A 72,089-nucleotide genomic window follows, 5' to 3' on the forward strand; every position below is an offset into this window, starting at 1 on the left:
TTAAAACTTTCTGCTCTTCACGGAAGCAGGAACATCAGTATAAAAACATAATTTACCAGCTTCAGAATATGCTAGTGGAGGCCAAAATCAATTCGTCGTGCACGCCATCTGTTCATCGCGCATCAATGCACGCCAATTCCCTGCTGCTGCTCACTGTGCCCTATTTTGTCCACAGCTGATTCGAGCCATAGCACGGTCCATGTACCTCCTAGGAGTGAGTGCAACATGATGACCGTAAGTATGGCAGGCTGAGCCAGCGTGACCAGATCTTTCCGGGGGTGCGGACTCACAAGTCTTCATTTATTTTTACCGACAAAGGCCGTATAAGCAGCTGACGATGGGTTGGTTGTGGGATGATTTGGGTTGGACCGCATCCTTCTCAGTTAGGGTGAATATGATGTGAAAGCAGACAGGAAGGAGCAAAATATTTTGCACAGTTCTCCAGGAAACAAGGGTAAATAAGGAGGCGTGCGTTTGTTTCACCCTGTTTCATATGAAAATGCTCTACTTTCTTATGAAACAGGGACCAACCAACACCCCCATAAGAATCATGCAAAGTGCCCTGAGTTTAAAAGGGCAAACAGCTAGAAAGCCCAAAATGGGTCGTTGCTCCAAATGCAAAGGCGACTCATTTTGTCACACCTAGGTTCAGAATACATAGACCAACTCCATTGGCCAAAATACCAACAATAACCATAAATGTCCCACTTAGATGCAGCATACATATACCAACTCCAACGGCCAAGACTAAAACAACGAATGTCACAGGGATACCCCAATGTACTCCTGTGCCTAGGGATGTAAACGGTTCATATTCAGATGGCAGATGGCTAATACGATATTGGACTAATCGGATGTTGGCTAAATGGATTTGAATTCAGATTCAGATTTGGATGGTGAAAAGCATATACTAGATCCGATTTTTTACATGTAAACATATTTGAATGTCTGTCGGATTCAGTAACAGAGAAACAAAAACACATCTGCCCACAAGGGCTCCACTCATATGGTAAGGGCAACTTGTGAATGTCATCAAATTGATGGGACGGCACAAGTTCAAAACCCACATGTGGTGTCCCTTGCAGTAAGGTCGGGCGTACTCTGCTGTGGGCAAGGGGACCTCAAAGGTTTTACCAACTGGAGGCCAGCAAAAGTGATGGGATTCCCTTAGATTATTCAAAAATAAAAAAGAAAACCATATCTGCATCCAATTATAATTGGATATGGTCCTGGATGCAACTAAACAGGATCAAATTCAGTCGGATATCCCATAAAATCCGATTCATTGACATCCCTACTCGTGCCGTGTCCTGTCTTATGCTATTCCTTATGTGAAACTACACAGAAACAGTATCTTATGTCTAAGCTTCCAGGCTTGTTCATGTGAGAGACAATAACAAGAATGACTAAGAAAAAAATAATAATACGAACATAATTGACATAAGAAAACCTGTGTTCATTCACATCTAAAAAAAAGGCCTACCAGTGCAACAAACCCTACTCTATTGGAGCTATCAACATTGAAGCCTTAGGGCTTTTTAAAATATTGTTCATTTTAAAAGTATCACATTCTTTTGGTAGCATGGGATAATTGTAGTAGGGTGAAGTGTGTGGTCTTTGCATCATTCAAATTTGGTGCAGTGAATCACATCTATTTTGTTTTTTGATTGACAAGTTGGGGGTTAGTGTAACACCCCAACCTAGGAGTTCGAGTTCGGTTGGTATTACTTCTCAGAGGAAAACAGTACAAAGTTTACACAGAGAAAACGTGGCTAATTTTTTTTTTTTATTCTCATACATCAACTCTTTCTTGCAATTGTTCATCATTCATAATAAAATAATGTAAATACATATTATTCAATGACAAGAAAGTAAAATATACCAAATGCTCTGTTGTAGAAGGATAAGTTGTACACGTCTAGATTGGGCTACCTACAGTTGTAATTAAACATTAGGGGTGAGTCTACAACCCAATAAGAAATAATTATAAGCAAATAAATAATTAACTTATAACTGTAGTGGGCTCTAAGCCTCTAGTCTTAGTTTAGTTTTCAACACACCATACAAGTTTGTATATTTTAATTACCCCAATTATCTTCCTCGGACACTCTCTCACACAACTATCACTAGGTTGGCTATACCGGTCATGGCCGTCTATAGGCGTAGCAACCTCGTAGAACACTCAAATTCTACATGTTGGCCAAACAATGAACCATACACTCTCAGTGGCCCTCAGACTACTAGGCACAACACTGAACCACCACGGAGACCCCACCGGTAGCTAGCCGGGAGGTCAAACTCTCAATCTCGGTATGGTTCATGCTACATCCTAACCATGATGGTTATCAACCATCCATGGTCCTTCAGAGTCCCAAACCAGTGTGAGTGTAATCCAAAGTCATAACTAAGTTCACACATTGAACGCAATTCTCAAACTCATAATTCACTCGTTCTCTCATGAGTGATGTCGTGACTGATCACAACAAATCTCATTCTTGATCTCATGATGACATTAGGACTCACACATCTTTCACTTAGCACGTAATGATGTAGTGTCTCTACATCATTAAATCATCGGCGACCCACTCTCTGTGGTGGCTGCACTCTGGCCGCGAACCGCCGCCCTTGCCACAGGTCACCATTTACAGGATTTAAGGGGTCATATATACTGATCTCAAAATATTTATTCATACAACATGAATGAACTAAATAGAACTCTAATCTAAATATAGTTTCATCATAATGCATGATATTAATGATCATATAAACATGCAATCACAATACAATTACTTTCTATCATGCATGACATATCACAATTAACATGCGTATCACAACAAACATGTATATAAATCAACTCATAATGTCAAGCATGAAAGTTTATGCATGTCACGGTCTCACTCAAAAACTATCATGCTAATCATTTATAACATTACAATAACATACAACGTGAAAATGTTTATTCACATCTAACATTGCATATAATATCTCTTACCTTGACAGTGAATCCTGAGTTTTTCCTTAAATTGAGTCTCACGAAGCTCTAACAGTATGATCTGGTTACACAATATGTTCATATTAATGCACAAAACTTTACATGTTATTACTAAATTACTAAAATACCCTTTCCTGAATTTAATCATGAACCCTCAATTTATGCATCACAAATTTGACTGAATTTCATGGACTAGTAGATTTCTCTCTTCAATACGAGCCCAATGCACCAAACCTAACTCAATTCTGAGTTTGGGGTGCAAAGTTATGTCCATTTTATCGAAATGGATCTCGGGTATCCAAATGGGTATTCTGGTCATTTCAGATTTCAGTATAATTCAAGACTATCTTAAGATCTGATCTGAATCCATTTCTGATCTGTATCCAACCCTATCTGTTTGGATCCTGATCCATTACTCTTCTGGATCTAGAACAGTCAGATTGGATCCAGAATGGTCTAAATAGATCCAGAATATTTTAACTGGATCCAGAATGGTCTGACTGGATCCAGGATATTTTAACTGGATCTAGAATAGTCTGACTGGATCTAATAAATACATACACTGTTACTGGATCCAGAATTGTCTGATCTAGACTCAATTCTGATATGGATCTAGGATCGATCCAATCAGATCCAGAACAGTTAGTCTGGATCTAGAACAAGTCCAGATCAACCTGAATCCAAATCAAAAACCTAGATCTAGTTAAATCGAACCAGTTTGGCCTGACTCGGGTTTATCTAAACCGGTTTGACTCAGACTCAATTTGGTTTGAACCGGGTTGGTTCAAACTGATCCAATTCGAGCCGATTTAGCCAACAAATCCTCGCTTTTTTTCATATGACCCGATCTCAGGTTTGGTTTGGTTGCACCTAGACCGACTCGGTCCGGTCTTGGTTGCACCCAAACCGACTCGGTCCCACCACACCATTTTTTTTTCAAAAGCAGACTCGGTTTGGGTGCGACCCAGACCGACCCGGTTCAGTCCAGGTCGCACTCGAACCATCCCGGTCTAGATTAAAAAGAGCGAAAGGGGCAGAGCCCCTTCCAATTCTTAAGTGCAGAGTGGTCGGTCCCTGCCGACCCTCTCCTCTGTTCCCATCTAGGCACGGGTCGGCCACTGGCGTCGGCTGGCTGCCGGGGCCGGTCGACCCTCTCTCTCTCTCATTTTTTCTTTCTTTCTTTCTTTCTTTCTTTCTTTCTGTTTTCTGCAGCTTCGTCAGTAGCCATGGCTGTCGGCCCCCCCTTTGCTCGGAATAGAAAAGAAGAACGAAAACGAAGATGAAGATGGAGGTGGAGGTAGAGGTATTTACCTCATCGCCAGCGTCGAAATCCGGTAAGCTCTGAAAACCCTTTTTTTTTTCTTCCTCCCGTCAACCTCTGTTGCTCTTCCTCTTACTCGAGTGAAGGGGAGGGGCGCACTGTGAGGGCTATTTATAGTCCTCATGGTGGGGTGAGGATAACCCTCAGCCCCCCCCCCCCCCCCCCCTCATCGCATATCAGGGAAGGGGGTTCCCCAATTTTTTGGGAACCGCCTCCACCCCCCCCCCCCCACCCCCCTTTTTGTGTTTATCCCCTCTGACGACTTTGTCAGAGGGGGTTTATAATTCTACCCCCACTTAAAAGAAGATTCGTCCTGAATCTTACCTGAAAACAATTGTGAAAATTGCTCACGAATGTCAGATTCACGCTCTCAAGTAGCCTCCTTATTGTTGTGATGACTCCATCTAACTAGAACTAGAGATAATTCTTTGTTTCTTAGTTTTTGTACCTTTGTATCCAAAATCTCTATGGGCTTTTCTCTCATGCTTAAGTCATCTTATATATCCAATACAGACTCAACTGTATCCAATATGTAGGAGGGATCCGGTACATACTTCCACAACATGGAAACATGAAACACGTTGTGAATTCGAGATAAGGAGGGAGGTAAGGCTAAACAGTATGCCGTCTGACCAATTCTTGTGAGTATCTCAAAGGGTCCAATATATTTGGGATTCAACTTTCCTCTTCGACCAAAATGCATCACTCCCTTAAACAGAGATATCTTCAAAAATATGTGTTCACCTTGCTCAAATTCTAACTCGCATCGTCTTTGGTCTGCATAACTCTTCTGTCGACTTTGAGCTATGAGAAGACACTCTCGAATGAATCTCACCTGGTCTGCCATCCGCTGCACCATCTCGGGCCCTAGCAATCTTCTTTCTCTGACCTCATCCCAACACAAAGAAGTTCGACATTATCAACCATACAACGCCTCAAATAGAGCCATGCCTATACTTGCTTGAAAGTTGTTATTGTAGGCAAACTCCATCAATGGTAGAATATCATTCCACGAGTCACTATACTCCAAACTATATGCCCGGAGCATGTCCTTTAGGGTCTGAATGGTTCACTCCGACTGGCCATTTGACTGAGGGTGAAAGGTTGTGCTCATTTTTAACTGTGTCCCTATCGCTTCTTGAAAACTTTGCCAGAATCGCAATGTGAACTTGGAGTCTCTATCTGAAACAATTGAATCAGGTACTCCATGGAGTCTGACGATCTCTCTGATAAATAATTGAGTCAATTGGTCACAAGAGTGAGTTATCTTACAGACCAAAAAGTGAGCTGACTTAGTTAGTCTGTCAACAATCACCTACACTAAATCCATCCCATTTTTCGTTCTTCGAAGCCCTGAAATGAAGTCCATTGAGATATCCGTCCATTTTCACTCAAGTATGGCAAGTGGTTGCAAAAGACCACCTGGTCGTTGGTGCTCAATCTTCACCTGCTGACATATTAGACACTTGCTAACAAACTTAGCATTGTCTCTCTTTATACTACTCCACCAAAATGTATCCTTCAGATCTCGATACATTTTGGTGTTGCTCGGATGGATGGCATATCTAGAATGGTGTGCCTCCTCCAATAATTGATTTTTAAGTTGATTGTCCTTAGGAATGCACTCTCTGACGAAATCTAAGAAGTCCTTGATCATCAACTTTGAATTTCGACTCCTTTTCTGCAATTTTCTTTCTTATTTGGGTCATTTCTGGGTCCAAGGGTTGTTTTTCCTTAATTTGCTCCCACAATTCTGATCTAATGGTGGTTTGCACGAATAGCAACCGACCTGGTAAGCATTGATCTTCTGCCTTTTGATGAGCCACTAAGGAAAATAACTCCCAATTTGCGAGTCTGGCCAGTGCTTCTGTCTTTTGGCTAAGGACGTCAGCAACTACATTCTCCTTTCCTTGATGATATTTCAGCTCGAAATCATAATCTTTTAGAAATTTTAACCATCTTTTTTGCCTTAAGTTCAAATCGCTCTGCGAAAATAAATACTTAAGGCTTTGATGGTCGATAAAGACCTCAAATTGCTCGTCATAGAGGTAGTGCCTCCATATCTTAAGGGCGAATACCACCACTGCTAGTTCCAAATCATGCGTCAGATAGTTGACTTCATGAGTTTTAAGTTGGCGAGATGCATATGTTATCACCTTACCATGTTGCATCAGAACGAAACCCAATCCTCTATGAGAGGCATCACTGTAAATGGTGAAACCTCCGGATCCAGAAGGTAAGACCAATACTGGCGCAGTGGTCAGACGCTTCTTTATCTCCTGAAAACTCTGCTCACACTTGTCATTACACTCAAACTTTACGTCTTTCTTAGTGAGCTTTGTCATAGGAGCCGCCAACAAAAAAAACTCTTCCATAAAACGTTGGTAGTACCCAGCCAATCCCAAGAAACTATGAATCTCGGTAGGATTCATGGGTCTAGACCAATTAGTGATTGCTTCAATCTTCGCAGGGTCCACCATAATCTCATCTTTAGAAACAATATGTCCAAGGAAGGACACTTGTTTCAACCAAAAAGTACACTTAGAGAATTTGGCATAAAGTTGATGTTCTCTAAGTGTTTGCAGAACTATTCCCAGATGCTCTTCATGTTGCTCCCTCGTGGTGGAATATATGAGAATGTCATTGACAAATACCACCACGAACTTATCCAAATAGGGTCAGAAAACCATATTTATCATATCCATAAAGGCAGCTGGTGCGTTAGTAAGACCAAAAGGCATGACCAAGAATTCGTAATGGCCATATCTTGATCTGAATGTCGTCATAGCCACATCTTCTTTCTTGATCCTCAGCTGATGATAACCCGACCTCAAATCCAACTTTGAGAAGCATGCAGCTCCTTGCAGTTAATCAAACAAATCATCAATTCTCAACAATGGATATTTATTCTTGATCGTCACTGTATTTAGTTGTCGATAGTCTATACATATGTGCAATGATCTGTCTTTCTTCTTAACGAACAAGATTTGAGCACCCCAAGGAGATACTGACGGTCGAATAAAACATTTCTCTAATAATTCTTATTGTTGCTTCTTGAGCTCCTTAAGTTTTGTAGGTCTCATTCGATAGGGAGCCTTTGAAATGTGCATTGTTCCCAAAACTAGAACAATTTGAAATTCAATCTCACAATAAGGAGGGAGGTCTGGTAGATCTTCCAGAAAAATATCAGCATACTCACAAACTATGTCTACTTCTGATATTGTGAGGTCTTTTCTCTCTTCAGTTTTCATGTAGGCCAGAAATCCCATGCATCTCTTTTTAATATATTTATTGGCCTTTAAACAAGATATGATAGTTGGCTTGAGTAACTTCCTAATACCCTAATATGTGAAAGTGGAGGTATGTGGTATTTGAAAGCTGACACACTTTCTTCTATAATCGATAGTGGCATGATGATCCGACAACCAATCCATGCCTAGAACAACGTCTATATCTTTGAAGTCGAGTTGCAATAAGTTCACAGGCAACTCACAATTTTTTATTTTCACTACACACTTAGAATACATTGTATCCACTATGGTGGTTATTCCTATAGGCATCTTTATTAAGTAAGAAACACTCAATCAAGAAGGTGCCACTGGCAATCGTTTTTCAAATGCTGAAGAAGTGAAACTATGTGTGGCTCCTGAGTCAAATAATATAGTAAGAAGTATACCTTCAACTACTTCAGGGCTGGCAAGAGCTTCTTGGAGAGCTACTGTGTAGGTGTGACCTGGTATTGCGGGCTTCGACTTTGGTTGGGCGTTACTTCTTCGATCAGGTTCTAGGCAATCATTAGCATAATGACTCATCTGCTGGCAGTTGAAACATCCCACATTCCTCAAATCACATTTATCGTCCTGCCTCTAGAGACCACAAGTCCTGCAAGCGTTGTCCGACTGGGCCAACTTTTGGATCTTCTGCCGCTTGGCTTGTTGATTGCTTGCATACTTGACTTGCTTACCCTAGTTCTGACCAAGGGTTTGTCTGTCGTACTGCCTCTTGTTGACTCGTTGGAATCTTTCTCTAGACTGAAACTTTCTCCAAGAGGACTACCATATTGCCACCACTATGTTGGGCCTTATCTTCAGTCTTGGGTTTTTCTTTCTCTTGAGGCTTCTCTTTCGTTCTCATCTCTCAAAACTCGTACCTGGAGACATAGTCTACGAGCCGGCTGCATTTCTTTATTTATTATAGCCCTATCAGCCTTGAAATTTTGGGCCTCAAGCCCCTCTCAAACCTCCTGCACTCGTTTGTCACTAAGGACTTGAAAAACTAGTAAAGAGAGTTGGAACGAGCGGTATACTGGGTGACAATCATGTCACATTGCTTTAGTTTCCTGAATTCTTCTTTTTCCACCCTCTAGAACTTTGGGAAGAATTGTCTGTAAAATCTTCTCACGAATGTGAACCAAGGCAAATACGTGTCTGACTCTAAGGTGTCCCTGATGACTCTCCATCAGTGCTCTGCATCACTGGTCTGATTTGATATGGCTATCCGCACCCTCTGATCCTCTGGACATTGGATGACATCCAATGCTTTCTCCACTTGCATCAACCAATTTTCTGCCATGACACCATTAGGCGTGCCATCGAAGAGCGGAGGTTGCATATTCTTGAACTTCTCAGCCCATGACGTGATGCCAAAAATCAATGTCTGAGGTTGACTTTGCTGAGCTCGGGTCGTTTGCAGTAGCTCATACAAGATGCGATTGGTAGTGTATTTTGGCGGTAATCTCATACTTTCCTCTGCTGAACTTCTCATCGATGATCCTTGTGGGATCTCCATACTTTCTTCTCTACCCTCATGTGGAGCATACCTCTTGGGAGTGTGAATCGCTACGTGACCCCCCTGAACTTGTGCCCCTTCCGTAGTAGGGGATGATGAGGGCACCCTTCGTGATGGTTTGCCAAGGAGCTCCCTTTCTCACATGTTCGCTATTGTGTCCTTTGATAAGTAAGATGTTCTCCTGCGAGTAGTCATTGGTACTACAAAAAAATTATCACTTAGTGAACTTATTATCATGTGGTTCGTTGGTACTCATACGAAATTTCATCACATATCACACAATATAAAAAAAATCATTCATAAGTCTCATACATGCACGAGAAACATCACTAGCAAGCAAAAGAAAGAACAATGCAATTCAAACAATATGACTCGACTAAATAAACTAACTAATCCTAATCATTCTTTAATCCATCTGAAGCATCGTCTGTTCCCTGTGCTCCTTTAAGCCTGATGTTGGTGAGTCGTACAAGGAGCATTCAGGTCGTATGGGGGTGAAGCAGGAGTATAAGTGGGTGAGGAAGGTGTGTGGGTAGGTGAGGTAGGAGTGTATGTAGGTGAGGCAAGATTATCAATCGGGTCTTCATCCTCGCCTTCTTCCTCTGAACTCCCCGAAGTTGCTCGTTCTTGCCCAAACCCTGGGCCGCTTCGGTTGGCTTTTGTTGCCTGAATAGCTACCCTCCGAGTTTCTTCAGACAAAGACTCACGGATTGTAAGTGGAATTCTCTGATCACTAGCACCCATGGCAGCCACATAGCTAGCTCAGGACATATGTCGTCCTCGCGCGCTGGCCATACAAGGCCCTCTCTGAGGCATAAAGTTTGTGTTCAGGGATGTCCTTCCCCCGATTTCTCCTTGAGCCGCCATTCAGTTTCCCACCATCCGCCTACGTACAGACCTCGCTCTCTGATGGTTGAACTGGTGAGTCCTACTTTCGTAAGGTGGTGGATGTTACCCCTGGGTAGTGTAGGGGTAGTTCTGAAGGTAAGAACCTCGGTCTCTAATTATAATATAGATCAGAGGAGGCCATGGTGTCAAATCTCTAACTACCTGAGTCATGCTTGTGATGACTCCAGTAGCCATCATCATTACAACGATGAATTTCTCTATCCCTACGACAGGAGGCTCAGCAGGGTCTTGAGCCCTTGGGTCTTTGTTGTTTCCTTGTTCGTTAGTCATTCCTAATCACGTAGCAATCTAATCACTAATGTGCCTTATTCAAGCAGAGACTTATATCTTTTCATTGAATTTTGTTATGAATGATGAACATTTTTCTGTGTAAACCTAGCTTTTATACCACTTTGTAACACCCCGATTTGGGACTTCAGGAGTCCGAGCTCTGTTGGTACTACTTCTTAGAGGAAAACAATACAAAGTTTACACAGAGAAAACATGGCTAATTTTTTTTTTCATTTTATTCTCATACATCAACTCTTTCTTGCAATTGTTCATCATTCATAATAAAAGAAAGCAAATACATCTTATTCAATGACAAGAAAGTAAAATATACCAAATGCTCTGTTGTAAAAGGATAAGGTGCACACGTCCTGATTGGGCTAATTCTCAGAACCTACAATTGTAATTAAACATTGGGGGTAAGTCTACAACCCAATAAAGAATAATTATAAGCAAATAAATAATTAACTTACAACTGTAGTGGGCTCTAAGCCCCTAGTCTTAGTTTAGTTTTCGACACACCACACAAGTTTGTATATTTTAATTACCCTCATTATCTTCCTCGGACACTCTCTCACACAACTATCACTAGGTTGGCTATACCAGTTATAGTCGTCTATGGGCGTAGCAACCCCGTAGAATACTTCAATTCTACATGTTAGCCAGAAATGAACCATATACTCTCAGTGGTCTCTGAACCACCAGGCACTGCAGTGAACCACCATGAAGACCCCACCGGGAGGTCAACTCTCAATCTCGGTATGATTCATGCTACATCCTAACTATAATGGTTATCAATCATCCATGGTCCTCCAGAGTCTCAAACCAGTGTGAGTGTAATCCTAAGTCATAGCTAAGTTTACACATTAAACGACATTCTCAAACTCATAATTTACTCGTTCTTTCACGAGTGATGTCGTGACTGATCATAATAAATCTTATTCTTAATCTCATGATGACATTAGGACTCACACCTCTCCCACTTAGCACGCAATGATGTAATATCTCTATATCGTTAAATCACCGACGGCCTACTCTCCGTAGTGGCTGCACTCTGGCTGCGAACTAGGTAGCCCTTGCCACAGGTCATCACTTCGGGATTTAAGGGGTCATGCATGATGATCTCAAAATATCCATTCATACAACATGAATGGACTAAATGGAACTCTAATGTAAACATAGTCTAATCACAATGCATGGTATTAATGATCATATAGACATGCAATCACAATACAATTACTTTCTATCATGCATGACATATCACAACTAATATGCATATCACAACAAATATATATATAAATCAACTCATAATGTCAAGAATGAAAGTTTATGCATGTCATGGTCTCACTCAAAAACTATCATGCTAATTATTTATAACATTACAGTAACATGCAATGTGAAAATGTTTATTCATATCTAACATTGCTCATAATATCCCTTACCTTGACAGTGAATCCTGAGCTTTTCCTCAAATTAAGCCTCACAAAGCTCTAACAGTATGATCTGGTTGAACAATATGTTTATATTAATGCACAAAACTTCACACGTTATCACTAAATTACCAAAATACCCTTTTTAAATTTAATCATAAACCCTCAATTTATGCATCACAAATTTGACTGAATTTCATGGACTAGTAGATTCCTCTCTTTAATACGAGTCCAACACACCAAACTTCACTCAATTCTGAGTTTGAGGTGCAAAGTTATGTCCATTTTACTGAAATAGATCTCGGGTATCCAAATGGGTATTCTGGTCATTTCAAATTTAATCACAATTCGAGGCTATCTTAAGATCTGATCTGAATCCATTTTTGATTTGGATTCAACCCTATCTACTTGGATCTTGATCCATTACTCTTCTAGATCCAGAACAATCTGACTAGATCCAAAATGGTTTAAATGGATCCAGCATATTCTAACTGGATCCAGAATGGCCTGACTAGATCCAGGACATTTTAACTAGATCCAGAATAGTCTGACTGGATCCATATACTGTTACTGGATCCAGAACTATCTGACTAGATCCAGAACAGTCTGATCTAGACTCAGTTCTGATATGGATCCAAGACTGATCCAATCAGATCCAGAACAGTCAATCTGGATCTAGAAGAAGTTCAGATCAAATTGGATCCAAATCGAGAACCCATATCCAGTTAGATCGAACCGGTTTGGCCTGACTCGGGTTTATCCAAACCGGTTCGACTCAGACCCAATTTGGTCTGAACCGGTTTGGTTCGAATCGATCCAATTTGAGCCGGTTTAGCCAATAAATCCTCTCTTTTTTTTATATGACCTGGTCTCGGGTTTGGTCTAGGCGCACCCAGACTGACTCGGTCCGGTCTGGATCGCACCCAGACCAACCTGGTCCCACCACACCATTTTTTTTCAAAAGCATACTCGGTCTAGGCGCGACCCAGACCGACCCGATTCGGTCTGGGTTGAGCCCAGACCAACCCAGTTCGGTCAAGGTCGCACCCGGACCGACCCGGTTCGGTCTGGGTCACACCCGGACCGACCCGATCTGTATTAGAAAGAGTGGAATGGGCAGAGCCCCTTCCGATTCTCAGGTGCAGAGAGGTCGGCCCCTGCCAACCCTCTCCTTTGTTCCCATCTGGGCACGACCACCGGCGTCGACTGGCCGCCGGGGCCGGTCGACCCTCTCTCTCTCTCTCATTTTTTTCTTTCTTTCTGTTTTCTGCAGCTTTGCCGGCAGCCATGGCTGTCGCCCCCCCCCCCCCCCCTTTGCTCAGAACAGAAAAGAAGAACAAAGAAGAAGATGAAGATGGAGGTGGAGGTATTTACCTCATCGCCGACACCAGAATCTGGTAATCTCTGAAACCCTTTTTTTTTTTTCCTCCTGTCTCCCTCTGTCGCTCTTCCTCTTGCTTGAGTGAGGAGGAGGGGCGCACCGTGAGGGATATTTATAGCCCTCATGGTGGGGTGAGGATAATCCTCACCCCCCCCCCTCCTTTTTTGTGTTTATCCCCTCTGACGACTTTGCTGGAGGGGGGTTTGCAGTTAGGCAGACCTTATCGGTTACACATCATCATATGACATCAAGTATCATTACCGAAAGAAAACCAGTCTGGTGGCTTATCCTTCTAAACCCGATCATAATCATGGACTCCTAGAGAAGCTAGATTCATGTTACATTCCTTTGGAATTTATTTACAAAGACAATATTGACGTCTTGCGGAAAATTTCCCAATGGAGTTGTTTGCTTGTCCTTCCAAGGCATGGTTGAATATCTGGATTATGTCTTTACTTGATGACTCGATGATCAGATTCTGAGCTTGAACCTCACCAAGTAAAGTTCTCCACCATTTCCACTTTTGGCGAGTTTGAGGGGCTGCCACCTTGTAGTACGCAAGACCACCGTATGGTGTTGATGCCCAGAAGTGTGCCGGTTAGTGTGAGGCCCAACAGTTATGCACACAGACAAAAGGTCAAAATTGAGAAGCTTGTTGAGGAGATGCTACGAGGTCATTCACCTTAGCTCTAACTCCTCCTCACAAGTGCTTCTTGTAAGGAAGAAGGACAAAACTGACAATTTTGTGTTGATTATTTGGCACTCAATGTGATTACGGTTAATAATAAGCATCCCATACCGGTGATCGATAAGTTGCTAGATGAGCTTTATAGTGCCACCATATTCATCAAGTTGGATCTCTGTGTCGAGTATTACCAAATCCGGATGGCAGAAGATGATGTGGAGAAGATGACCTTTTGCACATATGACAACCACTTTGAATTTCTCGTCATGTCCTTTGGCTTAACTAATGCCTCATGAACGATCTCTTTTGGTCGGTTCTACACAAATTTGTGCTTTGGAATTTGATGATATCTTGGTGTATTTTAGTTCCTTAGATGACCACATGGGTCATGTGTCTCATCTACTAAGGTGTTAAGATACCACAAATCATATGTCAAACGGTCTAAATATAACTTCGGGCAACAACATGTATTGTATGTGGGCTATATTGTAAATAAAAAATGTGTCCACTAATCTCGATTTGGGATGGCAGTAGATCGAGGGAAAATGGGGATCCATCTGAACCCGCTCCATTTAGAGCGGGGGATGGAGGTAAAAAAACAAAAATCATGCAGGGATGGAGGTGGGGGTGGACTTACTCTATCTCCCACCTTGCCCTCAATCACCATTAATAAATTTATTAATATGCCCTTAATATTTTATAAAATAACATTTAAATCTCTTATATATTTATTTCCTAACCCTAAGTTCCATAACCCCTTTTTTCCCTCTATCCTTCCTCTAATGAGTCTAACCCAATGACGGCAGTGGCAAAAAACAAAACTAGATAGTGATTGGGTACTGGAATTGGCATCCTCATCACAATTTCATTGTTTTCATGTACTGCCACAAGTCAACACTTTTCAACTTGCTTCGCTCTCAGTTAGTCCTGTTCACTTCCATATTTTAACACAAATCCAACTTTTAGAGGTCTTTTTTAGTAGTTTTAGCGATCATTTTTTGTTCAAAATAGGTTGGTAGCGCACTTTTTTTATTTGAGCATCGATAATAGTTATAATTATAAAATTTATGGATACTAAAGAGGTAATCTTGGTAGAAGGAGAGTTGATTTTTATTGGGTTTTCTTTCAATGATAAAAAAATAGCATGTTGACACATAAAAAAATATATTTGAGACTACCATGGTTGTTTATAGACGAACTAAGGCTCGAAGTTCTCAAGTAACTATATTTCTTCTTCTTTCATTTTTTCCATTTTACTCCTACTCTTCAATGGGACACTTGCTAATTTTCTGTTTCATTTGGATTAAAGGTTGGACAAAACTAGGTTTCATGGACTTCTAGGGTGGGGACGGCGATGAGGGTGGTAATTTTCAAATGGGGCAGGGGTGAAGGTCCAAAGTTTCTCCCACTATGGGGATGGAAGGAAAATTTTTGAGATGGGCCAGGGTAGAGAGCTTGTCCCCTAGATACACCCGCCCTAGTCCATTGTCATCCCTAATTTCGATAAGGTAAGAGTTATATTGGGGTGGCCTAAGCCACAATCGATTAGGTCCCTTAAAGGGAAGGTTCTTGGGGTTCACTAGGTACTATATGAGGTTTGTGAGGTCGTATAGTTGTATTGTTGTCCCCTTTACTGCCATGTTGAATAATGAATCCTTTGCTTGGACCCTCCAAGCCAAAAGAGCTTTCGAAGAGCTCATGCAAGCCATGTGTGAGGTGTCTGTCTTTGCTTTGCCGGACTTCTCAAAGGAGTTCAAGCTCTAAACGGATTCATGTAATGTTGATATTGGGGTTGTACTCAACCATGAGGATGAACACGAAAAAGGACTTGTCCACCTACGATAAGAAAATGGTGACCATTGTGCACGCATTAGGAAATTGAGGTCCTACCTCTTGGGGAACCACTTTGTGGTCAAGATTGACCATAGAAGCCTCAAGTACTTGTTGGTGCAATGTATATCGACTCCTATGCAACAAAAGTTGTTGACCAAGCTACTTGGTTATGATTTTGAGCTCCGCTATAAGAAGGATAAGGAGATTGTGGTTACTAATGTGCTTTCTCATTGCCACAAGACAAATGAGTTTTTGTTTTCTATTTTTTCTATTTCTTTGGATGTAATATGTAAGACATGTACCAAACAACAAGGAAATAGTGAAATAATGGATGCGTGGAGGGTCCTAGAGGAAAACCCTAGCCAACACTCATACCATTCGGTGTAAAGAGTCCTTGTTCTTTACAAGGGGCAAATTTGGGTGACCAAGGACTCAGAGTTGATCCCGTATTTGTTACAAGAGTTCCATGACTCTTCTATGGTTGGGCACATGGGTATGTTCAAGACCTATTTACAGTCAAGGCACAACTTTATTGGTGGGCATGAAGCAGGATGTAAGGGAGTATGTGTGAAGTTGTCCAAAGTACCAAAACAAAAAGTACGAAGGTACCAAGTTGTCCAATCACATCAACCCTTTGCCCATTCTAGAGAGGGCATGGGTAGACATATTCATGGACTTTGTGGAGTCACTTCCTAACTCCCAAAAGGAAGGGGTGATCTTTATTGTGGTGTATCGTTTCACTAAGTATGCACACTTCATCGGGTTGTCAAAGACCTACACAATGAAATCAATGGCGAAAGTGTTCATGGAGAATGTAGGGAAGCTCTACGGTGTGCCCCGTACTATTGTGTGTGATAGGGATCTTATATTCATCAGCGGGTTTTGGACTCTCATGGAGACCAATAGCTGGGTCAATCATCCCTAAATGGATGACCAAATAATGAAGGTCACTAATGGCACATTGGAGACATACTTGCGGTGTTATGCTAGTGAACGCCCCAATAAATTGAGCAAGTACTTGACTTGAGCACAATACGCCTACAACACCTGCCACCATTCCTCACTTAGCATGTCCTCATATGAAGCTCTCTATGGGCAGCTTCCTCCTAGTTGGCTCACCTATGAACATGGAAGTTCTTCAATCTTTGAGGAATACAAACAATTCTGCACTTGGAATAAAGTGTTGCACAACCAAAGGAAGAACCCCACTAAAGCATAAGAAAGAATGGAGCAAATTTACAAGGGTTGTATAGATTAGGAGTTTCACGTAGGACATTGGGTTCTTCTCAAGAGGTTTCCCAATGGGAAAAAGTCATTATTTGGGTAGACCTATTCCAAGTTTTTTTCTAAGTTTTATGGCTCGTACCAAGTAGAAAAAAAACTTGGCAAGTCAGCTTATCGTTTGAAGTTGCTCTCTACAACATTTGTTCACCCAATTTTTCATGTGAGCCAGTTTTTCTTGATAAGAGAGTACCCTAGCCCCTCAAGGTACTCAAGATGAAACGCATGAAGCGATCCAGGCGCAAATTCCTTATTAAATGGGATAAAGATGGGTCTGAAGGAGCGACTTGGATGTGGGAAAATACATTACAAAAGAAGTTTTCACACTTTACCCCTTTCAGCCAAGTGGATAGGAAGCATGGATTCAAGCCTTGCGCTCATTGAGTCATCAAGGAAGGTTACCTAAGCCTACTAGGTCCATTCTAATGTTTGGAGCCCGCTCCAAGTACTTTTTCAGGTAGTCAATATTATGTTATATTTATTAATGATTATTCTCATTATACTTAGATCTTTTTTATAAAATATAAATTTGAAGTGTTTGATTTGTTTCGTAAGCTTCATATCTATGTTTGGAATCAATTCTCTTCAAATATCCCTAATTTTCAGTCTGATGAGGGTGGTGAATACTCATTTAAAAAATTTATTGATTTTCTGCAAATTAATAGAATCAATCATAGAGTTTCATGGTCATACATACCTCAACAGAATGACATTGTTGAACAAAAGCATCATCGTATTATGGAAAGCGCTTTGTCCATGATACATGTCAGTACTGTTATTAAAACTCTGGACAAAGGCTTTTCACATAGTGGTTCATGTTATATACAGGCTGCCCATTAAAGTCCTCCAAAACAAGTTGGCATTCTTTATTTTGTTTGGTTGTCACCCAAATTATGATGACCTATGGTCTTTTGGATGCATTTTCTATGTTCATAGTGATAGTTTGCGAAGAAACAAATTTGAAAATAAGGCATGCATTTGCATATTCATTGGTTATGTTGATAACTATAAAGGTTTCATGTGTTATGATGTTAAAACAAGAAAGATCAAGATCGATCATTTTTATGAAATTTATTTTGGTAATACACATAGACCTTCATTGCAAAGTGACAAAGTACTTACAGTTTATCAAGCTTGGTTAAATGCAAGTCTTTTTTCATGTGTGAATGATAAAGTAGCACATCAAGTTGGGTCGCCATTGCAGTTGGCAGATTCAAAGAAGATTGTGTCTACTCAAAAAGAAGCAAAGAAGGCATCACTCATGAAAGGGACATCATTCATGAGCATATGCAGGCCAACGACAACAATCAACCAACATCTTTAAGAATATATGATAGAGTAAGGCATCATATTGAAAGGTGGGTGACATGAGAATTTCAATGTTGATTTCAAAGTTTTTTTACTCAAATTGAGAGACAAGAAGAGCCTAAAATGTTTCATCGGGCTATGAAATCCAATAAATAGATTGAAGCTATGAATAAAGAAATAGAGGCTTTGCATGAGTGTCTGACTTTAAAAGCCGTCAAAAAGCCATATGACAAAAATGTAGTTGAATCAAAATGAATTCAAAAGATAAAGTACAAACTTGTCATTGAGAAATATAAAGCAAGGTTGGTTACAAAGAGATTCATGCAAGCATATGGTAAGGATTATGAATAAACATTCAGCGCTATGGTGAAGATGGGGACTATTCGCATTATCCTATCTCTGGTAGTTGGTCATGAATGAAATTGAGTCAACTAGATATCAAAAATGTGTTCTTACATGGAGATTTAAAGGAGAAAGTATATATAGAGTAGTTGTCACGTTATAGTGAGAATTATTCAAGAACACGTGTGTTGGGCTAAAAAGAGCAATTTATGACCTAAAACAAGCTTTATAATCTTGGTTTGAGAGCTTTTCCTTAGAAATTCAAAGGTATGAGTTCTATCGTTCACCATTGGATCATTCTTCCTTTATTTACAAAAGAGAATCTTCTTATATACATGGATGATATCATCACCACCATGAATTTTAATCAACATATTAATGAAGTTAGGAAGTTTAAAATGAAAGACAACAATGTTTTGAGGTATTTTCTGAGGATTGAGGTAGACAGAAAGCATGACTACCTTATATTGACCCAACACAAATACACAATTGATCTGCTCACCAAAACATGGATGAAGAATTGCAAACATCTGTTAACTCCTATTCCCATCCATCATGTTGGGTCCAACCCTATCTCTCATTAATGGTGTGGGAAAGTGGAATAACCACCCACTACTTCCCATTAATGCAGAAGAAGTTGAAGGGCCAACCCTATCCCTCCATTAATGATGTGGGGAAGTGGAATAGTCACCCACTTCCCATTAATGCAGGAAGTTGAAGGGTCAAAACCCCTTCGGTTTCTAGAATGAGTCTAGAAGGCTCACATCTAGAAGACTCTATGTCATCTATAAATAGGGGTGCAGAGGCTGTGTGCTGGTGGGAGAAGAGCAGAGTGTTGTGAGCAGAGTGGCTGTGTGCAACGTGCAGAGAAAGAAGAAGTAAGAGAGCGAGAATAGAGAAAAGAAGAGGAAGAAAGAAGGTTCGTCACCACGCATTGATCCTCAGAGAGAGGTGTTGGTTGTGGTGTGGGTTTTGACTCAGGTTGTGCACCCGAGAGGTAATCTTGTATCCATCTCTTCTTGTGATTCTTTTGTTGTTATTCTCTTTAGCTTTGGGCAAGCTATTGGACCTTGTAATCTCTATTCTTATTATAGTGGATTATTCTCTCTGTGCCCCATGGATGTAGGTTGTGTTGATCGAACTACGTAAACCCTTGTGTTGTGATTTGATTATGCCTTTATTAGATCCTATATTGCTTTCGCACGAATATTTTTGTTATCTTCATTTCTCAACAAGTGATATCAGAGCTAGTTCATGGAAAGTCATGTCTTCTAAGTCAGTTAGCTCCAAGTTTGAGGTGGAGAGGTTTGATGGCAAAGAAAACTTCTCTTTATGGCTAAGAAGGGTGAAGGCTCTACTTGCACAACAAGGGTTACACAAGGCTCTTGTCGGAAATGCGAATAAGCCAGAGACCATGACCGATGATAAATGGGATAATCTTGACTTGAGGGCAGTTGGTGTTATTGAGTTGTGTCTATCAGATGAAGTCATGTGAAACGTGATGGAAGAGAGGACAGTGGCGGGATTGTGGTTGCGGCTAGAGAGCCTCTATATGACCAAGAACTTGTCCAACAAGTTACACCTCAAAAAATAGCTTTATAGTCTTTGTATGAAGGAAGGTACTCCCATTCTTGACCATCTTAGTGTGTTTAATAAGATTATTGATGGTTTATTTAGTCTGAATGTTAAACTTGAAGATGAGGATAAAACTTTGTTATTACTAACCTCATTATCACCATCTTATGAGCATCTTTTGACAACCATAATTTATGGAAAAGAAACATTGGATATGAAAGAGGTCACAGATACGCTCATTTCAAATAAAATTAGGAGAAGACCATCCTCAAATGAGGATTCTGGTGAAGGATTGATGGTGAGTTCATCCAAAGACAAGGGTTGATCAAAGGATAGGAAAAATGATCGCAGATATAGGAGCAAGTCCAGGTTAAGGAAGGACATCACTTGCTACAATTGTGGAAAGAAAGGGCACTTCCAGAATTAGTGCAAAGAGCCAAAGAAAAAAAAAGGGAAAGAGACAGAATCATCAGAAACCAAAGAAGATACCACAACCACAGTTGAATGTGAGCTTGTGATTTTGTCTACTACTAATGATTCATATATCTGTGTGTGTGTGTTAGGATACAGATTGGGTCATAGACACAGAAGCCTCATACTATGCCACACCACGAAGAGAGTATTTCAGTACATACAAGACTGGTAATTTTGGTGTTGTCCGAATGGGAAACACAGGAACATCAAAAATTATAGGGATTAGAGATATTCATCTCCAAACTAGTCTTGGGTATATGTTGGTGCTCAAGGATGTCAGACATGTTCCAGACTTGAGATTGAATTTGCTTTCAGTAGGAAAGCTTGATGAAGAGGGCAGAAGCAATGTTTTTAGCCAAGGACAATGGAAACTCAGCAGCAGGTCATTGGTTCAGGCCAGAAGAAAGAGATGTTGTACTCTTTACAAGATGCAAGAAAAGGTATGCAAGGAACAATTGAATACAGCTGAGGACTCTTCTATTGATTTGTGGCACAGTCGATTAGGCCACATGAGTGAGAAGGGCTTGCAGATTCTTGCTAAGGGGAAGCAACTTCCAAAGTTAAAAGGTACACATGTAAACTCTTGTGTTCATTGCTTAGCTGGTAAGCAACATAGAGTATCTTTTGTTAGAAATATCTTCCATAGAAAATCTCACATTCTGAAGCGAGTTTATACTGATGTTTGTGGTCCTCTGAGAACAAAAATTGTTAATGGTTTTACTGATGTAAAAACTTTCAGTGATGCACTTTATTTTGTTACTTTTATAGATGACTTCTCTAGGAAGGTTTGGGCATACCCTCTAAAAACCAAGGATCAAGTTCTTGATGTATTCAAGCAATTTTATGTTATGGTTGAGAGAGAAACAGGAAAATAACTGAAATGCATCAGGTCAGATAATGGTGGCGAGTACACAGGTCCATTCCATGAATATTATAAAATTCATGGAATTCGCCATGAGTTGACAGTTCCAGGTACCCACAACACAATGCAGTTGCAAAAAGGATGAACTATACAATTGCATAAAGAATCAGGTGTATGCTTGCGCAGTCCAAGCTACCAAAGAAATTATGGGGTGAGGCTTTAAGGACAACAGTTGATGTGATCAACTTGTCTTTTGCTCATGCATTAGCAAATGATGTTGCAAATAGGGTGTAGTTAGGAAAGGATGTGTCCTACAAGTACCTAAGGGTATTTGGATGCAGGGCATTTGCACATATCCCCAAGGAGAAGAGGTCCAAGCTTGATGATAAGATGAGGCAATGCATTTTTCTGGGATATGGTGATGCTGAATTCAGCTACAGGGTATGGGATCCAGAGAAACAAAAGGTATTCAGATCCAAAGACGTGGTATTCTTTGAAGACCAGACACTTAAAGATATCAAGAAAGATGTGTCAATTTAGACTTCTGCAGGTGGATCTATCCACTTGGATTCAATTACTTCTCCAGTGGCACAAGTTGAAGGAAGAGCAATGCATGAAGATGATGCAGAGACTGACGTTGATTTACCTGCAGGCCATGTTGAGCAGGAAGAAGTTGGAGAGCAACCTCCTTTAGAACCCCAGCTGAGAAGATCTTCTAGAGAGTCACAACCTTCCAGAAGGTATTCTCCATATGAGTATGTGATGCTTACTGATGCAGGTAAACCAGAGAGTTACCAGAAAGCACAAGAGTGTGAGTAAAAAGAGCAGTGACTAATAGCTATGCACGATGAGATGGATGCATTGCAGAAGAACCACACTTATGACTTGGTGGAACTACCAAAAGACAGAAAGGCCTTGAAGAACAAGTAGTTTTTCAGGTTAAAGACTCAAGAACAATGTTCTCAACCAAAGTACAAAGCTAGATTGGTTGTGAAAGGCTTTAGTCAAAAGCAAGATATTGACTTTGAAGAGATTTTCTATCCTGTTGTTAAAATGTCTTATATTCGTGTTGCTCTAGGTATTGCTACTAGCCTGGATTTGGAAATTGAGCAGCTAGATGTGAAGACTGTTTTCCTCCATGGTGATTTGGAGAAGGAGATATACATGGAGAAACCAGAAGGCTTCAAAGTCAAAGGTAAAGAAAATCTTGTATACAGGTTCAAAAAGAGCTTGTATGGGCTGAAGCAAGCTCCAAAACAGTAGTACAAGAAATTTGATTCATTCATGGCTGAAAATGGATACAAAAGATCGACTTCAGATCATTGTGTCTACATAAAATGGTTCGGTGAGAATTTTGTTATTCTCTTGTTATATGTTGATGATATGTTTATCCTTGGAAAAGATATGTCTATAATTGACAGGCTCAAGAAGGAACTGAGTAAGACCTTTACAATAAAGGACATGGGGTCAGTAAAGAAAATATTGGGCATGCAGATCTCTCGTGATAGAAAAATCAAGAAGATATGGTTATCACAGGAGAAGTACATCGAGAAGGTGTTGGACAGATTCAGTATGAACAATGCAAAACCAGTTGGTTCTCCTTTTGCAGGTCACTTTAAGCTGAACTCAGAGCAGAGTCCATCAAGTGACGAGGAGAAGGAGAAAATGAAGAAAGTTCCTTATGCTTTAGCAGTCGGAAGCTTGATGTACGCGATGGTATGTATGAGACCAGACATCGCATATGCAGTAAGTGTTGCTAGCAGATTTCTTGAAAATCCAAGAAAAGAGCATTAGACAACAGTAAAGTGGATCTTTAGATATCTTAGAGGGAGCTCAAAAGTTTGTTTAAGCTTTGGGGGTGGACCATCTGTCTTGACAGGTTACATAGATGCAGATATGGCTGGAGATATTGATACAAGGAAGTCCACATCATGTTTTGTACTCACTTTTGCAAGGGGAGCTGTATCATAACAGTCAAAATTGCAAAGGTGTACTGAGGCAGAGTACATTGCTCTTACAGAAGCTTGCAAAGAGATGCTATGGATGAAAATATTCTTGAAGGAGTTGGGTTTAGAGCAAGACAAGTACTCGGTGTACTGCGACAGTCAAAGTGTCATTCATCTCGCCAAGAATCCAAGTTTTCACTCAAAGTCAAAGCATATAGATATCAGGTACGATTGGATTCGAGATGTGTTTGAGAAAAAATTACTTCATCTTGCAAAGATCTCCACAAATGATAATGGTGCAGATATGCTGACAAAGGCCTTATCGATAGAGAAACAAAATACATGTCGGCAGCTGACCGGCATGGACTCCAGTTGATTAGTTGAATTGGAGTATCCCCTTGGGCTGGAGGGGAGGATTGTTGGGTATAACCCTATCCCTCATTAATGGTGTGGAGAAGTGGAATAGCCACTCATTACTTCACATTAATGCAAGAGAAGTTGAAGGGCCAGCCCTATCCCTCCATTAATGATGTAGAGAAGTGGAATAGCCACTCACTTCCCATTAATGCAGGAAGTTGAAGGGTCAAAACCCTTTCGGTTTCTGGAATGAGTTTAGAAGGCTCACATCTAGAAGGTTCACATCTAGAAGATTCTATGCCATCTATAAATGGAGGTGCAGAGGCTGTGTGCTGGTGGGAGAAGAGCAGAGTATTGTGAGCAGAGTGGCTGTGTGCAGCGTGTAGAGAGAGAAGAAGTAAGAGGGAGAGAGTAGAAAAAAGAAGAGGAAGAAAGAAGGTCTGACACCACGCATTGATCCTCAGAGAGAGGTGTTGGTTGTGGTATGGGTTTTGACTCAGGTTGTGCACCCGAGAGGTAATCTTGTATCCATCTCTTCCTGTGATTCCTTTGTTGTTATTCTTTTTAGCTTTAGGCAAGCTATTGGACCTTGTACTCTCTACTCTTATTATAATGGATTATTCTCTCTGTGCCCCATGGATGTAGGTCGTATTGATCGAACCACGTAAACCCTTGTGTTGTGATTTGATTGTGCCTTTATTAGATCCTATATTGCTTCTGCGCAAATATTTTTGTTATCTTCATTTCTCAACACATCAAAGGCTGAGTGCAAATGATGGAGAAATATACGAAGACTCAACTCATTTTAGAAGTATAATTGGTATGTTGCAATATTTGACCTTTCACTCACCTTGATATTGTTTTTGGTGTCAATTAAGGGTCACAGCTTATGCATGAGCCTAGGACCACACATACGGCAGCTCTAAAAAGAATTTTGAGATATTTGAAGGGGACCAAGAAGATGGTTTACTTTATATAAAAAGATCAAGTAAAGAAATATTTTGACTATTCTGGCTTACTTTTGAGCAGGAGATCTTCATGAGAGAAGGTCAATATTGGGACACTGTTTTTATTGGTGAAAATTTAATTTATTGAAACAACATTAAGCAGAAAGTGGTAACCATATCAGGCACAAAGCAAAATACAGGTCTACGGTTGCCGTAACAACTGAAATCACATGTGACTTGGGTGAGGTCATTTCCAAGTCAGTGTTGCTTTGTGACAATCAAGGGACAATCAAGATATCTCTTGATCCTATTCACCATGGCAAGGTAAAACACAGTGATATATCCACATTTTATCAAAAGGAAGACTGAGTACCAAGAATTGAAGGCAGAAATCATTGTGGGCTTGTTTACAAAGGGGTTAACGAGATGAAGATTTTGGTTTTTGAAGAGCAAGTTGTCCATGAGAAAGGACCATGTACAACTTGAGGAAGGCTTTTGAAACGTCATATGTTCGAGTCTGGATTGGATCATGGATCCAAGATCTAGTCTTACTGTATTGTTGTGTTACATATATTGTTTGTTTACCTTATTACCCCTTCTTGTACAATATTCTTTTAATTGTTATCAGGGACATTTCTGTCATGTAAGAAACTGTATACTTAATATAAAAGGTGAAGAGGAATAGGGCACAACCCATATTGTGATTCGTGCAAGTTTCAGCACCTATTTGTTGTGTAGTTCTTTCTTCATCTTGCAGCGTGTTGTGGTATTACCCAATAATTATCAGTGTGAGGCTGCTAACTTCATTCCTAACATTGTTTTAACTACAACACTGCTCCCAAACAGCATAGAGCATGAGAGCACTAGGAGAAACTGCCACACAACCTCTAATGCAAGGCTCCCAACCGGAGCCTTAGCGATGAACTATCCCTTTCGTTACTCTTTAGAGAGCAAACAATCACGATATAATTTTTCATACGCACTGCATGCCCATGGCTTCTGCTTGAATGGAGTTTAAGCATGCAGACGATCATTATATGTTATTTCAATTTTGGATCCTCAGAAATCAGCCCGTCTTGGAGAATTTATTAAACATTTAAATATAAGTTGCATATTCCCATATTCTTTGCCAATGCTTCTAACATGCATCCCTGATTTGTAGTTGACATCTAGTCAAAAGAACATGCTCGTGCTTTTAGTGGTGTTACTGCAATTATTACAAAGATTATAGAATATGATACATGGATGTGTATTTCTAGCCACTTCAATTTTCAATTGAACTAATAATCTCGAGGATTCCATTAACCCAAGTTTCCTTGCCAAGTACCCCTAAATTTTTTAATTTGAATCATGGACTAAAAAGTTACAGGCTCTGCTGTTCTCTTTTCAAAGTGGAAACAGAACTGGGTGGGGTGGAGGGGTTTGTGGGTGGTGTAGAGAGAGAAAAGAGGAGGCAATTGGGATGGGGTACTGGCAATGTTTGCTGACACAATTATTCTCTCTCCCTTACATGCAAGGTGGTTATAAGATGTAATAGCAGTTTCTAGGAAACCCTATTTATTGCAAACGGCCCCTTTTAACAGTATCAACCAGATGAAATAGATTGATAAATGCTTATGGTAACAAAATTACAGCACTGACGGGTTAAAGTGCACTATATTCAAAGGATAATTACATTGTGAGAGGAAATAGACCGTATTACTGTCTAGTGGAGAAGATCATCCCATTTACAATACTGTCCACCTGCTAATGCTCGGTAAAATTGATCTCTGCAATATACAGGCCTGCCATCAGCAGCCTCAGCAGCAGCTGCTGCAAGGTCATCATCGTTTATCACCTCCATTGGCAATCTTAGCAACTCCTCTTTTCTGTATTTTTTTTTTATTTGGAGATCACAGAGAAATACTAACAATAAGCATTAAAAAAACAAAGGCCCTTAAGGGATTCAAAGATACCTCGTGCTGGTTTTAGTGGCTGGATTTGACACACTTGAGCTGTTGCCATTTTTCACAGCAGCAGAGTGTATGAACTCCTGAACTGGATCCGCAAAGATGAATAGTGATACAGCTGCCACAAGCATCACCCCAGTGCCCACCAGTGTTTGCTTCAATAATTTCATCACTGGTTTAACCTGGATGATCAAATTACTTGCTAGAAGTTCATCATCACAAAAAAAATGATAGAAACATACATTAGGATAGAAAACAATAAACAAAAGAAATTAAACATCTTATGGAAAAGACAGTCTGCAGATAGTGGATTTTAACCACCTCTTTGGGTCAAGTGTCATGAATTTTCAATTACCAAGTTCAATAATTTGAGCTTGAAGACTTTATTTTATCAACTTTCTCTTTTTAAATATTATTTAAACTTGGATTACCAAAAGAGGATGAGCACGTCCCAATCACATATGCATCACTAGATGATCATACTCATACTACACTTGAACAGTCTAGGATCTTTTAAGCATAGAAAGTAGAGCCTATGAAGCTACATTAGTTAGTGGGATGCAGGTGAGAAATATTGGACATGTCAAGGTTTATACATATACACAGAAAAGTTACATTAGTTAGTGGGATGCAGGTGAGAAAGATTGGACATGTCAAGGTTTATACATATACACAGAAAAGTAACACGTGAACTTTAAACTTCAAACGAGAGAGGTAAAGCATGCATTGTTCAGTTCAAAAAAGAAATCTAGTTCTTAAATTGGTCATGTTTTTGAGTCAGTGGACATATGTGTGATTGTTTTCACAGTTTATGTCCACCAGTAGTGTGAGACTCATAAATAAGGCAATGTGTGTTTTTTTTGCAAATCAAATATATGAATGTGTTCTTGACATGTACGATCAAAAGAAATAACCTGTGTTGGTTGTACTTTTGAAATAGACGGATGGCTCCCTGGAGGAGGACCGTGCCGAGCGAGGAGTCGAATACTCAGGGGTTTCCAAATGTAATAATGAGACAAAAACAATTGAATACTAGTATTTTATCATGAAAGTGTGGATAATGCAGAATCATCAAGATGCCTGTACTTTTAAATATATTTAGTAAAATAAAATAAAAAAGTGCTTAAATCCAGAAAAGGATAGCCTAAATTTGCAAGGAATACTTGAATATCCATCATCATCACAATCAAGCCTTATTTCAACCAATGAATTCAGCCTTATGGATTGTGTTTCTCCATTTCTTTTGATAAAAAGCCATCACCACTATCACCTGACAATCTCTCATATTGCCCCTTACTAAATTCAAGTATCCAATGGTTTTTCTCCTTTTCTAATTCCTCTTACTTGCCTTTGGGCTTAGTGGTTGTGATAGGTCTCTGCACTATGTAACATTATATCTAATTTTTTCTTTATCAGTAGTAATGAATAATGTCCTTTGATATATTCATTCTTAATCTTATTATTCTTAGTAATTCCATATATCCATCCTAACATATGCATTTTTATGATATGTACTCACTCCGCTTGGTGCTTTTTGGCTGCTCAATGCTTGATACCATAAAAGTGTAAATTTATAGCAGCCCCTCTATAAATTTCTTTTAATAGCAGAAATGCTTCTACTGCATAACATACCACTACCATGTTGCAACTTTATCCAGCCTGCAGAAATCCTACTAGTGATGACTTTCTAAAATCCGCAATCTTATAGCATCAAAAATTTGAGTGAAACTTTTGGCATTGTTGAATTACAATGTATCATATCTTGATTATGATATTAATTTTGCTAGCTTTCTCACTAGCTATGTCAAATAGGTGTGGGTGCGGATACGGGAGAAGTGCGGAGGATGCGACACGACAATTTTAAAAAACTTGGGCGCGGAGGTGCGGAGTTGCGGATGTGTGTGTGTGTGAGTGTGTGTGTGTGTGTGTGTGTGTGTGTGTGTGTGTGTGTGTGTGTGTGTGTGTGTGTGTGTGTGTGTGTGTGTGTGTAATCTAGATAAAACTGGACTTGTTAGAGTTTACCGAATCCACTTTCAGATAAAAATGGACCTCAGTGCAATTGACTTCACTTGACACAAAGGAAGCTGTGTCCAAGTGTCGCACCCGCGCGGGTGTGTTTCCCTTCTAAAAGAGTCCATGTTACATAGCTCACTAGCATTTCATATTTTTCGCTTTTGTTTTGCTAATTTTCAAGCCAATTTTGTCTATACTCCTTCAAAGTTATAGTTTCTTTTGTTGTCTTATTTATCTTGACCAACAAGTACTATGGTATATGCAAACTATGTATATGGGGTAATGTCCACTAATACCTGATTTACACAAAAAATAGCAGTCATAGACTAGAGATCATTACCTTGTAGGAACCCAACAGTCTATCACGAGCTAAAACCTACAGTAAATAAGATAAGAGTGTCATCATCATTCAGGTCAAAACATCTGGTAAATGGCAAGTAGATCAAGTCAATTATTTCAAGCTACATATACCAGAAACATCAAGAATCTAATGTCTTAGCTAATGAATATGAAGAGATTTTCAAGAAACTAGCATAGATTTTCACTTGATTATAAAATTTGCAACAAAAGGAAACATGTTTAGGACTGGTCAATGGGTTAGAGAAACATGAGGTCCAAAGCCTACAGTTTGAGTAGAGAGCTCATTACATGTCCATAAGTTGCACTAGGTGTGGGATGAGACCTAATAATTCTCGGTGTCATTTGCTTCAGCAGTTGGTGGTTGTCCAAAGTAATGAAGAATAGTAATATCAATTGTGCATTTAAAGCTTCAATATAAGCATCTCTTGGAAATAGCTGTTTGTGCTCCTTTCTGAGATTTCATTCTTTGCAATCAATTAAAACCAATATTCTTCCAAGAATAAAGTAGGAGTTAATGCAGAAAGGAACTAATTAACTAGATAAAATACCACTGGATTGTGAAAATCTGGAATGACACTGGAAGTTATTGGATGTCTGATATGAATTTCCATTTATTGAGTGAGAACATGCAAGCATACATAATTTTGTCTTCATTTTCAAAATAGATGCTAACCTCTGGTGGCTTAACCCACATTTGTCCATCATACCATCCACTCTCTTCATAGGGTATTACTGCTGATAGCAACCTGTCACCAACATAGCTCCACCCCTGTGGAATCAGAAAGTTTGAACTTTATTAAACTCCCTACTGTTACTTCATGGAAGCAGGAAGATCAGGTATAAAAACATAAACAACTGGCTTTAGAAAATGCTAGTAGAGGCCATAACCAATTCGGAGTAATGATTTCTTTAAATATTGCTGAATATGCACCTCGTAGCAGTTTGGTCATAGTAAAACATAGTCATATCAATTACAAATATGACATCTTTGTTCAGAACTTGATGCAAAGTCATTAGCATTTTCAATAGCGCATATGATGTTTGCATAGATAGCAAATTATTTAATGAGCTATTAACTTGCTATGGGACGGTTTTCCATGATTGAATTCTCTCTTCATGTGAAGAGACCAACCTACCTGCAGATGGGAGTAGCTAAAAGTTTGTGTTTGTAGCAAAAATGAAGTTCCTTTTTAAAGATAGAAGTTTAAGAGGTCATTAAATAATTATCTCCCTTAGAAGGTAAATAAACATCACTGATTTCACTTAAAGACGAGAAATTTTAATTGAATTTTAACAAAGAAAATTCCCTGCCGTACTAATTATATGCTCAATGAAAGATTTGACTGTGATATCACTCTCAGATTGGCAAATCAAGGTAGCATGAAGTAACAGCTAAACCCATCAGTCCACTAAATTAAGCATGATGATATGACTTGAAAGCATCCATGATGATATTCATTGATGTTATTGATGTTCATAACCTATGCTTGGAAAACCTTTGCTACATGGTAGTCATAATCCATGATGAAATAAGAGCAAGCCTGAAAATGTGGATACCAGATATATGCGCAGAACAACCAGAGACACCAAAAAAAGTGGTCCTGTTCCTGCAGCTAACAAAAACTTTAGAGGCTCCTGCATTGTCAAAAGGAAAGTATATAACTTGGTGGTTATGATGAGCATGCAAGAATGACAGCAAAAGAATGTTCATGGAACTGAACCCAAGCTCACCCATCATTCAATCTGCTACAAACAAGAAGCTCTTACAGAGAGGGTAAAAACTAGGTTGCCATCCATGTCATAAAAAATGAGGTGTCTTAACCTTGCTCACGCTGGTGAGGATGGGCTTTCAACAACTCAATGTTAAGAATTCAACACAAGAAAAATGACAAACTGCAAAGCAATCTTTATGTGAAAATGATGCTTTTTATACAAGAATATTAGTTGTAGAAAAACACAGCGTAATCTTTTAAGAAAATAATACTATTTGTATCTCCAAACTGTTTGAAAAAGAAGAAATATGTGGTGAAAATAGCAATCTTCATGAGCTGAATCGAATTATGTAATCATTCAATACTATTGCAGATGACTTCAACAAAAAATCGAATTCGAATGTTTGAGATGATTTTACACTCAATAAGGGACTCCTCCATGAAGCAGATTTATATGATCGTTACAAATTGTGTCCAGATCTAGCAGATATTCCGTTGTAGCCAACGATGATGCTATTGTTGATGTATCATAAAAACTTTTAGGCTCCCATCCAAATCAACCCCCTAGAGGAATATGCGCGAACCAGAAGTATGTACAATTTGCTACAAAGAAAATCATGGCATAATAACAAAATCCAAATTCTAAATATAGAAATCTCCACAAATCCCGAAAGATACCCGAGAAGGATCAAAGCTAGCGGCAGAAATTGGTGCACCAAGAACAGCAGACGCCATCAACCAAAGCCCACCAAGTCGAAGGAAAAACCATCCGGGGCTGAGCTCTGCCCATGAGTACAAGAGCCCATCTTTTAGAGCCGAATATTCGTTCACCTGCGGAAGTTATGGACATAAAATCTCAGTCAAAACACCATATATAAAACCACAAACTTACTTGTTTAGCACACAACAAAAAGCGTACACACCGGCCTCTGTTCAAATGGGACTTCAATTTCCAAACCAGGGTCCCAATTCTTTCCAACGAAACCACCATTAGTGCCTCCGTTTTTCTCATCCTTCAACGCCCTGCTCACGTGCACAACCCAACGTCTTGACCCCAAGTTTTGGGGTGGTCGCAGGAAACAAGCAGGAGCAGAACTCTTGCAGATACTCCACTCTGTTTTACACCCACCACCATAGATCAAATTGCATGCCTTTAGCCGGAGTATCATTCTAGTCCCTATTCCTCCTTTTGGCCCTCTCCTCCCTCCTGCTGTATTCTGAGAGAGAGGGAGGGAGGAAGAGGAGGGCGTCTTGTGATCAATATTTGGTTGGATTATGGCCATCCACATTTACGTGGCAAGAGAAATATTTCATGGGGCCCCCACTTACATTATCTTGGAAGATCATGGTTTCAATTAATTGTGGTTGGAATAGGATGTTGGTTGGTGAGAACAGATACAGGAACCACTTATGGATCTTTAGAGGTGCCCTTTCTTTTTAAGGTAGGAAACTTCTTAGTTCTTACTTCCCAAAATTAAGGGAAAAAACCTACTTTCCATTAACGATTTTCATGCGCTTCTGCAATGCTTCAAATTCAAAAACACTTCAGGCTTCAGCCTTCACTGATACTTCTTGTACCCACTTTCCGCTTTTTGGTAACTATGGCAATTGCTGAGTGCTGCTTAGTAATGTGGTAAGAATTGTAAATAAGGTAGCAGTGGGGCTTATACGTGGGGTACTCAAATTGCTGCAATCATCTGCCTTGTAGATGACATGAAGCCTATTCCTAAGAAGGCTCTAGTCTTTTCCTTTTTTTTGAGGAAACTAAGCTGACTTCTTATTGGCTCGAACATTCTAGCCACTGTACTTGTAAAGTGCTTCATAAGTTCATCTCAAGAAACGGTTCCCATGAGCTACCAACAGGGGCTCCGCTCGTCTGGTAGAAGCTATTAGCGCACGTCACTTTGTGTTTGGACGTTGCAAGTTCAAAACTCAATGGTAAGTTGTATAACTGGTGGGGTGGGGTTAGGGTCTGCCTAACCCCAGCTTACCTATAAAAAAAAAGAACCATATGAAAAGCTCAATGGTAACTTATCCAGGGAAATAATGGGTATCACCCATCCATCCACACAGATCCCATGATACGATAGAACAACCCTTAGGCAGTCTTAGAAACTAAGACCGATGCAAACAGATTCGGATTTCGAATCCTAAAATACATTGGGAAGTGGAATGGTTTGGATTCGGGAAAGCCAAATGTGTCTTCCTGAATCCCACCCGTTTGTAACCGCAACAAACGGGTCTACAGACTCAATCAAACCTAGACCCTTACCCACTTAGCTGGGTAGTCAAGTCTGTGCCCAGCATATGTGTACGGTGACCCCCGAACTCAGCCCCAAAAAAGACAGCTTTTGTTGAGAGCCGCATTGTACTTCCCGTTGCCGCTCGAGGACTATTTGCTCAAGAGGATGGAGGAAGAAGGGAGAGCGCCTGTGCGCGGCCGCTCGCGATGGAGATTGCAGCAAGGTGGAAGAGTTGGTGGGGAGCGGCGCGGACGTCTCCTACTTCGACGGGAACGGTCTCACCCCTCTCATGCACGCCGACACGAACGGCCATGCTCCCGTCGTCAAGATCCTGCTTGAATCAGGCGCGCCCTGGAACACCCTCAACCCCTCCAACCTCTCCGCCGGCGACCTATCCATGGAATCCGGACACCAGAAAGCCTTCAACCTCCTCCTCAATGCAGGTTGGTTGTGGCAGTCTTTATGAAACTCCCCACCTGCCCCGTTTGTTAGTTACCTATATGTTTCTTTCTTCCTTTTTGGTAGGGATTCAAGCAGAGTTGGTGCTAGGGACGATAGCGAGGAGGAAGAAGAACGAGGATGGTGATGGTGGTGGGGGTATTTGGAGGAGAGGGTGTGTTTTAGTGAGGATAGGTTGATGGATTCCGAGAGCAAGGCCGTGATGATGGCGTGGGAGAAGCCGTTGATGGAAGCTCATGCTAAGGCTATCTGCTGTGGAGGTGGGGATGGTGGGGGTGTTGGTCATATTCTCAATGTTGGGTTTGGGATTCTTATCGTCGCAAAATTTTTCTCCCGTCTTCCCTTCTTTGCGGAAGAGAGAAAGAGGAAACGCTTTCGCGCTTCAAACTTGATCGAATTTTGGAAATTGTTTTGAAATACTCGCCTCCGTTTTGAAAATTGCGGGAAAATCCATGGGATGGGGCTCGACCTGTCGGTACGAGGTTCGACCGTTCCTGCCGCCTTTAACAGGGGTAATCGAACCAAGGACCAAAATTGTGCTTGACTTAGCGAAATTATCAAAGTTATGTTCTATCCTAAATGCACAGAGAATTCAGGCATGTGCTATGAGATTTTGGAAAATGCCAGTTGGAAAACATGATGTATGCTTAGAAAAACATTTGGAGTTGGAAATAATCTCTCAGGAAAAAGGTCAATTTCTCAGGAAACTCAGATAAAAAAGGGGTTTTTGAAAACATGAGAAAGCTTATAAAGATGTGGAAAAATCAGAAATAGTTGAAAATCTTGGGAAAATGGAAGTGATTCTTGAGAAAAGATGAACCTTTTGAAAAGGGAAACACTTCTTAGGAAAACTTGGACTTTGAGAGTTTTCTTAGGAAAATGATGGAAAATTTATAGGAAAACTCATTGGAGAAGGAAATTCAAAACTTGGGGAATCGAAATCCTGAGAATTTTACCTTTTGAAATACTTGGAAATCGATTTTGGATCTTGAAGAAAGATTGGAAAACTCTTTTGAATATCTTAAGAAAATATCATTTTCCTGGGAAAACTGTGGAAAAACTTGTCTTTGGAAAACCGATTTTGAAAAATCCTTAGAATTTCTTGAGAAATCGATTTCTTGAGAATGAAGTTTTCTTGAGAAAATCTTGAGAAAATCAATGATTTCATGATGTAAATGTCATGAGTGAATGAATGCACTTTGAAAAGATTTTCTAAGAGATTTGTTGGAAAAATGTGCATTAAGTCAAGATAAATCCTTCACATATCCTGACTGTGGCCATGAATATGTTCAGAATTTAGTTGATTTGATGCACATGATTTTGAAAACTTTGGAAATATGATGTGCATTTTAAGATAGCCTAAGAGTGTAAGCTCAATGTGACTAGTAGAAAGATGATGGATCTGGGTCTCGTCCATATTCCGACTAGGGCCGTAAATATGGATCCCACCGAGTCCATCAACTCCCTAAGAGTTGGTGCACGTGCCATTCGTGAACATCCATAGTGCTTTTGAAATAAAATGCATGAATCACAGAAACAACATATTGCATAAAATCAAACTATATGATATGCATCCTAGTCTAAGCAGGAAATTAAATCTCTTATTCCAAAATTTACATTATTACATCACTAAATAAAGGAAATAAAAGAAATTTGCAGACTTTAGCTCCTTCTTTGGAATGTCTCTGCCAAGCTTGAAATAAAGTTAGCTCAAATATGTGGGTTTTTCCAAGATTTTCCAATAATATTATGAAATTATTGGATTTAATTGGATATAAACCCTATTCTCATGCTTCCTTGATGTTTTGAAATGATGTAAATGCTAGAAATTCAGTAGAAAATAGTTTGAAATTCGGAATGGTGGTCAAAATGACCAAAATACCCCTAATTATAAAGTCATACCTTTAAAATCAGGGTTTTTTGAAGGAAAACTTGGTAAAATTGAGATTTCGAAATTCAAATTGAATCCAATGATGATAAAATGCAGTATGAGGCATGATGACATGCTGCTAAACACATTATGACTGTAAAATCAGAATTTGACATTTTGAAATTTAGCCAAAATAGCGAATTTCGCTTGTTTTTCGCTTGGATCTGGGTCCTGCGGGACCCTGTTTTGGTATTGTGGCTAATCCGAACCTCAAATGGATTCTAAATTGCACCAAATTCGGTATGAAGCATCTACTTACTCTGATAAACAGCCTAGAATGCTAAAAATCATGAAATGATATGATTTAAATGCCAAAATTCAAAGAAAGTCCTAAAATGGTGGATTTTGCCTATGGATCCGAACCAAATGCAATGCCTAATATGATAATGCAAGATTTACACCATGGAAACTTCTGATATTTTTCAGACTGCTAAAAGACCCGAAATGGAACATTTTTTGTTTTTACAGCCTCGGGATTTGAGCCATGATGAGTTAGGCAACAGGGATTTAGTTCTGACAGAGGTAAAAATCACACTAATCTAATGTAAAATGTCAAAAAAAATATAAAACAGCCATGGAAATTTATGCAATTAATCAGAGCTATGCAAGACACCTATATGAACAACTTTCATGTTTATGATTTCGGCATTTGATCAACGGAAACACAGATAAAAATATAACTATTTCTGCCTAAACTAACAGATCAGACAAATGTAGCAAAACAGGGGACTGACAAAACAAATCCGAATCAGGGGTCAACACTGTTCTAAAAATTACAGGCTTTCATATGCAAACAGAGGACACCATGGACATAACTTTCACTTTTTAAAGTTTTGGATTTGGAGCAACACACAAAGAGAAACCATCGCCCTAAGTCGATCCAATATCTCAGAGGCCCAAATTAGGCTCTGACACGTGTCCCGAACTCTCGGATTTTTTGTCAGACATCAAAAAAATCAGAAAAATCTTATAAAATCATATTAAAAACTAGACATTCTCCCGAGTTCAGAACATATTTCGGATCGAAAATCGGATCTCCCATGAGGGATATCTCGATTTTACAAGTCGGAAAATGATTTTCAAAACGCATCCTGGGTAACAAAACCCGACTTGCCATTTTGAATATTTACCGCAGTAAACAAATTCAAATGGCTTCGAATTTTTGGAAACATTTTAGGGACACCTAAGGGCGCATTCCGTGATTTTTTGGGGATTTTTAATAAAAAATAAATGCATGAAATGACGTGTGGACTGACTGACAAAAACAGAGACCTACTGAAAATAAGCAGAATTGAAATAAAGGCTAAATTAATCCTAATTAATTCATGAAATATGCTAAATGAATGAAATAAAATGCAAATTAAACCTAGATAACTATATGAATGTTAAAAATCATCAAGGAAGCATAACAAAACATTTTTATATATGTCGTTTATGAGAATAGCTCAATTCATCCCTCGGATGAGCTCTTTCTTCAAACGACTCCCGATTCGGATTATAGAATCACATCAAGGGGAAAAGAAGTGCACCTTGCTTCGTTACGCAGCGTAGGAGCTCTTGAAAGGGGCAGCTATCACGAGCTTCCTTCGTCCTTCGCTCCGAGCTTCGGATGGTCTACCAAAATCGAGCTCTGTTGGAATCGGATTGGCCACGGCACGAACTTTACTCCACCTTCTTCAATGCGCCAAAGGGGGCACGATTTCCACAGTTCAAAATCCGATTTTAGGAAGGCTAGGTCGGATTTTCCAAGTTCACAAGAGCTAAAAAAAATGATCTCTTCAGGCTGGGCGTGAACCCTTGTTTTTATAAATTTTCTGAAAAAATTTTGAAATTCAAACAGGCTCAATCTGAGCCCTCCATGTGGCGCCATCTCAGGGGGTGCCATCTGAGGGGTTTGAAATTCAAATTTGTCTTCTGCAGAGAGCCCTCAGGTGGCGCCACCTCAAAAGGCTATTTTGATTTTTTGAGAAAAATAAAAAATGAAAATTTTGTGGGTGAGACACCTCAGTAGGGGGAATTTGGAATTTTTCAAAAGTTTGCTTGATTCTCTCTGCAGGGAACTCCCAGGAGGCGCCACCTCAGAGGGTGCTCTCTTGGAGTTTGAATTTCAAATTCACTTTTTGTAGGGAGTCTTCAGGTGGCGCCACCTCATGGTGGGCTACCTTTATTAAAAATAAAATAAAAAAATAAAAATGGAGCCAAGTGGAGTCCTGGAATGGTGCCACCTCAAAAGGTGTTTGACACATGTCAGAAGGACAGAGCAGTGGGCTCAGAAGGCGCCACCTCAGAGGAATTTGAATTTTGCTTTTTCTGGTGAAAGGAGATCTGGACATGTGGCAGTCCAGGATGGTTCCAAGTGTCAGCCTGCTGGAGTGGTTCTTCAGATGGCGCCACCTCAGAGGAGAATTCGAATTTCAAATGGAGGTTGGCCCTGGAGGAATGGAGGATGGACATGTGGCGCCACCTCAGGGTGGCTTCTACAATGCCATGTGGCAAGAGGGAGGAAAAAGAGGGCAGTGACATGTGTCTCCTACTTTTCTGAAAAAAGTAGGGAGAGGACATGTGTCCTCTACTTTTTCTGAAGGAGTGAGAAGGAGACACGTGTCACCTTCTTTTCTGAAAGAAGCAGAAGATGACATGTGGCAGAGGGAAGAGAAGGTGGGCCAGGCCATGTGGCGCCATCTCAGACAACCTAGAAAAGGTAGAAGTTCAGGATTTGCGCCACCTATGAGGAGATTTGAATGTTTAAATTCTAGTTTTCTGAAGAAAGCAGAAAACGACACATGGCATTTGCTTTTTCTGAGGAAATGGGAGCTTGCCACGTGTCCTCTGCAGGAGACACACTCCAAATGGCGCCACCTCAGAGGAGACAAGCTTACCTTTTCTGGAGGAATTTAGGAGTGACACATGTCTCCTACTTTTCTGAGAAAAGTAGGAAGAGGACATGTGTCAGGCTACTTTTCTAGAAGGAAGGAGGGGTTGACACGTGTCCCCTGCAGGAGACACACTTCAAGTGGCGCCACCTCAGAGGAGACAAACTCCACTTTTTCTAGACAGGACAACCTATGACACTTGGCATCTCCTGGTAATCTTGGATTGACACATGGCGCAGGATAGATAGGGTGACATTGACACGTGGCATAAAATAAAGAGGAGAGAGAAATGACAAGTGGCACCAATCCAGGGGACAAGGCTCCTATATTTTTGGGTTTTTCAAAATTCAAATTTTCAAAAGAAAAGCTTGTGTGACACCACCTCAGTGTGGGTCCCACATTGCTTCTTTATTGAAATAAGGATAAAACAACAACTTCTTTTTGGAATTTTCATAAAATCTGGACTAATGGGTAAAACAAGAATTTTTGGAAAGAGTTGGCCCTTGTAGGGCGATTTTGTAAAAGAAAGATATTTGAAATTGTCAAAAAGGGCAAAATCTGAGGTGAAGTGACTGAAATCCATATTGAAAACTATCCAGATCATTTTTCTGAGAAAATATTTTGAAATTCAGAGTCCTGGGGGTAAAATGGGAAGAATTGATAATTTTGAAGACCCAAGGTTTTGAAATCAATTTTGAAAAGAGTTGAAATTCTAATCTGGATTGAAAATTTTGAAATCAAGAGTTCTGGATCTCGAAATGACATGCTGTGCAGTGCAGTGATTTGAAATGCTCATGCAATGATATGCAATGTCATGTCTTATGCAATATAATCTTGAGCCAAGACTCGGAGATGTCTGTCTCCTGTCAGGAGTAAAATTTTGAACATCTGAGCTAAAAATAGAGAAATTTTGAGAGTTTCAGATGAAATTTAGACTTTTGCAAGGTCTGGGCTTAGAAAATGACCATCTTGCCCTCCAACGATTTCAGAGGCTGGATGATGATGTTTGGTGGAGATGTAGGGGAGGTGAGTGAAAATTTGGGGTGTTTACAGGGATGCGTCTCGTTGATACTGCTATTCAAAGGTACTTGCCCCTCTCTCACACCATAATTGAGGCGCACCCAGATGTGTATGATCGAATGGTTCGTACAGGGTGGGCGGAGAAACCCAACGTGAAGATCGTATTCGGCCGGTGTCAGGATGCTATTCCACAACTCCAGACTTATGATGGTATGTCAAAAACTTAAAAAAAAAAAGACATTTATATACGGTCTTTTTGGTTCCCTGTTTCAGGATCTCTTCTTTGATATTTATTAATTTAGTTTACGCATTTATCAGTTCTGTTGTGTAGCTTCTTCTTGAAATTTCTACTCTAGTTTGCGACACCATATTATCTGATGGCGGTTTTCATCTGATTTGTCTATTTCAGATAGCTTGCTCGTATTTTAAACCATCCACATGAATTTGCTTCCTGTAGAACAGTAGAAGGTTTCAGTGTTTCGCAAGTAAAAGGAAATAGTGCTAAACTTTTAGTTTTTAGTCTATCAATCACGCCTAATAGATCTTAGATAATTTTAAACATATAGTCGAAACATGAATGCTCCTTAAACTAATTATTGGACATAATCTCATGCAGTGATGATGTGATGTTTGTTATTAAGTGTATTCCCCTCTCACTATTTTCTGAAAATATGCATTGTCTCATCAAGCAGCTATATCAGGGTAATTATGCCTGGGACCCGCGCGGGGGGGGGGGGGAGCCCCCGACCCCCCTTCCTGCAAGGGCAAAAACAATGAATCAGCTCATCACTTTCATCTTTGGGGACAACCATATAAGATAAAAAATGGTAAAAAGTAAGTTGGGCATAAATGTCATGGACCTTAACAACTACCATATATATATATATATATATATATATATATATATATATATATATATATATATATATATATATATATATATATATATATATATATTACATTTTTGCCCCTGCCTCACCCCCGCACCTGCTTTTTCTGAAAGTGCCGAATCCCCGCACCCGCACCCATGTGACATAGGTTTTAGCCAATATTACTGTTGTACTTATATTCATGAAATGATAAACGACCCAAAGGTAGTTTTATCGTGTTTGGAATTTAAGTAGGGTAAAATAAGGTAAATGTGTCGAGATACATGACACGTGTGTATCCAAAGGTACCTTGTGTTGATGGTCTAATTTCACAAGAACTTTAGTTTTACCGAATATGATCGATAGGCAAAGTGGTTTCGCGTGTCGGAGCTCTTACCAAAGTAGGACTCCGATGACCCCCTTCACTCGCCTGGAAATAAGCATATCAAGGACCTTTATTCTTTTGCTTTTTCCATTAAAGTTTTAGTCTCGTATGAATGCTTCTTGATACGTGTTTTTTGTCATGCAGTTTCTAGTTATGTGATTTTAGATGGCTCTAGCTCTATACCTTTTCTTGATGGATCTAATTTTAGTGATTGAAAAAAACTGTTCTTTTTACATTAGGGTATATGGATTTAGATCCGGCCCTAAGGATAGATGAACCCACTGCCCTCACTGATAAGAGCACTGCTGATCAAAAGATTGCTTTTGAGAAGTGGGACCGCTCGAATAGGCTTAGCTTGTTGCTTTTGCAATCTAAAGTAGCTAAGAACATTCGTAGTGCTATCCCACAATGCAGAACAGTGAGGGAATTCAAGAATGCCATTGAGGCACAATTTGTGAGTTCAAACAAGGCCAGAGCCAGTACATTGATATCAAAACTCATATCTATGAAATATACTGGAGGAGGAAACATTCGCCAACATATTTTGGAGATGAGGAACATAGCATCTCAGCTGAATGACATGAAGTTCATTCTTTCCTAGTGCATTTAGTCCTAACATCCTTATCCTTGGAATACGGGCCTTTCAAAATCTCGTACAACACACATAATGATGAATGAACATTTAATGAACTCATGTTCAAGTGTGTTGAAGAAGAAGAGAGGATGAAAGGTGAGAAGGTGCAGAGTGCCATATGGCTTCTCATACGTCAAAGGTAGGACCAAGGAAGAATGCATTTAAGAGAAATGCTAGGAAGAAGCCAACTGGGGATAGGTCATCCCAAGACAAGCAATCCAACTCTGCTCCCATAAAGTGCTTCTTTTGTTAGAAAAAGGGACGCATGAAAGCAGATTGCATAAAGTATAAGAAGTGGTTGGAAAAGAGATGTAATTTGTCATTAGTTTCTCATGAATGTAATTTATTACAAATTCCTGAAAATAGCTGGTGGATTGATTCTGGTGCTACTGTTCATATTTTCAAATGTCTATAGTTGTTCCTGAGCAGAAGGAAACCAACAATGCATGAGATAAGCATCTATTCGGGAAACAAGATGCGTTCACATGTGAAGGGTGTTGGAACCTGTAGGATTACTCTGGATATAGGCGTAGTTTTAGATCTTCATGATGTCTTTTCTATTCCATCATATAGTAGAAACTTAATTTCAATTTCAAAGTTGGATAAATTTGGATATTGTTTTAAGTTTGAAAATTCCAAATTATTCATATTCAGAAATTCAATTGAAATTGGTTCTGCATCAGTTGATGATGGTTTATATAGATTGAATGGAAAGATCCAAACTCAGGAGTGTCTGACTTCTGAATACGCATTGGTTGGAAATAAAAGTAGTTTGATAAATGATAAATCTTACATGCTTTGGCATCGAAGGTTGGGTCATATCTCTGAAAAGAGAATAAAGAGACTGGTAAATGAAGGGATCTTGCAATCTCTAGATTTTACTGACAATGACCCATGTGTTGATTGCATAAAGGCTAAGCATACAAACACATATAAAGAAGGTGCCAAACGCAGTAGTGAGATATTAGAAATAGTCCATACGGATGTATGTGGACCGTTTTCCCCCTGTTACACAGGCAAAAAATATTTCGTCACCTTTATTGATGACTATTCTCGGTATATGTATCTCTACTTGATTTCAGATGTTTAAGGAATTTAAGAAAGAAGTAGAGAAACAAACCGATAAGGTTATTAAGATAGTCAGGTCTGATAGAGGTGGTGAATATTATGGTAGATTTACTGAGATGAGGCAAAGGGAATGACCATTAGCGCGATTTCTCAAAGAGGAAGGCATTGTGCCTCAATATACCATGCCTGGTAGTGCCTATCAGAATGGTGTAGCTGAAAGGAGAAATCGTACGCTTAAGGAAATGGTCAGAGCTATGTTGAATTATTCAACACTTCCCATAAAGTTATGGGGTGTAGCTTTAAGGACTGTTGTGCATATTTTGAATAAGGTTCCTACGAAATACCTAAAACTCCTTACGAGCTGTGGACAGGTAGGAAACCATCATTGTCTTATATGCACATATGAGGATGTCCTGCAGAGGCTAAACTGTATAACCTCCACATTAAAGCCTTTGATCCTAGAACAACCAGTGGATATTTCATTTATTATCTAGAAAGATCAAAAGGGTACAAGTTTTATTGCTCATCTCACTCACCACAGATTGTTGAAACAGATAAGGCAAAATTCCTAGAAGATGGTTCAGTAGGATTGAGTGCACTTCAAAGCCTTGGTTTTGAGGAAGTACAGGATCCAGTTTCGTCACCTGTTAAGGAAAACATCGAAAGATACTACATTGTTATTCCTAATGATGGTGTGGTTGATCATTCGATTGTTAATGCACAAATCCAAAGTGAACCTATTGTGGACAATGCGGAAGAGCACGAACAAGATGATCAGGTTGAATATGAGCCTGAGGAACGACCTGTTTGGAGATCCACAAAGATTAGGAGATCTGCCATACATCCTGATTATGTGGTATACCTTCAGAAGCCTGGTGATTTCATAGATATGGATGATGACCCGTTGACTTTTATGGAAGCTGTTGAAAACAAACAATCTTTGCACTGGATAGAAGCCATGAAATAAGAGTTAGACTCTATAGCTAAAAATCAAGTGTGGGATCTTGTCACGTTACCTAAAGGAGTAAAGCCCGTAGGGTGTAAATGGGTCTTTAAGACCAAGAATGACTCCAAAGGTAACATAGAGAGACATAAAGCAAGATTGGTTGCTAAAGGATTCACCCAAATGGAGGGCATTGACTATAATGAGACATTTTCTTCTGTCTCAACTAAGGAGTCAATGAGGATTATTCTGGCCCTCGTAGCTCATTATGACTTAGAGCTACATCAGATGGATGTGAAAACAGCGTTCCTCAACGGGGATTTGAATGAAGAGGTATACATGGAACAACCTCTTGGTTTCTCTGAAAATGATCGTTTGGTTTGTAAGCTTAACAAATCAATATATGGACTTAAACAGGCCTCCCGACAGTGGTATATTAAATTTTCCCAAGTCATTGTGACTTTCGAGTTTACAGAAAACATTATTGATCAATGTATATACCTTAAGGAAAGTGGGAGTAAGTTCATGATATTGATGTTGTATGTGAATGACATTTTACTTGCAACCAACGATATAAAGTTGCTTTCAGAGACAAAACAGTTTCTTGCATCACATTTTGATATGAAAGATATGGGTGAGGCTGCTTATGTTCTTGGCATTGAGATTCGTCGAGACCGAGCAAAAGAGTTTCTAGGCCTCTCCCAAAGATCCTATATAGAAAAGGTGTTAAAGCGATATGGGATGGAGAATTGTTCTCCTACTTCTACACCCGTATCAAAAGGTGACAAGCTGAGCCTAAAGGATTGTCCACAGAACGATATTGACAAAGCACAGATGAGTGCTTATCCATATGCATCAGTTGTTGGCAGCTTGCAGTATGCGCAGACATGTTCTCGACCAGATATTTCTTTTGCAGTAGGGGTACTTGACAGATTTCAGTCTAATCCAGGTTTACCCCATTGAAAGGCTGCCAAGAAAGTCTTGCGGTATTTGCAAGGGACAAAAGACTATATGTTAACATATCATAAAGTTGATCACCTCGAGGTCATTGGCTACTCAGATGCGGATATAGGAGGATGTCTTGATAGTAGAAAGTCTACTACTGGGTACGTCTTCTTACTTGCTGGGGAGCGATCTCTTGGAGGAGTGGAAAGCAGACGACCACTGCTACCTACACCATGAAGGTAGAATTCATTGCATTGTACGAGACTACTTCGCAGGCTATATGGTTAAAGAACTTCATATCACAGTTAATGGTGGTCGATTCCATTGGGAAGCCACTGAAGGTCTACTGTGATAATGAAGCTGCAGTGTCCTTTTCGAACAACAACAAAAGTACTACATCATGCAAGCATATGGAATTGAAGTATTTTGTTGTTAAAGAAAGGACGGAGAATCATTTAGTGCATATTGTCAATATTGGTACCAAAGAGATGATCGCCGATCCTCTTACTAAAGGGCTAGCACCGAGATTATATTCCGAACATGTAATGAGGATGAGATTGTTAAACTCTTTTTGACATATGCATATAAATAAAGTGATCACTTTCAGTTTTTTATTCTCATTATGGTTGTTGTCAATCTCCTAAGGATTAGAGATTCAATTAAGGACCTTTAGAATAGATTATAAAGGCCAATCTATTCATCAAGTTATTCCCATAAGGTTTTCTGGTTAAAGAGTTTATCGTCGGATCAAGTGGGAGAATGTTGGATTAACCACCACGTAAAACATGGTGGTTATCCACGATGTGGAAACACTCCACATCAAGGGATGATCCATCCCGATAAACTGGCATAGATAAAAGGGAAACAGTTATGCAAACTGTTTTCATCCTATGCCTATATATACAGGATTTCATAAGCAACCCGAGACAGTGCAATACAGTGCAAAACTGTGAGAAAAACAGTAAGGGAGGGAAGAAGGTCGACTCACCGTCTGCATTCGGAAGCCTGTGCTTGTGGTGGCTGCAGACCGGCTGAGTTGAAGATCGCCCTTCTCCGGAAAACGTCCTCCGCCCTCCGGCAATGGCCGCCTCAGGTATGCTGCTGCGTTTTATATTTTCTACTTTGCAGGGCTTCGACGGATCTGGTGGTTGCTGAGACGCCGTCGACTCCGGACCGGCGGTGAAGCTCCCCCCCCCCCCCCCCCCCCTCCCAACATTCTTTCCTTACCATTCTTGGTATGCTTCTCAATGAGCCATGTCAGGAGCAAGGTTGTATAATATTTAGCAACGCAGAGAGATATTGAATTATTGAATCTTGCTTGCGTTTCAGAAAGGGTTGGGAAGAATAAGATACAAAATTAAAACCAATGGTGAATGGCCTAAGAGCGAGAAATAATTATTTCAAAGCCTGGTTTGTTTCTAAGCATATTTTCCAAGAAATGGGACATTTGGTACTGCAGTGTCATGCACTGTCAGTTTAAAAAATAGGACTGTTGAGTTTAGTCAGGAATAGTTGTAAGGCCTTTTTCTTTGTGATGTCTCAGTTGCTAGTATGATTGAAAAGTTTAAGGATGTTGTTACGATATTCTGAAAAGTAACGTCAAACTTGCATATTAGTTGAAGGCACCTTTCTAAACAAAATTTGAATATTTTCCTGAGTCGTGCTCGATTAACACTATTTTAATTCATGCTGTAAATAAGCCAATTAAATGGAATACTCAGTAGCAAAAGTTCACCCCATGAATCACATTTTTCATTCAGGATTCTAGCCCCTAATTAACTTGATTTTGTTTTTCTTTCATCATTTAAAGCTCGATTCTCTGGATACTTCATCCGTATTTTCAGTGAAAACTATGCGTGTAGCTGAAGGGTAATTATCGAAACTTTGTTAGCTCTAATCGTATAGGTTCTCCTCTTTTTCCTTCTATTGGGCACTGAAAAGACTTCAAGAAGCATGAGTCATGAAATCTTTTTGGACTGCTTTGTCTTTGACTTTCTTAGATGACTGCTTCTTTCATCAGTATGTTGAGTGCCAAACAATTTCTTGTTGCTGAGAACGTGAATTGCACCTTTTGCAAATTCATATCATGTTGGGGTTATATTTTCACTTTCTCTATAACTTTCTGATAAAACTAGACTATGTTGCCATATATGGTTCTGTGATCCTGGCTGAAAAACAAGTGTAATTAAGCTTATTACTTTATTGACCTGTTAAAAATTGAACAAGTGATCGCCTTTTATTTCCAAAGCTTGATGATACTTTTGTCTCTATTCAGGTATATTCTTTGACACTTGCGGGGAGTACTATGAAGATCTTAGAGAGTTCCATAACTTCCTTGCGAAGCTTCTGAAGCCTGATGGAGTGTATTCATTTTTTAATGGGCTGTGTGGAGACAATGTTTTTTTTCATGTGGTTTACTGTCAGTTGGTTGCTCTAGAACTTGGACAGTTGGGTACTCCACAGAATTTGTGTCCTTGCCTATAAAGGCTTGCTTGGAAGAGAGAGTATGGGAGGGCGTAAGGCACGAATATTGGCAGCTTGATACATATTACCTTCCTGTTTGTCATGTCTCTTCTGATTCTGGCTCTTCTCCTGCTGACCAATGATCTTTTCCTTTTTCAATTTTCTTTAAGATTACATGGTCAGGCACATATAGGAAAAGATGATATATCTTTTTTATGCTTTGTTGGAACACTAATCGTCTATGATGTGTCTAAGAATTGCACGTCTATCAACTGTTGTAACTGAACTATGTTTTTGGATAGTCCAAGGGAAAAACTCTCCCATCACGGACTGCACATTTGCTGGCCTCTTGTTGGTAAAAGCCTTGAGGTCTCCCCTGCCCCACTGGGGAGTACACCCAGCTTCGACCTTGCGGTAAGGGAGGCCACCCGTGAGTTTCGAACTTGTGACATCCTGTCAACTGGGTGACATTCACAAGTCGCCTCTACCAGATGATCAGGCCAAGTTTATTGAATTAAATGTTGGTTAAATTATACTTTTGTTCCTTATTGAAGGACTGATTGGTACAAGTTTTTATAGTAGTCAATGGGGTAGTCAATGGCAGGTTATTCGCCAATTTACATTTTATTTTTATTTAGAAATTGGTGAAATTATTTGTTGTTGGCTGCTTGGAATTGTCGGGATGGATCTGTTAATTTCCTGTGAACTGGTCAATGTGGACAATGATTCAAAGGGACATGATTTCTGAAAAGATATTGATATTTATTTTTGGGCCATTTGTATGTTGTTGATGACTTTGGACAATGTAGGTTTCCCCAACATGCACACCATCATGCAGTCACCATTGTCATGTCATTAACAACATTCAACCACCATATCTGAATATCATTCACCACTGCATTATTTCATACCATTGTCAACAACACCACATGAACATTATGGCCTTGAACCACGTCATCTCGTCCTAACCACCATTGCTATCAGCATGATAATCTTCTACATCACCTAAAGGCAAGTCTTACTAGCCATTTTTGAACTCTGGGCTCAGAAATTTGACTTAAACCACAATGACAATGACAATGACAATGACAATGACAATGACAATGACAATGACAATTAAAAGTATATCTCGGATCAATAATTGTATTTATCGAGAACAAACAGATTTGGACTTTTCAGAAATCATGTCCCTTGGTCTCTAATATTCTTCATTAATTGTTTCTGTGTTCCTTGGTCTCTGAAGAGAAAATTTTGTTACATGGCAAGCACAACTAAGTGACGGTTTAGTCATTTGTTCATAGCCTACATTTTGGAACTCTTACAGCCTTCCTGCCATGGAATTGGACCACCTTGATACTGATCAAGTAGATGGCGAAGGCTCAAGCATTAGTCAACCTAATCAAAATAAAATTTAAGGTTGAACTCATTCTCTGGCTGACTGAACCAGATAAAAAGGCTAAAGTCATAACAGTGGGGATTCGGCAGGGGGTTTTCCGGCGAAGTCGAAATCGGCTTCCCACATCGGAGTGGTGGCCCTGCAAAAACAGACAACAGAAACACGCAGGGCGTACCTGAGGCGGCCATTGAAGGAGCTGTGCTTGCCGGAGAGGAGGTTTCCTTCAACTTAGCCGGTATGTAGCCACCAAGAGCGCATGCCTCCGAATGCTACCGGTAAGTCGACCTTTTTCCCCTCTGTAATTTCTGTATTGCACTGCTTGAAAGGCTTGCTCATGAGACCCTTTTATAAACACAAAATGGTAACGGTTGAGTAATCGTTCCCTCTGATTTCGGGTTTAACGGAAGGAACGCATTCATGTGGGGAAGCGTTACCCACATCGTGGGTAACCACCACCAACGTGGTGGTTTAACCCAACATTCTCCCACTTGTTTCGACGATAAACCCTTTAATCAGAAAACCTTATGGGAATAACTTGATGAATAGAATGGCCTTTATATTCTATTCTAAAGGTCCTTAGTTGAATCTCTAATCCTTATGAGATTAACAACAATCATAATGAGAATCAAAAGACTGAAAGTGATCACTTTATTTATATGCATATGTCAAAAAGAGTTTAACAATCACATCCTCATTACATGTTCGGAATATAATCTCGGTGCTAGCCCTTTAGTAAGAGGATCAACGATCATCTCTTTTGTACCAATATTGACAATATGCACTAAATGATTCTCCGTCCTTTCTTTAACAACAAAATACTTCAATTCCATATGCTTGCATGATGTAGTACTTTTGTTGTTGTTCGAAAAGGACACTGCAGCTTCATTATCACAGTAGACCTTCAGTGGCTTCCCAATGGAATCGACCACCATTAACTGTGATATGAAGTTCTTTAACCATATAGCCTGCGAAGTAGTCTCGTACAATGCAATGAATTCTGCCTTCATGGTGTAGGTAGCAGTGGTCGTCTGCTTTCCACTCCTCCAAGAGATCGCTCCCCAGCAAGTAAGAAGACATACCCAGTAGTAGACTTTCTACTATCAAGACATCCTTCTAAATCCGCATCTGAGTAGCCAATGACCTCGAGGTGATCAACTTTATGATATGTTAACATATAGTCTTTTGTCCCTTGCAAATACCGCAAGACTTTCTTGGCAGCCTTCCAATGGGGTAAACCTGGATTAGACTGAAATCTGTCAAGTACCCCTACTGCAAAAGAAATATCTGGTCGAGAACATGTCTGCGCATACTGCAAGCTGCCAACAACTGATGCATATGGATAAGCACTCATCTGTGCTTTGTCAATATCGTTCTGTGGACAATCCTTTAGGCTCAGCTTGTCACCTTTTGATACGGGTGTAGAAGTAGGAGAACAATTCTCCATCCCATATCGCTTTAACACCTTTTCTATATAGGATCTTTGGGAGAGGCCTAGAAACTCTTTTGCTCGGTCTCGACGAATCTCAATGCCAAGAACATAAGCAGCCTCACCCATATCTTTCATATCAAAATGTGATACAAGAAACTGTTTTGTCTCTGAAAGCAACTTTATATTGTTGGTTGCAAGTAAAATGTCATCCACATACAACATCAATATCATGAACTTACTCCCACTTTCCTTAAGGTATATACATTGATCAATAATGTTTTCTGTAAACTCGAAAGTCACAATGACTTGGGAAAATTTAATATACCACTGTCGGGAGGCCTGTTTAAGTCCATATATTGATTTGTTAAGCTTACAAACCAAACGATCATTTTCAGAGAAACCAAGAGGTTGTTTCATGTATACCTCTTCATTCAAATCCCCGTTGAGGAACGCTGTTTTCACATCCATCTGATGTAGCTCTAAGTCATAATGAGCTACGAGGGCCAGAATAATCCTCATTGACTCCTTAGTTGAGACAGGAGAAAATGTCTCATTATAGTCAATGCCCTCCATTTGGGTGAATCCTTTAGCAACCAATCTTGCTTTATGTATCTCTATGTTACCTTTGGAGTCATTCTTGGTCTTAAAGACCCATTTACACCCTACGGGCTTTACTCCTTTAGGTAACGTGACAAGATCCCACACTTGATTTTTAGCCATAGAGTCTAACTCTTATTTCATGGCTTCAATCCAGTGTAAAGATTGTTTGCTTTCAACAGCTTCCATAAAAGTCAACGGGTCATCATCCATATCTATGAAATCACCAGGCTCCTGAAGGTACACCACATAATCAGGATGTATGGCAGATCTCCTAATCCTTGTGGATCTCTAAACAGGTCGTTCCTTAGGCTCATATTCAACCTGATCATCCTGTTCGTGCTCTTCCGCATTGTCCACAATAGGTTCACTTTGGATTTGTGTATTAACAATCGAATGATCAACCACACCATCATTAGGAATAACAATGTGGTATCTTTCGATGTTTTCTTTAACAGGTGATGAAACTTGATCTTGTATTTCCTCAAAACCAATGCTTTGAAGTGCACTTAATCCTACTGAACCATCTTCTAGGAATTTAGCCTTATCCGTTTCAACAATCTGTGGTGAGTGAGATGGGCAATAAAACCTGTACCCTTTTGATCTTTCTGGATAACCAATGAAATATCCATTGGTTGTTCTTGGATCAAAGGCTTTAATGTGGGGGTTATACAGTTTAGCCTATGCAGGACATCCCCATATGTGCATATAAGACAGTGATGGTTTCCTACCTGTCCACAACTCGTAAGGAGTTTTAGGCACAGATTTCGTAGGAACCTTATTCAAAATATGCACAGCTGTCCTTAAGGCTTCACCCCACAACTTTATGGGAAGTGTTGAATAATTCAACATAGCCCTGACCATTTCTTTAAGCGTACGATTTCTCCTTTCAGCTACACCATTCTGATAGGCACTACCAGGCATGGTATATTGAGGAACAATGCCTTCCTCTTTAAGAAATCACGCTAATGGTCCTTCCCTTTGCCCCATCTCAGTAAATCTACCATAATATTCGCCACCTCTATCAGACCTGACTATTTTAATAAACTTATCGGTTTGTTTCTCTACTTCTTTCTTAAATTCCTTAAACATCTGAAAAATATCAGATTTTTCGAAAATCAAGTAGAGATACATATACCGAGAATAGTCATCAATAAAGGTGACGAAATATTTTTTGCCTGTGTAACAGGGGGAAAACGGTCCACATACATCCGTATGGACTATTTCTAATATCTCACTATTGCGTTTGGCACCTTCTTTATATGTGTTTGTATGCTTAGCCTTTATGCAATCAACACATGGGTCATTGTCAGTAAAATCTAGAGATTGCAAGATCCCTTCATTTACCAGTCTCTTTATTCTCTTTTCAGAGATATGACCCAACCTTCGATGCCAAAGCATGTAAGATTTATCATTCATCATGCTACGTTTATTTCCAACTAATGCGTATTCAGAAGTCAAAGACTCCTGAGTTTGGATCTTCACTTCAATCTATATAAACCATCATAAATAGATGCAGAACCAATTTCAATTGAATTTCTGAATATGAACAATTTGGAATTTTCAAACTTAAAACAATATCCAAATTTATCCAACTTTGAAATTGAAATTAAGTTTCTAATATACGATGGAATATAAAAGACATCATGAAGATCTAAAACTACGCCCGTATCCAGAGTAATCCTGCAGGTTCCAACACCCTTCACATGTGAACACATCTTGTTTCCCGAATAGATGCTTTTCTCATGCATTGTTAGTTCCCTTCTGCTCAGGAACAGCTGTAGACAGTTGGAAATATGAACAGTAGCACCAGAATCAATCCACTAGCTATTTTCAGGATTTTATAATAAATTACATTCATGAGAAACAAATGACAAATTACCTCTCTTTTCCAACCACTTCTTGTACTTTATGCAATCTGCCTTTATGTGTCCCTTCTTCTTGCAAAAGAAGCACTTTATGGGAGCAGAGTTGGATTGCCTATCTTGGGATGACTTATCCCCAGTTGGCTTCTTCCTAGCATTTCTCTTAAATGCATTCTTTCTTGGTCCTACCTTTGACGTATGAGAAGTCATATGGCACTCTGCACCTTCTCACCTTTCATCCTCTCTTCTTCTTCAACACACTTAGACATGAGTTCATTAAATGTTCATTCATCATTATGTGTGTTGTACGAGATTTTGAAAGGTCCGTATTCCAAGGGTAAGGATGTTAGGACTAAATGCACTAGGAAAGAATCAGAGATGGTGAGCTTCATGTCATTCAGCTGAGACGCTATGTTTCTCATCTCCAAAATGTGCTGGCGAATGTTTCCCCCTCCAGTATATTTTATAGATATCAGTTTTGACATCAGGGTACTGGCTCTGGCCTTGTTTGAACTCGCAAACTGTGCCTCAATGGCATTCATGAATTCTCTCACTGTTCTGCATTGTGGGATAGCACTTCGAATGTTCTTAGCTACTTTAGATTGCAAAAGCAACAAACTAAGTCTATTCGAGCGGTCCCACTTCTCAAAAGCAATCTTTTGATCAGCAGTACTCTGATCAGTGAGGGCAGTGGGTTCATCTATCCTTAGGGCCAGATCTAGATCCATATACCCTAATGCAAATAAAATAGTTTCTTTCCAATCACTAAAATTGGATCCATCTAGAAAAGGTATAGAGCTAGAGCCATCTAAAATCACAGAACTAGAAACTGCATGACAAAAAACACATATCAGGAAGCATTCATACGAAACTAAAACTTTAGTGGAAAAAGCAAAATAATAAAGGCCCTTGATATGCTTTTTTCCAAGCGAGTGAAGGGGGTCATCGAAGTCCTACTTTGGTAAGAGCTCCGACATGCGAAACCACTTCGCCTACCGACCATATTCGGTAAAACTAAGGTTCTTGTGAAGATAGACCATCAACACAAGGTATCTTTGGATACACATGTGTGATGTATCTCGACACATTTACCTTATTCTACCCTACTTAAATTCCAAACACGATAAAACTACCTTTGGGACGTCTATCGTTTCATGAATATAAGTACAATGTGCATATCGGCTTAGGAACTGGATGATAGTATAAAATTCATTTATGACTCACGTGTATTCAGTCACTTTGGTGACATGAAAACACTGATTCATTTAACTATCCTTAATGCTAATATGCAAAATTATATCTTAAAATAGTCTGTAAACCGAATGGACTAGACATATGACCCTCGAAATGGTTCTTAAACTAAATGAACCAGTCATATGTATCACGAACTGATCTTAAAGCACTCTGAACCGGTCTGAAACAACCCCGAACCGGTCATCCAAGGGTCCGAACCGGTTCTGAATCTTATGAACCGGGTCAAATATGAACAAAAATTCATTAAAACCCTATAACCGTATGCCAAAACCCCTATATTTTCTTATATTTAAGAAAAACAGGGTCTTAGCATCTCGGAACCGGCCAAAAACGGCTCTGAACCAGTCCCGAAAAAAGGGTTGGGTCAGTCCCTGATCCGGTTCAGGCCAAATAGTGCCTGGACCCTTCTGGATCCGGGTCAGACCCGGGGTTATCCGGACCCGGTATGGTCTGGATCCGGGTTAGACCCGGTACAGACCGGATCCGGGTCAGACCCGGTACAATCCGGATCCGGGTCAGACCCGGTACTCATTGGATCCGGGTCTAACCCGGCTCGTATTGGATCCGGGCCGAACCCGGTAATAACCGAATCCGGGTCGGACCCGGTAACCGCTGGATCCGGGTATGACCCGGGGTTTACCTTATCCGGGTCGGACCCGAGCGGGTCCCCACCCGAATCCCTGATCCGATCCGAATCACCTTATGGATTGGATTCGGGTGGGCGGGTCCGGTTCAGAAAATGAACCCGACCCGAAAAAACAAAATGATAAGGGTCGAATTAGGGTTTTCTGAACCCTATTTCGCCCTTTTTCAAAAATTGCAGAGTGTTGCCGCCGCATGCCAGCGATCAACGCCGGCGCCTGTCGGCGACCAATGCCGTCGTTCGATGGCGCTACTTCTCCGGCAAAAGCGTCCATCCGCCGGCCAAATCTGATGCCGCAGAAGATTTTAGAAATCCGGCGACTCAAAAGTCACCGGCGACGACTCCCACAGCTTTCTAATGGTGGATGAAGAAGTAGACGTCGGCGGGAGACCTTGCCGACAGGAAAAACCCTAAAAAAAAAACTGAGGTAAGTATTTTTTTTTTTTAATCTGTCGCCCAACGGCGACAGTCGCCGGTGCCGGCGTCAGTGACCAGCAGCAGGGTCACCCCACGGTGACCTGCGTTGCTGGTCAAACCGGAGCACAGCCCGCAGCGGAAGCGGGGTGTGGGCCCTTAACGCAATGTGGGGATTCGGCAGGGGTTTTTCCGGCGAAGTCGAAATCGACTTCCCACATCGGAGTGGTGGCCCTGCAAAAACAGACAACAAAAACACGCAGGGCGTACCTGAGGCGGCCATTGAAGGAGTTGTGCTTGCCGGAGAGGAGGTTTCCTTCAACTTAGCCGGTATGCAGCCACCAAGAGCGCAGGCCTCCGAATGCTACCGGTAAGTCGACCTTTTTCCCCTCTATAATTTCTGTATTGCACTGCTTGAAAGGGTTGCTCATGAGACCCTTTTATAAACACAAAATGGGAACGGTTGAGTAACCGTTCCCTCTGATTTCAGGTTTAACGGAAGGAACGCATTCATGTGGGGAAGCGTTACCCACATCGTGGGTAACCACCACCAACGTGGTGGTTTAACCCAACAATAACCTTACAAGGCTCTTTGTGGTCCATTTGCAATTCCAAGTTTGTGGCCTTGTAAAACATTCATTTGTTCCGCGCCCCAGTGTTACGAGTGTCTAAGTGAGTTTATATGTACAAGGCCATTTACAATAGTAAAATGTCATTTTTACCTCCTAACGCAAGGGAACCCACAACTTTGCTTTTTATAGCATCAGGAATGTAGGTCTATTTATGGACTTTCAGAACAGGCACAAAAAAACTGTAAGAAACTCCATTTTGGAGCACCTTGGAAATAATCTATCAGGAAGGTATTCACAGAAAATTTACAGTGGCTTGGCTGTACAGAAGGGAAAAAGAGAGACAACATGGGAAGCTACAAGAACTAAAACCTGCAACTGTACAAAAGAGAAGTCGGAATCAACATCTATATACACCTCTAATGGCTTGATCAGTAGGGTGGCAGGTGCGCCTAGGAAGATTGAATAGCATCAGGTATAATGGCCACTGTTACAACAAAATACTAGCTGCTGATTGGAAGGCCGTAAGGATTAGTGATGGAAATGGCCGATGTTTTGCCAATGCATTGTGACTTGTCTACCATGGGAAGCTCCGAGGTCTCAGCTTCATCTAGATGATCTGATTTAACAGCTGCATCTCCAAAAGAAATCGCCCCCCTCACTACCTTTGTGTTCAACATGCACAATCTGCCCAATTATGTAACTTGGCTTGCTTGGCAGGTTTTCCACAAACAGGGCAACCGACTCTGATGAAAGGAAATAATTGGAGCAGTTTCTGTTAATTGCTTAATAGTGCCCTCCAGAATTGAGAACAAAAGCAGCAATCCCTTGGAATTCCAAGGGACGGAAAGAAATCTTATCCATGTTTGGCTGTTACAGATAAATATTGTCAATACACTGACTATTAGTACATGGAAACAATTAGCATCTCAAGAAGCAGCATATAATTGACCTGTTTCTCAAGCTTGAGCTTTGCAAATAAACTTTTAACCAATTCATTTTTCCCTTCCAGCTCTTCCAAGAGATGTCCTTCTGCAGCTTCAGATTTGGAACACCGCTCTTGAAGCTCAGAACGATGCCGCGAAAGGTAACCCACTTTGTCAGCAAGAACTCGAATACAGATGTGAAACTCTGCACCAACACCATCCTCACTCTCGTCGACAGGGCTGAAATAAAATCAGAAAAAAGCAAAAAAGAATCATTAGCAGAATGTCATTGTACAAGTTAGAACATGACACCGTTGCCAAAAAGCTGCAAAAGTCCCTCTTGTGATCAATGAATTGGTAGAAGACATCAACGCTTAATGTGCTTCCCCAGCTCATTCTACCAACCATAAATTTTGAAACCCAATGCCACCAAAGAGGGGCTACTTTGCTAGAACACCTGAACCAAATCAGTGGTTGGTATATACTTGGTACCATTCAGAAAAATGATTGCACCTGAATGAAATTAGGGGTTGGTATCGACTTGGTACCATTCAAAAATACTATCACAGGAGTGAAACATTCAAAGAGAAGTTTATTCAGGTAAAAGTGGCCTACATATCATGTTCAGGTAGTAAAGTAAATAATAGTGCATCTATGAGAATGCAAGAGCTACTCAGTTTCTCAAACGGAAGGAGGTTTAAATAAAAATTGTTCATGTGTTCAATCCTCATACAGTATGAAAACAAAAGAAGGTGGCATGGAGAAACAGAAGACTTTGAAAAGAGGAAAAAAGACAAGATTACACAAATGAAAAGATGCAATAGAAGATTACAAGGGACTACAAAATCACAAGGGCTTGCAAGGCACATTTCATTTGGAATCTGTGGACCTTGATCATATCATGATAACAGGAAAAATGATTTTTTAATCAGCAACCAAGTTTGAAAATTAATAGCCACTACAATTTGCAACCATGTATAAGGGTAGGAAACATTTTTTTCCCTAAATCTCCTATTCTAATGTTTTTGTTAATTCCTAAAACGCCCCTTCCCTTTACAAGCATCAGCAAGAGAACACAGGCTTGAAAAGATGCAATAGAAGATTACAAGGGACTACAAAATCACAAGGGCTTGCAAGACACGTTTCATTTGGAATCCGTGGACCTTGATCATATCATGATAACAAGAAAAATCATTTTTTAATCAGCAACCAAGTTTGAAAAATAATAGCCACTACAGTTTGCAACCATGTATAAGGGTAGGAAACATTTTTTTCCCCCAAATCTCCTATTCTAATGTTTTTGTTAATTCCTAAAACGCCCCTGCCCTTTACAAGCATCAGCAAAAGAACACAGGCTTGATTTAAGGTTCTACTGTTTAATGATGAGAAGGCATGTCAGGGATCCAAGGTGAGGAAAAAATGCCCACGTGCATACTTGATGGGTAGACCAAAATTATCCATGCTACAGGACTATGGCAACATTGTGCAATGCATACAAACCAAAGAATTTGAGATTTATTGAAAATAATTTTGAAAACACTTTGAATTTGCAAATGATTTTAAATTTGAAATTAAAATTCATTTTCCAAAATAGTTTTGAATTTACTTTTGAAAATAAAACAAAAATGGAAAATAAATTTCGAAAATCACTTGAAAATACTTGGAAATTAAAAATATTTTGAAAATGGAAAATATTCAAATGATGTAATTTTATCCTAAGTGATGAATGCATTATTTTATAAAAAGTTTTGAAGGAATTTGACTGAAGTTTATTTGAAATTTATATTAAAAGAGAATTTTATGCTTTTATAGAATTAAAACAAGATTAAATTTTCATATATTCATGACTATAGCCACAAATATATTTTGAATTAATCTTTATTTGAATTCTAATAAAGAAAATAAATTTTGTGCCTTTATAAAATTAAAACAAGATTAATTTTTATATATTCATGACTATGGCCACAAATATACTTTGAATTAATCTTTGTTTAAATTCTAATAAAGGAAGAAAAGAGAAATTGATTTTAAAAATTGATGATTTTTTAAAAATGACCTAAAAGTGTAGGTTAAATTTTATTTAATAATGAATAATAATTCTAAGCATTATTCATATTCTGACTATGCCCATAAATACAAACTTTACTTACTTTTATTTATCCTCTATTAAATGGTGCACGTGTCATTCGTGTTTCACCATGGTGTATATAAAATAAAAATAAAATGACATGAAACAGTTTATCATGGAAATTAAATTTAAACTGCATAAAGTAAAAATTCTCATTAATTGAATTATTATAACCCTTGAATTAATTACAATAATTGAAAAAAAAAAATCTTACAAAATGAGAAAACTTGTTAGAAATAAATGTAGGTTTTTATGATTTTTTTTCAATTATTGAAAAAATGAAGAAAATATCCAAAATTAGCATTTTATATCCTAAAAAAATAAAACTAAAAATTAAACAAAATAAATGCATATGATGCATGATTTTGCAAAAGCATTTAAAATTATATTTTGGAGTTTTAAAATATCTAAATTCATTTTAAAACTTGAGTTTCAAATAAATTTATCTTTGAAATTGAGGATTTTATGAAAATGTATTGAAAATGATTGAAATACAAAGCAAATAAACTCTAAAATATATTTAAGATGAAGCTAAGGCATTCTAAGTTGGTAAAAATCATTTTCAATTTATGAAATATACGAATTGCATTTGAAAATTGATTTAAAAAAGTTAAAATGCCCAATTTAACAAGAACAATGATTTTTATCAAACAAGTTTTGAAAAATGCAATGGATGAAGGGTTAAATGACCATATAAATTTATTAAAATAGATATGAAGACTCTTAACAACCTTTAAAACACTTTAAAACTGAAAAATATAAGAAAAAATTAAAGAAAAATCCGCATTAAGGCTTTTTATCCAATTAAAACAGAATTTTGTAAAACCAGGATTTAACAAGCAGACCTGTCAGAGCTTTTTGGGTAAATAGAGGTCTAAAACAACTTAAATGAAGCTCAAAATGACTCCATAGATTCATGACACATCAGAAAAATATTTCTCTTTTACAGAACTTCAAAATTATTTTTAAAACTTGAGATATGATTAAAACACTAGAGAATTAATTTTAGAAACAGGGAATCGGATTTTAGCAGACAAGTTTCTATAATTTTAGTATTTCAATGGCTAAACCGACTCAATTTCTCCAAATTTGTGGAATCAATTGCTCAATTCAACCAGAAAATGACTCCAATTTATAAAAATGGAAAATCAATCCTGGTTTGGAAATGGTGACTTCGAAAAGTCACTGTTCTATATCAGGAAATGGTCCTGTTACAGAACTTGAAGTTCTGTAACCAGTCCCGATTTTTAGCAGAATTGAAAAATCAAATAAACATGAAAGTTTATGAAATTTAACATGGATAAACTAGACACAAAATAAAGAAAAATCCTTTTTACAGATTTTGAAAATGATGTTTTATTATATAGAGCTAATCTAAACAAAATGAGACAAGATTTAAGTAATGATTAATGAGGCAAAATGGTAGGGTTCTAATTTTAGATCAGAATCAAATATGAAATGTCTATAGAAATTGACACAAAATTACAGAGGTAAACTAGACATGTCAAGGAGAATAATCCTTTTTACAAATCTTAAAAATGATCTCTCATTTGGGAGATCCGATCCAATCAAATTGATCCAAAACCTGTAAAAGCCTGACAAAGAAAAATAATAGGATTTTGATTTTTTATCTAAATGATCAGTGAAAAGAAAATAAAAATTTATGAAAATTGGCATTCATAAACTAGATATTTTAAGGAGACTTTTTTTTATAAATCTAGAAAATGATCTCTCATTAGGGAGATATGATTGCAAAAAATCGATCCTGTGTTTGAGCAATGCTTGGGATTGCAAACTGACATGTTCTCAGTTTTAAATGCAAAAGAAATAGAAATACACAATCACTACAAGAAAAACGTGGAGTAGTGACGGACATGTGCGACGAATTTTTTTCGTCGCAAATGTGCAATGGATTAGCGAGAGAAAACTATCCATCGCTAACATTCAAAATATTTATAAAATTAGCGACAAAAATATCTCCCTCGTAATTTTGTCACTAATGAGCGATGAATTTTTTACGTCGCCAACCACTACAAGAAAAATGCTAATTAGCGACGAAATTAGCAAGGGAATTATTTCGTAGCTAATCTGACGCTAATTAGCGAGGGAATTTCTTTTGCACCGTCCCATCTAAGGCACAAAAATTTCCTTCTCTCCCCATTCGAAATTTAAACTGATGACTTCTCGAATGATGACGACTTCATGGCAGAGGAACGCGAGGAAGAAGATGAAGAAGAAGAGCCCATCCTTGATGCCAACGAGCGTCTCGTGGCTGCCCTCCTCAGCAATTGCTATGTTCTTCACCACGACGATCACGTTGGCGCCTCTGATCGTGGAGAGGTGGTGGGCGATGGTGACAGTTGACTTGCTCACCATCACTCTGTCTAGTGCCTCCTGGACTACGCGCTCTGACTCCGTGTCCAGCGCGGAGGTGGCCTCGTTGAGGAAGAGGGTCTTGGGGTCCTTGATGATGGTGATCCTTTGCTTCTGCCCGTCAGAGAACTGGACGCCGCGCTCGCCTATGCGGGTGTCGTAGCCCCGTGGGAGCGTTGAGATCAACCGGTGAGCATTCGCTGCCTCTGTGGCGGTGATAATCTTGTCTTCAGAGACGAAGTCGTGCTTGCCATAGGCGATGTTGGCGCAGATGGTGTCGTTAAGGAAGACGGGCTTCTGGCTTACCAACCACTGCGTTGTGCAGAACCGGAGAGCGCACCAGAAAGTGCATCGAAGAGCATGCTGAAGAGTGCACTGGAGAGCATGCTGGTTCTATGCAAAAGACCCCGCAGTGGCAGGTCAGGCTGCTCGGGTGCAACACATGTGTGGTGCGGTACAAGTCCGGCCTATTGCTGCCAGAATACTGCCCGACAGAGAGCAATTTAAAATTTGTTTTTTTAAAAAAAAATTAGCGGCGGATTAGCGAAGGATAATATCTGTCGCTAATTTAAAATAGCGTCAGACTCACGACGGATATTATCCATCGCTAATTTAAAATAGCGATGGATCATGTCCGTCGTTAATCTGTCGCAAATTAGCGACGGAAGTAGCGACAGATAAGTTCTATCACTAATTAGCAACCAGGATTATGCGACGGACGCTATCCATCGTTAATCTGTCGCCAATCCATCGCTAAACTGTTTAGCGATGAATTAGCGACGGATAGCATTCATCGCTAATCCACATTTTTCTTGTATTGCATAGAAATTGCTGACATTTCACAGAGATGAATTAGACATGCAGATGAAGAAGATACTTTTTACATATCTCAAAAATGATAACCCATTAGGGAGATCTGACTCTGACAAAATGGGCTAAAATCTGAGCCATCAAAATGACACAGTGTGATAGGGTCATGGTTTCTGACCAAAATCAAGCATGAAAACACCATAGAAATTGCTAAAATCTGGCATTAACAAGCTAGATTCAATGGCAGAGACAACACTTTTTATGGATCGAAGAAATCATCTTTGGTTAGGGAGAAATCACTTCGGGAAGTTGGTGTTATTTCGAGTCAAAATCGGACAAAGTAAAATGATAGGGTCCGAATCCCGATTTTTAAAAGGAGACAAATCAACTCAGATTGATCTGATTTTTTGTGGTGATCCCGAAAATACATGAATGAAGATGTAATAAAAAATTAGATTAAAATGATGCCTAATTATATACGAATTGATAGAATTAAAATTAGACTAGAATTAAAAATATTATCTAAACATGATTGAATGGGATAGAACCTCATAATGAATTGATCTAATGATCAAACATGAGATCTATCATTTCAGATCATGGATGATGATGATGATAAAAATGATGCAAAAATAGAATTAAAACATCTAAAAATAAAATTGAAAGCATTGGGGCATAAATTGAATTTGATTTAGCCCATTGAATATGAGATTTGATTTATTGAAGATCAAATCTCATAATTCTAGTGGCTAGAATGAAAATGCACAAATCAAATAGCAATTCAAAAGCATAAAATGAAAATTAACATGGAACTAAGGTAGATCTAGATTGCTATTTTAGAAAGAAATTGAAAGAAAAGAAAAGATCTAACTACAAAAATTAAAAATTATAAAAGAAAAGAAAGAGAAAAAAAATCAAAAGAGGGAAGAAGGGGCTTACCTTTGGGCTGAAGAGGGGAGCTTCTTCTCCCTATTTGGAGTCAATCCCAAGGAGGAAGGAAGGAGAGAGAGAGGGAGAAGAGGAGAGAAAGAGAGAATTCTTCTTTTTTGGGGATTCTCTCAATTTCTCAAATTTTTCAAGTTATGGAAAAGAGACCTCCAAGGGGTCTTATTTATAGTTTGAAGTGAAGGTATTTTGGGTATCAAAATATTGGAAAATATCTCCCATGGTTGGTGCCAACTCCATGTAGGTATTTCCATTTTTTTAAGTGGGCAAAAGTTGGCACTTTGTCAAAACTTTGACACATGGCACCCCTTTGCAAGTGGGTGCCCATGTGGGTCTTTTTGAAAATTTCTAAATGGACATAAAGGGTAGTTTGATAAAAAATTGACACATGGCACCACTTTGCAAGTGGGTGCCCATGTGGTTTTTAAAAGCAAAGAAGATTTTAAAAGTGAGCTTTAAAATAATTGATTTTTAAGCAAAAAAGGGATTTTCAAAATGGATTTTATTTAAAACTTGAAAAATACCAAATGTTGTTCTCTTTAGAAAAGAAATATTTTTTTCCTTTTTTTTTAAAAGATTAAAATGAAAGATTAGAAAATAAAAGTGAAAATAAAACATGAAAAATAAAGGGGATTTTGGAATTTAAACATAATGGATCTCAGTTGGATCTGCGATCCATTTGGAAATTTTTGAAATCCAAATTGAATTGAAACTGGATCCAGATTGAATTTTGAAATTTTTTATAAAACATTGAATTTGGATTTGAAATTCAAAGATTATTTTTTGAAATTGGGGTAAAAAATGGATTTTGAATTTGAAATCCAAGAATTGATTTTGGATAAAAACTGGATTTTAACTTTGGATCTAGATCCATTTTGATATTTTGAAATCCAGATTGAATTATGAATTGGATCCTGGGTATTTTTCAAAAGATTTTTACAAAATGATGGATTTGAATTTGAAATTCAAGAATTGATTTTGAAATTAGGATAAAATTGAATTTTAAAAAGGACCTGGATCCAAAGTTTTGAATAAAATTGGATCTGAATCTCGATTGAAGGAAATTGATCTGAAATGGCAATTGAACCCTAAATATGGATTTCTGAAAATTGAAATAAAAAACCCAAATTCATGATGAAAATTGAGATTTGGATTTGGATCTTGGATCCAACTCAGAAAATAGAATTGAATCTTGGATCTGGATTAGAAAATGCAATTGTGCCTCAGATATCAGATGAATCTAAGTTCAATTCAGAAATTGGTTCTGAATATCCTTCTGAATGGATCAGAATGTGGATTCAGATAGAAATGGATCTGGAAATGATTAGTTGGATCTTGGATATCTAACAAGACATTATAGGTTCAGAAAGTCAGGTTGGACTCTAGATATAGAATATAGAATGAAATTATATGAAAAATCCAAGTCCAAGATGAAAAATGGACATCAAATCCAATATTGGATCCAATATCCGAATTAAAATGCATTGGATTTTGGATATTGATAAAATATCAAATATAGGAATTGATCTGAGTTCGAATTAGGGCTTGTCCCAGTTGGGAAAATTGGTAGAAACAACATTCTGAGAAATTTTTTATTTTTTTGTTTTTGCCCTGTAGGGGTAAAACACGGTACTAAACTGGTCTGAACTAATTTGAACTAGATAGGTTTGGAATGGACTGAATCAGAAGTCCATTATACTCAGATGAACTAAATTTAGAGCTAAAACACTAGCTCAATCAACTGGAGTTAGCTCAATTTAGACTGAATTGATCTCAAACGAGCTAAAATGAGCTGAAACAAAGGTTCAAGTGTGTAAAAAGTGACTTTGAACTAGAACTGGGTTATTCAAACTCCTAGTGAACTCAGATTAGACTCACGAGGATAGGATCTAATGGATTTGACTGACTCAGGGACAATTTAGTTAAAATTTGAGCTAAAATGAGCTCATTTCTCCTGAAATGAGTTAAATTTAGTCAGAATGGGCTGACACTGCTCATCATGAGCTCAGGGGAGCTAGAAATGACAGACATTCTAACTTTTTTTAACTTAATCTGAGCTTGGCTAAGTCTAACAAATAAAAGTTTATGTGTGACCCACAGGTAAAATGGTAATTTCATCAACAAAATCTGGTAAATTGACCTCTAGTCTGGGATAAACCTAGGGGTGAGACTCTATACTGCCCTGCAGAGGTTTGGCATCTACGAAAAGAGATGTCCAGAAGGGACCTAAAAAATTTGAGGTGTTTACAGATGCCCCTTTTTGCTGCTAAGCCGGTTGAAAGCCGAGCTTAGTAGCAAAGAAAAACACACCAAAATTTTAAAATATAATGCCCAGTTAGAAAAATCTGACTGGGTATGAAATAATTAATTATGAACATGATTTTCACGAAGTGAGGTTGTACAACATGAGAAGAATTAAGATCCCTAACGCTTTGAAAGGGGAGATTGATAAAGGAGAAGTCTCGTGATTAAGACAAAATAAGCTTTTACAGAAATTCAGGTTTAGCCCTTAACCTAAATGGGACAAAAAATACCTCATAAAATAAGGCTCAGGTTTAACCCTTACCTGAACGGGGATGAAAAATACCTCATGAAATGAGGCTCAGGTTTAACCCTTGCCTGAACGAGGATGAAAAATATCTCACGAGGTGAGGCTCAGGTACAATCCTTAACCTGAACGGATATGTAATCTTCGGATGAAGACACCATGATGGGACTTCTGGATTTTGCCCAAAGAATTCGAAAGGGGTTGCAAAAGGCAGGAAGAATGGGGGTCCCTAAAGCTTTGGAAAAAGGGATATAGAATGGGGCGTCTCATGACTGAGACTAAAATAAGTTTTTGAAACGACCTTTTGCGGAAACTAGGCTCGACCTAGAACCAGAAAAATAACTATCTATGGTGGGACAGTGGGGAAAGCAGGGAAATGTGCGAATCTGAGAGTCCGGGTGCTCAAACCAAACAGAAGGAAAGGACTTTGAAAACTCCAGGTTATCAAGTTTTAATGAGGGATGAAACAATGTCAGGATATAGCAAAATGGATGTCAAGTTCTCGCTTCATGTCAGGATAGCCAGAAAACATTGCCAATAAGATAAAAATTATAGTTGATTCAAAAATGATTGAAATGTGCACGTTTGTGAGAAGAATATTCGCTTTTTCTACCTAGAGTATTTCCTCTAATTGGGCTAACTCTGTAGGATCAAGAATCAAATTCAAGTTTTGTTGCTGTTGAGTTTCGTCAAGAAAGCTATCCATTTCCTTGATATGAAGGGAGAGGAAATGTTTTGAGTTTCATAAAAGCAATTGGATGGAAAGAAATTTATAAAAGAATTTCATAAAGATAAAGATGATTCGTAGCAATTTTGATAGATTGATATCTAAGATTCACCCATGATAATCTTTTTGCACTCTTTGAGACATAAAATTAAGCTTTCTTGGGGTTTGGCGAGAAGTTTATCACATCAGCTTTCAACTTGGAGATGTTTTGAATCTTCTCTAGAAGAGCATGTCACATCCTCCTTCAACTTGGAGGTGATCAAATCCTTCCTTGTCCCCAGGGATTAGATTGATAATATTGTCTCTTTGGTTGAAAATCTCTTTATGATAGCTGATGATGCATAAATTACTCATAATCACAATATATTTTTATTGCATAAATGCATCATTTATAGGTTTAGAACCCACACTTAGATGCATATAGATGTCATTGAGCTACGGTTCTAATTTCGTTCGAATCGGACTTAAAACGAGAGAGATATCACATTTTTAGTGAAACAGATCAGACCTCGGTGCGAACCGGGTCATTTCGGATCCAAAAGGGCCATCTGGGCCAAAACGTACCCAATCCAACCCATATTAGCCCCATTCACGAATTTAAAAATGATTGCTAAAAAACCCCTCAAAAAGGGTGCCCAGCAATACGTGCTGGTTCAAGCACAACCAGACCTACGCTAAGGCTAGCAATAGAGGAAACTCACATACAATAGAAAATAAACACACACACCATGGGTTTTACACTAAAAGAAAAGGTGCAAAGAAGACGTACCTAAATCTGGCCGTCTGACGAATGGGAGGTTAGAAAGAGCGGATTGAGCCACAGGAGATGCGCCTAGAGGTCTTCAATGATGCTGTGATTTTGCCTTAGATGATGGGCCTCGCTGGGATAAGGAGGGTTGAATTGCGCCGAACAACGAAATAGGAACCGATTGTAAATCGGGTGGAAAGAGGGTTGAATGGAGGTAGAGCCGACTTACCTTGGTGGAACAGATGGCACCCCAGCCATGGTAGACGCCTCCAAGCTCTCCTACACCTGCAAAACACAGAAAAATAGCAGTAATCAGCAATAGGGATGAGCAACAATGGAAGACATGAAAGAAGAAGAGGGAAAAATGGAAAGGAAGGGGGCGATTATATGTAAATGCATGGAATTTCCATGCAAAACCCAAGGAAAGGAGAAAATGGGGCGTGGTGACTGAGAGAGAGGATGGAGGATCAAGAATCAGACTTCAAAGGGGCACAAAACCCTAGGCAAAACCGAATTGCCTAGGGTTTTGCATTGTTTTTATAGTTAAATCCTCATTTTCTGGAATTTCCAAAAAGAGAATTAAAATAATGGATTGGTGATCGGCAGGGTCGTCCGTATAAAGCTTCATACGGTGTCATCCCAATGCTAGCGTGGTGGCTATTATTATAAGCAAATTTAGCCAACGCTAAGTGGAAGTCCCAATCACGCTTCCATTTTAGCATACAGGCTCTTAGCATATCTTCAAGAGTCTGTATGGTCCACTCAGATTGCCCATTAGTTTGGGGATGAAATGCGGTACTGAACTTGAGTTTCGTCCCCAGGGCTCTCTGTAGCTGCTCCCAGAAGTAGGAGGTGAACTTTGGGTCACGATCAGATATGATCGATATCGACACTCCATGGAGTCAGACGATTTCTCAAACATAGATTTCTGTCAATCTTTTAGTTGAATAACGAGTGTTGATTGACAGAAAGTGGGCAGACTTGGTGAGTCTATCCATAATTACTCATATTGAATCATGTTGTCTCTTGGATTGAGGTAGTCTTACGATGAAATTCATCGCAATGCCTTCCCATTTTCATTCTGGAATTTCGATTCATTGCATTTTTCTGTCAGATCGCTGATGTTCGATCTTGACTTGTTGACAGATCAAACACTTTTAGACAAACGTAGCCACGTCTCTTTTCATACCCCTCCACCAGTACTTCCTCTGTAAGTCTCGAAACAGTTTGGTACCTCTAGGGTGGATAGTGTACTTGCTACTATGATCTTCCTGGAGTACTTCCTCTCTTAGCTCAGGGTTATTTGGAACCCATATTCTTTCTTTCATCCATATTCCTCCATCTTCTTTCAAATAGAAGAAAGTGTCATCTTGTTCAGCATGAGCTTTTAATTCCATGTACTGAGGGTCCTTGAATTGTTCAGCTACAATTCGATCAAGGATCTCGATGTGGATTGTCAAGCATGACAATCGAATTCTACCAGAATCAGCTAAAAATGGCTTTCAGTTGACGAAATCCTTCATCAACTTTCATTGTCCTGTGAGGCTGGCGAGAGTGCCAATAGTCTTGCAACTAAGGACATCTGCTACAACATTTGCCTTTCCAGGGTGATAGGAAAGCGTGAATTCATAGTCTTTGAGGAATTCTAGTCATCGCCGTTGCTACATATTGAGCTCTTTTTGAGAGAAGAGGTATTTTAAGCTTTTATGGTCCGACATGACCTCAAATTTCTTTCCATACAGGTAGTGTCGTCAAATTTTAAGTGTGAACACCACCGTGGCAAGCTCCAAGTCGTGGGTTGAATAGTTTTTCTCATGTGCTCTCAATTGTCGTGACACATAGGCGATCACTTTGCTGTGTTACATCAACATGCAACACAGACCCATCCCTGAGGCATCCGTGTAAGCTACGAATCCTCCTTAACGAGAAGGTAGAGTAAGGACAAGGGCAGTAGTAAGCCTCTGTTTGAGAACTTCAAAGCATTCCTTACACTGGTCGTTCCATTCAAACTTGACTCCCTTTTTCAATAGTTTTGTCATGGGTATGGTGATTCGGGAGAAGTCCTGTATGAACTTCTGGTAGTATCCGACAAGTCCAAGGAAGCTACGGACCTCAGTGATATTCTCTGGCTGCTTCCAGTCTATCACAGCTTTTACCTTCGCAGGATCCACTGCGATTCTATCTTTTGATATTACATGGCCAAGGAACATCACTTTGTCTAGCCAGAATTCATATTTTGAAAACTTGGCATAGAGTTGATTATTCTGAAGGGTTTTCAAGACGATTCTCAAGTGTTCCTTATGTTGTTCCTCGTTCACTAGATATACGAGAATGTCATCGATAAAGACGATGACAAAGTTATCCAAATATGGTATGAATATCCGGTTCATTAGATCTATAAAGGCAGTAGGCACATTAGTGAGTCCGAAGGGCATTACTACGAACTCATAATGGCCATATCTCGTTCTAAAGGCAGTCTAGGGTATATCCTCCTCCTTAACTCTGAGTTGATGATACTCAGACCTGAGGTCGATCTTGGAGAATACTCTTGTTGTTTTGAGCTGATCGAATAAGTCTTTAATTCGAGGCAACAAATACTTATTTTTGATAGTTGTCTGGTTAAGCATCTGATAATCGATGCATAACCGAAGGGATCCATTCTTTTTCTTTATAAATAGCATCGAGGCTCCCCACGATGATGCACTCGGACGGATGAACCCTTGTTCCATCAATTCTTTCAACTGACATTTCAACTCACTGAGTTCAGCTGGTGCCATTCGATATAGAGCTTTGGATATCAGTGTTGTTCCAGGTAAGGATTGAATTCCAAATTCAACCTCACGAAGTGGCGGAAGTCCTGGCAATTTCTTAGGAAACACATCAGGAAACTCCCACACCACTTTCAAACTCTCAAGAGACTGGTTAGTAGAATTTTCCACTGAGAGACTCAACAGGAAGGCCACACAACCCTTCCTAAGGTATTTTTGTACCTTAAGTGCTGATATGAGTCATTTCTGCGGGATAGGTTTGAATAACTGGTATTCCACCTTAGGCAATCCCGGTTGAGATAGAATCACCCTGCCCTCGTGACACAAAATCCTGGCATTGTTCTGGGCCAACCAATTCATTCCTAGAATGACATCATACTGCATCATATTGATTGGGATAACATCAGTAGGCAAGTGTTGCTCTGCTATCTCAATATCCAAAATTTTAACACATTAGATACATTTGGTGCGTGAACCCAACGGGTTATATACCTCGATCATTTTATCAACCGGTTGCACCGAAGCGTGGAGTTGTTCGGTGAAATCATCAGAGATAAAGGTATGAGTAGCACCACAATCAAACAAGACGTAAGCTGCATGTCCATTTATAGGTACAGTGTCTTCAATGAGGTCACCATTTTCGACTTGTTCAGTCGTTACAACATATACTTGACCTGCAGCAGGCCTTTGTTCTACTTTAGATGGTGGTGATTGAAATTGTGGATGTTGCGGTGCTTGGCGAGAGGGTTCGATAGATCCGGTACTACTCCTTTGTTCATATGCAGCCTTCTTGGTGCAATCCCTTATAAAGTAGCCCATTTTGCCATAATAAAGGCAAACACCAATGTCACGAGGACATGGCCTCCCAGGGTGGTTCACACGACACTTTGGGCAACTGAAGTTGGACTGCTGACCATTTAGAGTCGTGTTCTGTCTTGGCCTCACGACTTGTTGAGTATTGTTCACACCTTGGAACTTTTTCTTTTGAAAGGGTTGTCGTGAACGTTGACCACTTGAGAACGTTCTGTTACAGTTCCCACCATTAACTATGGACTTGTCAGCCCTTTTCTGGTCTGTCTCGAACAACCAAAAGCAATACCGCTCAAGGTTTTGAAATTTGGTGGTATAGTCGGTAAGACTCATACCACCTTGTTCCAATCCCAGAAACTCCATCTTCTTTTTGTTTCTGGAGTGTAACGAGAAGTAGTTATTCATGAAAGTCCTCCGAAAGTCTTCCCAAGAAATGACTTCAAGTTATGAGAACTGGATCAACTTAGTGATATCCCACCACTTCCGTGTATTGTTTTTCAGTCTATACGTGCCAAAGTTCATTTTTTTCTCTTTTGGTACTCCCAATACCAGGAAGGCACGTTCTGTCTCCTCGATCCAGCTTTCTGCCTGCTCTAGATCGGCTCTACCAACAAAAACTGGTGGGTCAAGTTTGAGGAACTTCTCATAAGTTATTCCTTCCAGATTCTCGTTGCGAGGTATTACTGGTTCTGGCCTCGTCTCACAGATGACTGTTACCAGGTTGTTGAGCCTCTCTAGCAAGAATTCTTGGGTATGGAACTCCTCGCTCGGCATGGTTCTCCTCGTCGTAGAAGCCATTTATCTATTCACATACAAACATATTTTTAGTTTCTCGATATATATAGTGAAGTAAAACTTTATTTACTTATATACATTCCATCACACAAGTATCGCCATTGTATACAAGTGTCATGCCACACTGGCAGACATAGGCGGTGAGAAACTATATGCATAAGTCTATTAACTCCAACACACAACTAGTTTCTTAAGAACTGAACTTCTTTTTCGACACAAACAACTCAAAATAGCATCGACTGCCGCATTGCCTTGGCTTAGGCACAACTAGAGTTGGCTTAGGCAGCACTTTCGCACTCTCAAGCAAATACTATCGATGTATCAGTGATGCCGGTCCACTTTCCCACTCTATATTGTTATGACTCGGGGAGTCTGAGATCATAATGGGCTAATAGTAGTTGTATCCCTCTTCCTGGCCATTAAGGCTCGACGTTTGTGAAGCCGCTTCATTCTTCCATATAATAGCACTATGACTCGGAGAATTCGAAATCATAATGGGATTATAAAAGGAGTTGTTACATCCTTCAATGAAGTTAGAGTCAATCTCCACCAGATGTGGTAGTTCATCTGAAGTCGATGGGGTATGGCTACTCCCAAGACTTGTATGACGTAATCCACTAATACGCGAGGTCCTGTCCCTAAGACCAAGCGATCGCCGTCGACCCATATTGATGGTATATTTCCTTTGGCATTCGTTGGCGGAATGCCCATCTTCGCCACAAAACTGGCAGTCTTGAACCTCATACGGGCATATCCACTCGTCGTGTATGAACTTGCAACGATAGCAATAACCGTGTGAGTCATAAGTTGCCATCTATACAAAGATGCACTCAAATTAGAAAAAGTATAAAATTTATACTTACAGTGCGATATCGCAAACACGACGTATCTTGAACCAGGTTTCTCAGAAACATGCTCTGATACCAATTCTGTAATGCCTCGGATTTCCAAAATAAAGCTAGGTTAAAATTTTCATGAATTTCTTTTTTTTCTTTGCAGCGGAACTTAGAAAAGCTTTTAGCAGTGAAATCAGACGATAATGAGTCATCAGTTTTAGAAAACCCCGAGCACATTACAGGTATGTGGCCAAGCAACTCATTGACCACCAAAGTGTTCCATTTTATCGAAAACCACATGTTTATTACAATATCACTGCTTGGACAAGCAGTATAGGTTCAAAAAAAGAAAGCAGTATAACTCTGTCTAGATAAACCATGAAACTCGATACCGCTTTGCTCCGCATATCGCAACACAGGTCCAACATCTGAAATCCACATAAAACGGGGTCAGAACCAATGATGGTCTGGTAAGTAAGCAATCACACATCCATTCAACTCAAGTAAATGTGTTGACCACCTAGGGTTGCAGTTCATAATAACGACGCTCGAGTCTCCACGACTTAGTGTATATCGCAAAAGTCTTCTCAGGGCTATAAGTTAAATATCTGCAAAAGTCTTTATGACTTAGCATAAGCCTCTTTTGGGTTAAATTTTATGCTCAAGTCTTTATACTTGGCACATTTGTATCTCACGCATCTAAGGACAACTCGTCGAGCTCCGCTTAGTCGTGCAGATACAACACGGGTCTTTGCTTAGTCGATCCAGTTGTATACCATAGGTCGAGTGTAAGTGTTAGTTTAGGGGTTTAATCGGTTTTGTGAATTGTATTGAGTCTAAAGGTGGAGATCGACTAAGCATAGCTTAGCCGATTGTAGTGTATGTCCAAAATATTTTTTCCTGTTTTTGTTTCAGTTACAGCCTATGTAATATTCATTTCATCA

The 72,089-nt window shown here is 39.4% G+C and overlaps 1 protein-coding gene and 1 pseudogene across 1 annotated transcript; one reads left to right on the forward strand and one right to left on the reverse strand.

The window, feature by feature from the left end:
- Positions 1–26,272: 26,272 nt before the first annotated feature.
- Positions 26,273–32,003, reverse strand: LOC149834836 (protein CONSERVED IN THE GREEN LINEAGE AND DIATOMS 27, chloroplastic-like). Its single transcript, XM_090011576.1, has 7 exons — positions 31,656–32,003; positions 31,411–31,563; positions 30,578–30,655; positions 29,694–29,789; positions 29,001–29,036; positions 26,654–26,829; positions 26,273–26,566 (listed from the first exon to the last, which is right to left on the reverse strand). The coding sequence occupies exons 1-7, from the start codon at positions 31,899–31,901 to the stop codon at positions 26,404–26,406; spliced, it is 948 nt and encodes a 315-aa protein (XP_089867702.1). The 5' UTR covers positions 31,902–32,003; the 3' UTR covers positions 26,273–26,403.
- Positions 32,004–32,333: 330 nt separating this feature from the next.
- On the forward strand, positions 32,334–46,772 carry LOC149834837 (protein arginine N-methyltransferase 2-like; annotated as a pseudogene).
- The last annotated feature ends 25,317 nt before the right edge of the window (positions 46,773–72,089 follow it).

This window comes from Nuphar pumila, chromosome 6 (genome assembly GCF_984573655.1).
Source record: "Nuphar pumila chromosome 6, dmNupPumi1.hap1.1, whole genome shotgun sequence".
Lineage (NCBI taxonomy): Eukaryota > Viridiplantae > Streptophyta > Magnoliopsida > Nymphaeales > Nymphaeaceae > Nuphar > Nuphar pumila.

What these genes read in the sequence shown, in the direction of transcription:
- LOC149834836 (XM_090011576.1), bottom strand. Translation starts at nt 31,901, where the DNA reads ATGATACTCCGGCTAAAGGCATGCAATTTGATCTATGGTGGTGGGTGT. An exon ending in TCCCATTTGAACAGAGGCCG is followed by an intron (nt 31,564 to 31,655) that starts GTGTGTACGCTT and finishes TAACTTCCGCAG; the next exon opens with GTGAACGAATATTCGGCTCT. An exon ending in TTGTTCTGCGCATATATCTG is followed by an intron (nt 29,790 to 30,577) that starts GTATCCACATTT and finishes CTGATTCCACAG; the next exon opens with GGGTGGAGCTATGTTGGTGA.